This window comes from Coregonus clupeaformis, chromosome 34, assembly GCF_020615455.1.
Source record: "Coregonus clupeaformis isolate EN_2021a chromosome 34, ASM2061545v1, whole genome shotgun sequence".
NCBI lineage: Eukaryota > Metazoa > Chordata > Actinopteri > Salmoniformes > Salmonidae > Coregonus > Coregonus clupeaformis.
The window spans coordinates 20,036,990-20,097,937 of NC_059225.1; the positions used below are offsets into that span (position 1 = coordinate 20,036,990).

Genomic DNA, 60,948 nt, shown 5'->3' on the forward strand with positions numbered 1-60,948 from the left:
TTACAACTGGTTTGATAAGACCTAGAAATGTGCTGTTAGCTCAACCTTAATCAGAATGCAGCAGAATGGTGAGCTATATCACCCCCATTATCATTAGAAATATGAATGTTGGCTCGCCCATACCTTTGATATATTAATGTAGGACCAGCCCACTATTATGAGGGCTCTCCTGGCTTGCCCCGGGTGATCAATTTGTAACAACACTTGACAGTGCATAATATAATGACGAAGGTCATTCACACATCATAAAGAAACAAACACCAACGATGATGTCTAGTGACAACAGTTCTACCCACTGCATTACCCTTATCCGGTTATTTGACTGTAGAATATTGTTGATGGTAAAATACTAATGATACAAAAGAGAGTCGTCTGGCTTTTATAATACCTATTTATTGGTTAGAGAGGAACATTGGGGGCTTTAACCCCAGAACTGTTCACATCAGCAAATTGAGTTCATTTTAGCATGGTGCTCCCCTCACATGGGGAAGAGCAGGAAGCCACTGAAGGTGTTTTGGTCATATGCCTCAACAAAGAGCTGACACCCTTCGGTGAGATGCATGTAGACCACACCCCCTACCTCCAGCTCTAGAATCAATGTATTAGATATATAATTATGACCCCTACTCAGGTTTTCAAGACCTTGCATAATTCGTACACAAATACACACACGGTTGTTGATTTGACGTTACTTAAGGCAGTGAACCTGAAGTAGTAGACTCCTCTCACTGGTGCTGTGAAGATACCTGCATCAGAGGAGAAGAGATCAATCAGCACTGTCTGTTTCTAGTCAACTCTGCAACAATAATATTAATTGTACTATTTGCACAGTTTCTGTGAACACAAAGTGTTTGTCATACATGTACCAGATGTTTTAACTACAATTATTGCAACTTCAACAAATGTAATACCTGTAGCTGGATTGTAGGCTGTGCTGATGTCGGTGTTATAGACCAGGGTAGTTTCAGTATTAAAGGGACCCACATATCCTCCATTCATCAAAGCAGTATAGAAGGCCACATTTGGTCTGTCTGTGAGCACAGGAGATCGAATACACTGCATGATGATTGTAGCATTAGTAATTTTGAAAGATGAACATTCCAGCCTGATATTTATTTCAAAGAAGTAGATAATATATTGACTGTTCATACACTGACTATTCCAGAAGACAACATTAAAGTAATGTATCTCTAGTAATGAATGCTTCTGTACTTTTAAATTAGAGTATGAAGCAGGACTGACAGGGCAGCGATCCATGTTTTCTGGACCGTTACTTTGCTAAACTTGAAAGAGTCATTAAAAGAGTACTGTGCAATGTGTGTAGTGCTCATTAAACAAGGTGTTGAGTTCATGTGTGTTCTACCTACATATTCTCTTTTCAGCTCCTCCACCTCCTTCTTACTGGCTGTCACTCTCGCCCCCATGGATGACAGTTCAGCTGCTTGAGCTAGAATTATGGAGACAAAAATAACTGGTGGTCTTCCTCTGCACCAATAAAAAAGCAACAGTTTTCTAAATCAATTAATTACCTGCATTCTCTTTCTCCAGCTCCTCCACCTTGTTCCTCTGGAGCTGCAGTTCAGTTGTGGTGACGCTCAGCTCCACTCTCTGTTCCATCACGATGGCTCCCATGTTGTGCACCATGTCTCTCAGCTCCTTCAGCTCAGTCCAGATGTCAGGGGTGGTGGTGGTCTGACCAGTCGTCAGTTTGTGAGTCGTCTCTGTAGCTTCAGTCCCTTGGCTCTCAATCTGAACTTCTCTCACCTTGCTCTCTCCCCCTTCACTGTGACCCTGTTGAGTGATGTCATCCTGTCTGACCCCTCCACTCTCTCCCTGACTCCATGCTCCAGACAGACAGAACAGCAACACCAGCTGAGCTACAGCACCCCTCTTCAAAAATGATGTAGTCTATGAATCTCGGTCCCCTTCTTTATATACACTCACAACTATTTTGTGTTCCATGTAGAACCCTCAAATGGAAAGGGTTCTACATTGAACTCAAAAGGAGTCTAACTGGAACCAAAAAGGGTTCCACTTTGGGGACAGCCGAAGAAGCCTTTTGGAACCCTTTTTCTAAGAGTGGACAGACAGACAGCAGGGAGGGAGGGGTTGGGTTACTGGGGGAATACAGGGTACCCAGGTCACACATATTTCAGTTGTAACAGAGGGAGTTAATAAAGTTATATTTTATTCTATTCTATTCCCAGAACGTAAGACTAATAAGTTTAGCTTTGTGATATGGCAGGTAGCCTAGTGGTTAAGAGCGTTTGGCCAGTAACCGAAAGGTCGCTGGTTTGAATCCCTAAGCTGACTAGGTGAAACATTTGTCGAAGTGCCCTTGAGCAAGGCACTTAACCTTAATTGCTCCTGTAAGTCACTCTGGATAAGAGCGTCTGCTAAATGACTCAAACATAAAAGTACCCCCTGCTGGCCAACAGGGGATGTGAGCTTATAGAGACTAATACTATACATGTGTGTGAATGCCAGGCAATGGACTAGAGTATGGGTCACAGAGTACTCTCTGGCCAATGGGGTGGAGTTTGGCTTTCTGAGACTACTCTCTGGCCAATGGGAATGTTTGCTTTACTTGTTGATATTGGTGGGCTTCTTGTCCTCCACCCACTGCTGGACTAGTTATGGGCTCCATGCCTCCTTTCCAACATGGAAGTCAGGGCAGACTGCATTGGGCGGAGATAGACAACCAGCATAGGAAAACTGTTAACACTTTACTGTTAACACTATTTACCTGGTATTTTTCACTATTTACTCATTATTTGCATGGTGTTACAAATTCCCTGCCGGTGACTGTTATCAGCACCTCACAACCATGAGCTGCACACTCCACTCCCCATCCTCCAGACCTGAGCCTGAGAGTTTAGGGGGTACCATAAACCTGCCTCTCAAACTCTCTCTGATCTGTGTGTCCTGTGCCCTGATAGGTTGCTAGGGAGGTTACTAGGGGGGCAGACATCTGCCCATCCTCTTGACTATACAGGTCACACAATACTGTCAGTCTCCCTCAAGCTGTGGCAGAGAGCAACATCTCTGTCTCTGCCCATCAACAACTGGACTCACTCATATCTCTGGACTTGTGGGATGGTGTGGGTGCCCGAAGTGAGTTGTGTGACATGTATATACTGTTCTTAATTGTTAGTTGTTGTTTACTATTATTTATTTATTTTAAATGTTGTTAGTTGTTGTTGTTGTTGTTGTTGCATTTTGTATGCTGCCTCTGTATAGCTTTTAACCTGTAAACATGTTCAGGGATTATATGTCATTTATACAGTCGTTTATTACTGTTATTACTGCTCTTGTCATATTGTATGTGCAGTATATTCATTGCCTTTCATTTCCTTCTACAGAACCACTACCATTCCACTACCTTTTTTCACTGTTCATCTCCATGTGCATCTCCATGTTCATCGTCCTCAGTGTGATAAAAAAAAGTTCCTGTGTGTTAAATCTTGGCCTGCTTTATTCCCCTCTAACCCGGGGGCAGAGTCAGTGGGTCACATACCAGTAAAATACGTAGAGCCGGGTCGCTCTCTTTCACATGGTAACAGCTTAATGACATTATTATTAGTTCATTATGACATTATTATTACGTGCATGTATCCATTTCAGGCCAGCATGTCAGCCACGTATCCGGTGTTGGTAAGCTGCCAGCCATAGATGTCCTGGATGGCGATGACGGCCTTGTCTGAGTCTGAGGGAGGCTTGACCATGTAGGCCTTCCTGTGATCCACCTGGACCTCCTATCCAACACCTCCATACTCCATCCTGTCCCTGATGTCACATGGACACGGCTTCGCCTCATTAGTCATCTGGAAATAGATAAGATTGAGAATTACACACACAAACATACAAACATGTATAAAGACACGCATACCGGTACACGTACACACACTGACACACATGGACTATATTAATCACTATTTACTTTAATCGATAATCAAAACAGGGACACAGTATAAGAGTCTTGTGACAGAAGTGTGGGTAATTACATTGTTACCACACTTTACTGAGTGCAAGTCATGTTGACTGCTGGGGCAACATTATAGCCTACAACCTCCATACAATGCGACAAAATCAGTTATCTGCAGGGAATGTTGAGATTGCTACTTGTATGGGATTTTAGCTCTGCTTTTTATTACATTAGACCACAACACTATTACTTATCAAAATATGTAATATGGATGAGCAATTTAGTAGAGCTTCTTGCATAAATCAGAAAAAAAACATTGTTCTGCTCTAGATGCAATCAACTAGGCTACGCTACTTAAAGGGTAACTTAAATGAAATAAATTAATAATGTCATCGAAAACCAGATGTTTTAGGCTTAGTTATAGTGAAATACGTCAATTCTGGTCTTCATTTTTACAGTTAATTGCAAAAGGGATTTATTTTGGAGAAGGGGGTAGCTGCAGCTCAATATAACAATCAACAGAGGACCACTCTGTAGCTCAGCTGGTAGAGCACGGCGCTTGTAACGCCAGGGTAGTGGGTTCGATCCCCGGGACCACCCATACACAAAAATTTATGCACACATGACTGTAAGTTGCTTTGAATAAAAGCGTCTGCTAAATGGCATATTATTATTATTATAACGACAGGAGTATTGGCGAGTGGGTGTGTCGAAAGGAAAGTAGTGGGCGTGGGGCGTGTGGAAAGGAGTGGGTGTGTCGAAAGCGCTCTGCTATAGGTTAGGCGGTTTTGTTGGAGCAGTGTTTTTTTTCTTCCGTTTCTTACCACACCGCGAGAGTTTGGACTTCTGTTTTGAAGCCAGAGGATGAGTCTGAGTCGTATTTCACTGTTAGTTTTACACAAACAATTGTACATTTTCAGTTATAAAACTGATGATTGTTTATTTTTGATTAAAAGCACTGATGGGTGCGCTGTTGCTTCATGCGTTGTATGCATGTACTTAATGTGACTGTCACCCTGATACTAGGTAGCTACTTCCCACACCGTTTCCGGACAGTAGTGCTTGTCAAGCTGGAGCGAAGGGCACTGTGTCCCGGTGTTGTTGCCGTTCATGCGCTCCCAATTGAGTAGACTGCATGTGCAGTATCAAGGTGAAATCGAGATGGTTATCAATATTAGTTATTTATTGTGTAGGCTGCTATCCTATTTTAAATCAAATCATGGGAGGGAAAAAAATTGCTACCGTCGGCGACACGACTGGGATACCCAGTAGCACTGTCAGGTCGCTGGTTTATAGACTCGTCGTGCAGCCCAATCAGCCACGCAAAACAGCCTTCGGTGGCAACAAATCTGCCCAATTACCTGATTTCGCTTTCCATACACCTACTCTTTTCGACACACCCACTCGCCCATACTCCGGTCGCGAAATTGGGCTGCAGCTACCCATACTTTATATTTTGGTATTTTAATAAAGTATGAGCTAGCTGCAGCCCAATATGGCGACTGGCGTATGGGCGAGCGGGTGTAACTAACGTGACAATTTTTTCCCCCTCCCATGATTTTATTTCAAGTAGGATAGCAGCCTACCCAATAAATAATTAATATTGATAACCATCTAGATGTCACCTTGATACATGCACATGCAGTGTACTCAATTGGGAGCGCATGAACGGCAACAACACCGGGACACAGCGCCCTTCGCTCCAACTTTGGGAAGTAGCTAGGCCTACCTAGTATCAGGGTGACAGTCACAACGCATGAAGCAACAGTGCACCATCTGTACTTTTATATAAAAAATAAACAATCGTCCGTTTTATAACTGAAAATGTACAATTATTTGTGTAAAACAAACAGTGAAATACGACTCAGACTCATCCTCTGGCTTCAAAACCCATGATTTTGGTACCTCAATGTATGGTAGTTGAATTGTAAGAAAAAAAACACTGCTCAATCAAAACCGCCTAACCTATTGCAGAGCGCTTTCAACACACCCACTCCTTTCCACACGCCCACTACTTTCCTTTCGACACACCCACTCGCCCATACTGCTGTCACCATATTGAGCTGCAGCTACCTCCTTCTCGAGATAGTAAATCTAGCTCTTTTTGCCCCTAGCGGTTCAACTCTATGTCATCTCAAGGGAGGGGTTCAGTATGAAATACACTTCCTTCTAGTGCTGGGTGTTACCACCTCAAGGCTTACTATAAAAGCAGGTGTAAGTGCGCCTTACTTGGCAATGATCTTGTTAAGTTGAGTGTGCCAATATATTTTGCATGATGCTTCCTTGACTAGACTACTGACTTTACACAAAATTCAAAAGGCAGTATGGCAGCGGTCGAAATGTACACAATTGTTACCCGGAGGAAAATGGGGGTGGGTCATGTTTTTTCAATTTCAGTTAGGGGGAGGGCTTAGTACTTTTGAATTTAGTCTGGGAGGGGTGGGTTCTGTAATTTGTAATCGATTAAATGTCATATTGCTCATGGTTTGAGAATTAGTTGCTTATTATATATCAATGTGTGCCTGATGCTGCCCATCATCCCCGATTCTCTGCTGGCCGCAAAATATCAAGTGCGCCTAGTGTGGTCTCAATCAAATGATCCATAGCCTATACTATAGGCTATAGGCCTAGGCTATATATGAAGAGCATGCTCGGAGAAGAACAGGGCAAAGTTATATTTCTAAGAAAATGTACTTCCTTCCCAAGTTTTTGCACTGCTGGGATGATGTATATAAAACTAGGCTACACTGCATTACAAACTGCAATGGGTAGGCTATCCCAATCATGAGCCCTGGCCTGCCCTGCTCTTGCTGATGTAAACCATTGTGTGCTGCCTAACCAATGGCTGTGCTGTGTACGGTGGCACTTCAGGAGGTGAGTCAAAGGCTTCTTCACAAAATAAATGTGTATTTGTCCAGAAATGCAATATCTGTGCGTGCGGACTAGGCCTACTGATGTCCTGTTCAGTTTGAGAGGGAGAGCATGAAGATGAGAAGGAGGACGCGAGGTAAGCTTGCTACTGCTATAATTGATTTTAATAAAAACAATATGTTTTGTTGCCCATAACGAAGCTACACTACATGACCAAAAGTATGCTCGTCGAACATCTCATTGCATAATCATGGGCATTAATATGGAGTTGGTCCCCCCTTTGCTGCTATAACAGCCTCCACTCTTTTGAGAAGGCTTTCCACTAGATGTTGGCACATTGCTGTACATTGCTGTAGGGACTTGCTTCCATTCAGCCACAAGAGCATTAGTGAGGTCGGGCACTGATATTGGGCGATTAGGCCTGGCTCGCAGTCGGCGTTCCCATTCATTCCAATGGTGTTCAATGGGCTTGAGGTCAGGGCTCTGTGCAGGTCAGTCAAGTTCTTCCAAACCGATCTGTCGGCGCAAGATGGCGCCAACAGACATGGCAGCTCTGCATCTAGCTCCTAAGCAACTTTGCAGTATTATTATAATTTATGGGTCTTATTTCTTACATTATTAGCCCAGAATGTTTTTTGTGTTATTACATACAGCCGGAAATAACTTTTGGATATCAGAGCGGCGTTAACTCACCAGCATTACAACCAGGAATACGACTTTCCTGAATTAGATCCTTTGTTCATACCCCCTAGGGCAATTGAACTTATCCCAGAGGCTGCTCCAAGATGCCGCCGGCGGAGAAAAGGTATTCGGAGTGGACTTCTAGTCCGACTCAGGAGGCGTGCACACCATCCACCGCTTCCGAGTATATTACTCGCTAATGTTCAGTCTCTTGACAATAAGTAGACAAGCTCAGGGTAAGGATATCCTTCCAGAGAGACATCAGGGACTGTAACATACTCTGTTTCACGGAATCATTGCTCTCTCGGGATATACTGTCCCCGTCCATACAGCCAGCTGGGTTCTCAGTACATTGCGCAGTCAGGAATAAAGAACTCTCCAGGAAGAAGAAGGGCGGTGGTGTCTGTTTCATGATTAACTACTCATGGTGTGATTGTGATAACATACAGAAACTCAAGTCCTTTTGTTCACCCGACCTAGAATACCTCACAATCAAATGCTGACCGTATTACCTCCCAACAGAATTCTCTTCGGTTATAGTCACAGCCGTGTATATTCCCCCTCAAGCCGATACCACGATGGCCCTCAAGGCACTACACTGGACTTTATGCAAACTGGAAACCACATATCCTGAGGCCACATTTAACAAAGCAAATTTGAGGAAAATTCTACCGAAGTTCTACCAACACATTGACTGTAGTACTCGCTCTGGTAAAACACTCGACCACTGCTACTCCCCCTTTCGAGATGCCTACAAGGCCCTCCTCTGCCCTTCCTTCGGCAAACCAAATCACGACTCAATTTTGCTCCTCCCTTAATATAGGCAGAAACCTAAACAGGAAGTACCCGTGCTAAGGTCTATTCAATGCTGGTCTGACCAATTGGAATCCATGCTTCAAGATTGTTCTGATCACGCGGACTGGGATATGTTCCGGGTAGCCTCTGAGAATAACATTGACGTATACACGGACACGGTGACTGAGTTCATCAGGAAGTGTATAGGGAATGTTGTTCCCACTGTGACTATTAAAACCTACCCAAACCAGAAACCGTGGATAGGTGGCAGAATTCATGCAAAACTGAAAGCGTGAACCACCGCATTTAACCATGGCAAGGTGATTGGGAATATGTCAGAATACAAACAGTGTAGTTATTCCCTCCTTAAGGAAATTAAACAGGCAAAACGTCAGTACAGAGACAAAGTGGAGTCGCAATTCAACGGCTCAGACACGAGACGTATGTGGCAGGGTCTACAGACAATCACGGATTACAAAGGGAAAACCAGCCATGTCGCGGACACTGACGTATTGCTCCCGGACAAGCTAAACACCTTCGTCACCCGCTTTGAGGATAACACAGTGCCACTGACGCAGCATGCTCCCAAGGACTGTGGGCTCTCGTTCTCCGTGGCCGACGTGAGGAAGACGTTTTAAGCGTGTTAACCCTCACAAGGATGCCGGCCCAGACGGCATCCCTAACCGTGTCCTCCGAGCATGCGCAGACCAGCTGACTGGAATGTTTACGGACATATTCAATCTCTCCCTATCCCAGTCTGCTGTCCCCACTTGCTTCAAGATGCCCACCATTGTTCCTGTACCCAAGAAAGCAAAGGTAACTGAACTAAATGACTATAGCCCTGTAGCACTCACTTCTGTCATCATGAAGTGCTTTGAGAGGCTAGTTAAGGATCATATCACCTCTACCTTACCTGACCCCCTTCAATTTGCTTACCGCCCCCAATAGATCCACAGACGATGCAATCGCCATCGCACTGCACACTACAAGAGGAATACCTACGTAAGAATGCTGTTCTGTTCATTGACTATAGCTCAGCCTTCAACACCATAGTACCCTCCAAGCTCATTATTAAGCTTGGGCCCTGGGTCTGAACCCTGCCCTGTGCAACTGCGTCCTGGACTTCCTAACGGGCCGCCCCCAGGTGGTGAAGGTTGGAAACAACACCTCCACTTCGCTGATCCTCAACACAGGGGCCCCACAAGGGTGTGTGCTCAGCCCCCTCCTGTACTCCCTGTTCACCCATGACTGCGTGGCCAAGCACGCCTCCAACTCAATCATCAAGTTTGCAGATGACAAAACAGTAGTAGGCCTGATTACCAACAATGACGAGACAGCCTACAGGGAGGAGGTTAGGGCCCTGGCGGAGTGGTGCCAGAAAAATAACCTCTCCCTCAACGTCAACAAAAGAAGGAGCTGATCATGGACTTCAGGAAACAGCAGAGGGTGCACCCCCCTATCCACATTGATGGGACTGCAGTGGAGAAGGTGGAAAGCTTTAAGTTCCTCGGCGTACACATCACTGACAATCTGAAATGATCCACCCACACAGACAGTGTGGTGAAGAAGGCGCAACAGCGTCTCTTCAACCTCAGGAGGCTGAAGAAATTTGGCTTGGCCCCTAAGACCCTCACAAACTTTTACAGATGCACAATTGAGAGCATCCTGTCGGGCTGTATCACCGCCTGGTACGGCAATCGCACCGCCCGCAACCGCAGGGCTCTCCAGAGGGTGGTGCGGTCTGTCCAATGCATCACCGGGGGCACACTGCCTGCCCTCCAGGACACCTACAGCACCTGATGTCACAGGAAGGCCAAAAAGATCATCGAGGACATCAACCACCCGAGCCACGGCCTGTTCACCCCGCTATCATCCAGAAGGCGAGGTCAGTACAGGTGCATCAAAGCATGGACCGAGAGACTGAAAAACAGCTTCTATCTCAAGGCCATCAGACTGTTAATTAGCCATCACTAGCCTGCTACCACCCGGTTACTCAACCCTGCACCTTAGAGGCTGCTGCCCTATATACATAGACATGGAATCACTGGCCACTTTAATAATGTTTACATACTGCTTTACTCATCTCATATGCATATACTGTATTCTATTCTACTGTATTTTAGTCAATGCCACTCTGACATTGCTCGTCCTAATATTTATATATTTCTTAATTCCATTCTTTTACTTTTAGATTTGTGTGAATTGTTAGATACTACTGCAGTGTTGGAGCAAGGAACACAAGCATTTCTCTACACCCGCAATAACATCTGCTAAATATGTGTAAGTGACCAACAAAATTTGATTTGATTTTGACAAACCATTTTTGTATGGACCTCACTTTGTGCACGGGTGCATTGTCATGCTGAAACAGGAAAGGGTCTTCCCCAAACTGTTGCCACAAAGTTGGAAGCACAGAATCGTCTAGAATGTCATAGTATGCTGTAGTGTTAAGATTTCCCTTTGTTGGAACTAAGGGGCCTAGCCCATTGGCACTATGCATTGGGGCAGGTAGTGTTCTCCTGGCATCTGCCAAACCCAGATTCGTCCGTCAGACTGCCAGATGGTGAAGCGTGATTTATCACTCCAGAGAATGCGTTTCCACTGCTTCAGAGTCGCAATCGTGGCGAGCTTTACACCACACCAGCGGACACTTGGCATTGCACATGATGATCTTAGGCTTGTTTGCGGCTGCTCGGCCATGGAAACCCATTTCATGAAGCTCCCGACGAACAGTTATTGTGCTGACGTTGCTTCCAGAGGCAGTTTGGAACTCGGTAGTGAGTGTTGCAACCGAGGACAGACGATTTTTATGCGCTACGTGCTTCAGCACTCGGCGGTCCCATTCTGTGAGCTTGTGTGGCTTGCCACTTCGCGGCTGAGCCGTTGTTGCTCCTAGACGTTTCCACTTCACAATAACAGCACTTACAGTTGACAGGGGCAGCTCTAGCAGGGCAGAAATTTGACGAACTGACTTGTTGAAAAGGTGGCATCCTACGATGGTGCCACATTGAAAGTCACTGAGCTCTTCAGTAAGACCAATCTAATGCCTATGTTTGTCTATGGAGATTGCATGGCTGTTACTCGATTTTATACACCTGTCAGCAATGGTTGTGGCTGAAATAGCCGAATCCACTAATTAGAAGGGGTGTCCACATACTTTTGTGTATATATAGTGTATTTATCAGAGTTATTGACCTCACAATAAGCCATATTCGAATAATTTACATAACTTCTATTACTATGAAGTGGCAGCCGCGGAGATGGACAGTTCATGAGTGCTGAAAGTAGGCTAATTCGAGAAGGCCTAATTTATTTAAACATTCTTCATTTTAATTTGACTTTAGGCTACTAACAACAAGATAACTTTGTGTTGGAGCCTATTTCTTCATATTCAAGAAAGAAGAGGTAGGACTACCTGTTTGACAGATGCAATTATAATCTACTATCCATAGATTTTGTCAGCCAATTCCTTCAGTTACCATGCACTTCTTAAATAGCTCCGTGTCAGTGAAGGGTTTGGTGTGTTAAGGTAAAAACAGGGCTCGAATTGAGGGGGTATGTGAGGGAATTGTGGCTTTTGCTAAAGAAAATGGCTAAAAGCATAGGCCTACCCCTTGTTTGCTTAAAAATATATATATATGCATGGACCTGATTTATATAACGCAATCTATAATTACGCTTTAGTCCGCAATGCTTTATGCAAAAAAAAAGCTGTAATATGTTGGGGAAAGACCTGACCAATTGAAATGTTGACCTTCAACATTTCAACAGGCTATTAAATAACATACTAACTCTAAATCAGTCAGGAGCAAGCCAGGTAGCCTAAGAAGGCACGAAAATGAATTATTTTGGCTATAATATTATTATTATTTCAAGGCTATAGCCTGCCATTTAAGTAATACATTGTGAAGCATTTGTGACATGCTAAAGGCAGGCAGGAGCAACAACACATCAACAACAGGACTTCAACAATATGCCTATACATTTTGCATTTAGGCTTTATAAAATTGTAATTAAAATAATTAAATACTTACAATTAAATAATAATTAAACTAAAAATGCCATATTAGGCTATACAGTCATTATACAGTGCCTTTGAATTCACTTTTAGAAACACTAGTTTTGCCAGTCTTTGGTTTGAGGATCAAGCAGTGAGCTATTCATGCCAATTTTGTTGACTTAGCCTAGCAGATGCTCTTATATTCCCATGCCCTAATCACAGTCAACATAAATATATTGTGTAACAGCAATATCATGGAATAAAATATAATAAATTAGAAAATGATAGTTTCCCAGCTGAAAGAAGTTGCTATGTGGCTGCTGTGTTAAAAAATGAATGGCTTTTCAGATACTTCAGTTGTAACTGGTTCTGTTGCACAACATTTTTACAGTTGATAGACAACTTTAGCACTGTTGGAAACTTAGATTATCCTATTTTTTAACAATAGCCTGTATAGAAATAAAAATGTCTCTGCTGCTGCAGCATGTGCTCATTCGTTGTCATGCTCTGTTGGGGTATTATAAAATATTCTGCATTGGAAAAATACCTACTGCGTCAATACTGCAATGCGGGTTGGATTGAATTGAGCCACTAATCTTCATTTTCAATAAATGAGAATATACATTTCAAGTTTTTTTTTTAGCGCCCCATGGGGGATTCGAACTGACACTGCAAGTGGCAATAGATATCCGGAACTCGGCGCCTTACCAATATCAGCAAACTGTACAGAGATATTTTTTCGCGATGGAAATTATTTTATTATCAGAGCGTGCCAGTGAACTTCTGGTAAATACGCTTTAGTGAGAAAGCGTTGGGATCAGGTACAACTACGTTTACCTACCTCCAAAATGTATATTTATGACTGATAATAAGATGTTCCGACCAGATTCCAACCAGTAAAATACATATTTATCACTTCAAATGCCCACTGCGCAGTCATGATGTTTTCATCTGATTGTCAGACGATCACTTCAGAGGGCTCCTTTACTAAGCAGACCGCGCATGTTCACCCACCTGCAACATATTTCCAGCCTCCAAACAGTTGTGAATGGAAAGACGCATCTGTTACACAAAACACCAAAAAGTGTAATGACATTTGGCGATTGTCATTAGGCCCGAATTAATGAGTCCACTGCTGTCCGCGCGCGTCTCGGAAGTCAGTGTTTTCGTCGAACCACATCGCATTTAGCGTAGGTAGGCTATACCACCCGTTTTCAAATCCATTCGCTAATTTTTCATCCCTCTGACATGCGGTAATGATAAAAAAGTGGTGTAATAGCCTACCGTTTTCTTGACATTTTGTTTTTAATTATTGTGATAGGCTCATGCTTTACTGGTACAGTACCCACACTATTTATTTTGCCGGGATGCCGTACCAGACCGTACCGCTTACTTTCACCCGTTTATGAGCAATTCCCCCCACCCACAACTTCTCACCTGAATGCATTTTTTTATTTGAATGGCTTAGGGAATGGCTAAAATTGGGGTTTGAGAGTTACCATTTATTAAATTGAACACTTATTTGGCCACTTTATTGTTATTTTTGGCTAAAACTCTGAAACGGGGACTTTGCAGAAGAAAATGTATATTTGTTCCCTTCGCGGTTGATTTGATTTGATTTGATTTGAGTTCAGTTTAGTTTCCTTCTGCGGCTAAAGAGAATCATGTGAATGGCCAACCTGGTCACCGGCTGACTGCAAGGAACGCCCTGTTCAAATAGCCTGAGTTACGTTCGTTCCCACCCAGTCCGAAGTTCATTCCAACCAAAATGGATCTGCTTAAAATCCGCTTTTTGAGTGTAGAAAATGCAAACGTGTAATAGTCATGCAAGTCGCCTCTATCCTGTTTCAGCTGGGACACTTCCGAAGTGTACTAACCCACTGTCCCAAAAAGGCACTGCTGAGATTCGAACTCAGGATCTCCTGTTTACTAGACAGGCGCTTTAACCAACTAAGCCACAGCGCCCGTGATGTAATCGGCTCGAAATAAGTTACTCATACTTGACCTTTGGTAATGTGAGAATTTGTTGTAAAGTATACTGTGTGCAGTTACTACATTAGATTCCGATATTAACTGTAAAGACCAGAACGGGGTAAAGTGGTGGAACAGACATTAATCTAAAGGAAAATGGGATTCAGTCACAGACATATTGGTATGATGTAGTAACATCGAAATACCTCAGGATGTCACTATCTACACGTGTCAGAAAACACACATAATATATGTAACATTACGTTACCAAACCGGAAGCTGTGACCGCGTCCAGAAAGCGGCGCACACTGTCAATGTTGTGACGGGTCAAAGAGATCTAACTAGGTACTTAATCGACGCCTTGATCGTGTTGAATTCAAAAGGTAGAGGTAACAAGCTATTGATCTCCGTTTGACAACCGCTACAACAGTGAAAAGGAACATCGATCGTGTTCTTACTGCGCGTGTCACGAAACAAGTAAAGACTGGGATTCTAGTTTTCATCAAAGTGGACACCATTTTATCAAGGATAGCTAGCTAGCCTAATCGGCTAAAAACACTGGCCTTCGCGTTCTGAATGGGTTTGCAATAGCAAACTATTGCTACAGAAGAGGGGAGAGCGTCATCCAGTAAAATGGAAACGGCAGATGAAGGTAAATGTAATTTTACACTTGAAAAATAAAAGGAGAGCCGCACACTCTAGGAGCTCAGATGCAATAATTTAATAACCTAATAACCAACGTTTCGACAGACAAGCTGTCTTCATCAGGGTATAATGACAAACACTGCGGGTCACTAGTTTATATAGTGTCAAGGACACACGCAGGTGTCTGTAATCATGGCCGGGTGTGGCCTGATAGCGTTGGTAAATTCACAGATAAACAGAACATACAAAAAACATGAATAGATAGCATACGATCATAGATACAACTTGGCTACATAGTCCCACAAACATTTACAATGAATAGCAAAATCACAAGAATGGCTTCAAATCAAAGTCTACGTTGAGACCGAAGGGAGCAAGGGTCTTTAAATTAAAGATCCAGGCAGCCTCTCGTTTTAACAATAAGTTGTCGAGGTCTCCTCCCCTCCTAGGGAGGGTGACATGTTCGATGCCGATAAAAACGTAGGGATGAAATCGAGTGTTTCGCTTCCAAAAAGTGGGCAGCGACTGGGTATGTCGAGTTTTTGCACCTAATGGTGTTACGATGCTCCGAGATTCGTACTTTTAATTCGCGCTTTAATTTTACAGTCAGTCTAATGTTACTAACGTTGCGTTAGCTAGCTAGACTACTGTTCGAGACTACCTTTTGGAGACTTTGTGGGTAACGTTAGTTTACCTTGCCAACTTCAGCACAACACATTTTTCGTCGACAGACACCCAAACAGTGACATCAGCCATCGATAATAAAATAAGTTACGAGTAGTTAGCTAACTAGATTGTTATCTAACACATTTCCCCAGTACAGAGATGAATGATGCTGCTAGCACTGACATGCTAGTTAAGCTAACTGGAGCTAGCTAGGGAGTTACTAGTTAAGTAATCAATTAAACGTAGCTAGCTATTAGCCTCCTGATGTGCTCTCATGGCATCAGTGTCAAAGCAGATGTTGCCATTTATCCTGGCAGTGTAAGGCCAGCTGAAATTAACTATCCATATGGTGCAAATTGGTTGCTACCACAGGAGGCAGTTCTTATGTGTAGGAAGCTAAGCCAGGAGCAAATCCTGTATATATATGTAGATGTGTGTGTGAATATACACTACCGTTCAAAAGTTTGGGGTCACTTAGTCCTTGTTTTCCATGAAAACATACATGAAATGAGTTTGAATAGGAAATATAGCAAAATGCATAGGAAATGTAGTCATTGACAAGGTTAGAAATAATGATTTTTAATGGAAATTATAATTGTGTCCTTCAAACTTTGCTTTCGTCAAATAATCCTCCATTTGCAGCCTTGCAGACCTTTGGCATTCTAGTTGTCAATTTGATGAGGTAATCTGAAGAGATTTCACCCCATGCTTCCTGAAGCACCTCCCACAAATTGGATTGGCTTGATGGGCACTACAGACTGTGCTGGCCACTCCATTATAGACAGAATACCAGCTGACCGCTTCTTCCCTAAATAGTTATTGCATAGTTTGGAGCTGTGCTTTGGGTCATTGTCCTGTTGTAGGAGGAAATTGGCTCCAATCAAGCGCCGTCCACAGGGTATGGCATAGCGTTGCAAAATGGAGTGATAGCCTTCCTTCTTCAAGATCCCTTTTACCCTGTACAAATCTCCCACTTTACCACCACCAAAGCACCCCCAGACCATCACATTGCCTCCACCATGCTTGACAGATGGCATCAAGCACTCCTCCAGCATCTTTTCATTTGGTCTGCGTCTCACAAATGTTCTTCTTTGTGATCCAAACACCTCAAACTTCAATTAGTCTGTCCATAACACTTTTTTCCAATCTTCCTCTGTCCAGTGTCTGTGTTCTTCTCCCATCTTTTATTTTTATTGGCCAGGCTGAGATATGTATTTTTCTTTGCAACTCTGCCTAGAAGGTCAGCATCCCGGAGTCGCCTCATAATATAATAATATGCCATTTAGAAGACGCTTTTATCCAAAGCGACTTACAGTCATGCGTGCATAATTTTTTTTGTGTATGGGTGGTCCCGAGGATCGAACCCACTACCCTGGCGTTACAAGCGCCGTGCTGTACCAGCTGAGCTACAGAGGACCACTGTTGACGTTGAGACTGGTGTTTTGCGGGTACTATTTAATGAAGCTGCCAGTTGAGGACCTGTGAGGTGTCTGTTTCTCAAACTAGACACTAATGTATTTGTCCTCTTGCTCAGTTGTGCACCGGGGCCTCCCACTCCTCTTTCTATTCTGGTTAGAGCCAGTTTGCGCTGTTCAGTGAAGGGAGTAGTACACAGCGTTGTACGAGATCTTCAGTTTCTTGGCAATTTCTCGCATGGAATAGCCTTCATTTCTCAGAACAAGAATAGACTGACGAGTTTCAGAAGAAAGTTATTTGTTTCTTGCCATTTTGATTCTGTAATTGAACCCACAATTGCTGATGCTCCAGATACTCAACTAGTCTCAAGAAGGCCAGTTTTATTGCTTCTTTAATCAGCACAACAGTTTTCAGCTGTGCTAACATAATTGCAAAATGTTTTTTTAATGATCAATTAGCCTTTTAAAATGATAAACTTGGATTAGCAAACAACGTGCCATTGGAACACAGGACTGATGGTTGCTGATAATGGGCCTCTGTATGCCTATGTAGATATTCCATACAAAAATCATCTGTTTCCAGCTACAATAGCCGTTTACAACATTAACAATGTCTACACTGTATTTCTGATCAATTTGATGTTATTTTAATGGACAAAAAAACAAGGACATTTCTAAGTGACCCCAAACTTTTTAACGGTAGTATGTATATACAGTGGGGAGAACAAGTATTTGATACACTGCCGATTTTGCAGGTTTTCCTACTTACAAAGCATGTAGAGGTCTGTAATTTGTATCATAGGTACACTTCAACTGTGAGACGGAATCTAAAACAAAAATCCAGAAAATCACATTGTATGATTTTTAAGTAATTAATTTGCATAATTATTGCATGACATAAGTATTTGATACATCAGAAAAGCAGAACATAATATTTGGTACAGAAACCTTTGTTTGCAATTACAGAGATCATACGTTTCCTGTAGGTCTTGACCCAGTTTGCACACACTGCAGCAGGGATTTTGGCCCACTCCTCCATACAGACCTTCTCCAGATCCTTCAGGTTTCGGGGCTGTCGCTGGGCAATACGGACTTTCAGCTCCTTCCAAAGATTTTCTATTGGGTTCAGGTCTGGAGACTGGCTAGGCCACTTCAGGACCTTGAGATGCTTCTTACGGAGCCACTCCTTAGTTGCCCTGGCTGTGTGTTTCGGGTTGTTGTCATGCTGGAAGAACCAGCCACGACCCATCTTCAATGCTCTTACTGAGGGAAGGAGGTTGTTGGCCAAGATCTCGCGATACATGGCCCCATCCATCCTCCCCTCAATACGGTGCAGTCATCCTGTCCCCTTTGCAGAAAAGCATCCCCAAAGAATGATGATTCCACCTCTATGCTTCACGGTTGGGACGTGTTCTAGGTGTTGTACTCATCCTTCTTCTTCCTCCAAACACGGCGAGTGGAGTTTAGACCAAAAAGCTCTATTTTTGTCTCATCAGACCACATGACCTTCTCCCATTCCTCCTCTGGATCATCCAGGTGGTCATTGGCAAACTTCAGACGGGCCTGGACATGCGCTGGCTTGAGCAGGGGGACCTTGCGTGCGCTGCAGGATTTTAATCCATGACGGCGTAGTGTGTTACTAATGGTTTTCTTTGAGACTGTGGTCCCAGCTCTCCAGGTCATTGACCAGGTCCTGCCGTGTAGTTCTGGGGTGATCCCTCACCTTCCTCATGATCATTGATGCCCCACGAGGTGAGATCTTGCATGGAGCCCGAGACCGAGGGTGATTTGACCGTCATCTTGAACTTCTTCCATTTTCTAATAATTGCGCCAACAGTTGTTGCCTTCTCACCAAGCTGCTTGCCTATTGTCCTGTAGCCATTCCCAGCCTTGTGCAGGTCTACAATTGTATCCATGATGTCCTTACACAGCTCTCTGGTCTTGGCCATTGTGGAGAGGTTGGAGTCTGTTTGAGTGTGTGGACAGGTGTCTTTTATACAGGTAACGAGTTCAAATAGGTGCAGTTAATACAGGTAATGAGTGGAGAACAGGAGGGCTTCTTAAAGAAAAACTAACAGGTCTGTGAGAGCCGGAATTCTTACTGGTTGGTAGGTGATCAAATACTTATGTCATGCAATAAAATGCAAATGAATTACTTAAAAATCATACAATGTGATTTTCTGGATTTTTGTTTTAGATTCCGTCTCTCACAGTTGAAGTGTACCTATGATAAAAATTACAGACCTCTACATGCTTTGTAATAAACCTACCATTTAAAATTATAGACTGATCATGTCTTTGTCAGTGGGCAAACATACAAAATCAGCAGGGGATCAAATACTTTTTTCCCTCACTGTATATATATTTGTGTGTGTTTTGTTTCTCTGAACAAATGGACTAATATCTTCCTCTTTTGTCTGTTTTGTAGCAGATATATGTCGTGTGTGTCGTTCGGAGGGGACCCCAGACAAGCCCCTGTACCACCCCTGTGTCTGCACCGGCAGTATCAAGTTCATCCATCAGGAATGGTGAGTGGCTCTCTCTTTGTCTGACTCGATCACACTGTGAACTCATGTTCTGAGGAATGACATGGCTTGGGAGCATGCAGTCATCAGGAGCAATTACAAAGAATGCAATTGAATTGGGACCTCAAGATTGTTTTATTTATCAGGAGTCAACTTTATATAGGCCTAATATTTATAGTCCGACTATACCCCCCAACACCAGCAATAGAGAAACCTACTCACTCCTCCTCTGGCATAATGGCCATAGAAAAATAACATTTGAGTCAGTAGGAGGAAGTAACGTTAATTTGGATATATGGATATAGCATAGGGCCTCGCTTACCTAAGACTGTCCTGAGGTGATGGTTTTGGCCTGCATCCAAGTGATCACCCCACATTTTTCTCTGCTATCACAGCTGGTTTCTCTGCTATCACAGCTGGTTTCTCTGCTATCACAGCTGGTTTCCCTGCCATGTGGGTTTAACAAAGGAAAAACAATTAGCTAGGTGTGCTGAAATAGCGCAAAGGATAGCAGCCAGTAATTTAGACTATTTTAGACTGAAGTCTAAAATAACAATGTATTTTTCCATTGAGTGAGAATGTGTAGGCTTAGCCTCGAGGCCTGCTAGTGTAATTACACACACACGCACACACGCACACACGCACACACACACACACACACACACACACACACACACACACACACACACACAGTGTGGCAACAGCTAGGGTGTAATTATTGACTTACATAACCAAGTAGTTAATTGTACAGAGCTGGGTAGTTAATGCCATGCTGCTGGTACATTTATTGGGTAGTGTGTGTGTGGCATGGCTCTGGCAAGGCTGGTTCGGGACTTAGGAGTAGAGGAATAATAATACTGTCACTATCTCACTTTCCAACCAAGGGTGCCCGAACAGAGGAGCAAACTGAAGATGTGAAAAACATTTAGGCCTAGCAATGCTTTTTGGATGACAATCAAAGTGGCCTTCTAAAATAGCCTGCTTCACTGTTATTAAAATGAGAACCTGAGGGACAGAGGAGTGAAAGTTGCTGATTTGTCATTTAGGCTATTAGCTATGAGACACAGATTAGTGATGATAAGCAGTCGGAACACTCTTGGACTACTGTGATGTGGTTTACTGCTGTGGTTTACTACTACAGGCCCAGGTTTTGAAACGTGATAAGCCTTTAGGTTACTGCAGTCGTGGTCAAACACACACACTTAGCTTCTCTAGGTACAGATGTGCATTGAAGCACTGTGTCATCAACATCATCCCTTTTCTGAGAATATCTGCTCTGTCATTCTATCACTGATCTCTAATAGCCCATGTTGGGTCAGAGTACTGGGTCACACACTATTGATTAAGCTGGATATATAGATACCATGTTACCTAGGCATAGTTAGTTACACTTGGATTTCATGGTGTTATTAACATGTAGGCCTAACTGGGCACACTGTGTGTGTGTGTGTGTGTGTCGTAAAATTTGATTCACATTACAGTTCAAACTAGTACCACAGAATCATGAATGCTAGACAGCTCAGGGTTACAGTAGCAAGTGTTGTACTCAGTCTTATAGAAGGCATTATAGGATGTTAGGCTTATGAATGAATGGACTGAGGTGTATGTATGAAAGAGTCTTGTGGTCGGTTCAGTGTGGGCTGTTCTCTCTGTCTCACTCGCGTTCAGACACGCACTACACCCCACATACCACACACACATCGCCCCATGTGAGTTGGACTGAGTTGCCCTACTTGAGTGAGAAAGCCAGTATTCCATGCCTGCTCTTGCACATGTTAATTCCTCCCCTAAAACACACCTCTCTTACCATTGTTGTTTACAGTTTGGTCCAGTGGCTGAAGCACAGCAGGAAGGAGTATTGTGAATTATGCAAGCACAGATTTGCTTTCACACCAAGTAAGTACCCGTCCGTGGCATTGACCTGTCAGTCTAAACATGTGCTCCGTTGCAAGGGGTTGACTTCAGACTGTGAAGCTCTGCCATTGAATAGTCTTAGAAAACAGGTTTCAAACTGGAACCCAAAAGGGTTATACCTGGAGCCCAAAAGGGTTATTCAAATGGTTCTCCTATGGGGACAGACGAAGAACCCTTTTAGGTTCTACATACTTTTTTTGTTGTTCTTGATAAGTAATGTCTCAACCTTATATTCTCTCTCTAAGTAAGTTTGTAACTTTGAACATGAAGTGTCTCATCCCTCTCTCTGTCCCTGCTGTCTGTGCTCCAGTCTACTCCCCAGACATGCCCCCACGCCTGCCCATCCAGGACATCTGTGCTGGCCTGCTGACCAGTGTGGGCACGGCCATACGATACTGGTTCCACTACACACTGGTGGCCTTTGCATGGCTGGGGGTGGTCCCCCTCACTGCATGTGAGTAGACTGATACACACCAAGGTGTCAACACTTTACTCTTAAGTACAGTATCACTCACATAAAAACCTGTATACACACATTTCCAGGATCAGGAGAATTAGAAGTAGACCAGTGTTGTACTCCAGTCACCCAAGTCATAGACTGTTCTCTCTGCTACCGCACGGCAAGCGGTACCGGAGCGTCAAGTCTAGGTCCAAAAGGCTCCTTAACAGCTTCTACCCCCAAGCCATAAGACTGCTGAACAAATACTAAAATGGCCACCCGGACTTTTTTACACTGCTGCTACTCGCTGTTTATTATCTATGCATAGTCACTTTACTCCTACCTACAGTCCCAGTCAAAAGTTTGGACACACCTACTCATTGAAGGGTTTTTCTTTATTTTTACTATTTTCTACATTGTAGAATAATAGTGAAGACATCAAAACTATGAAATAACACAAATGGAATCATGTATTAACCAAAAAAGTGTTAAACTAATCAAAATATGTTATATTTTAGATTCTTCAAAGTAGCCACCCTTTGCCTTGATGACAGCTTTGCACACTCTTGGCATTCTCTCAACCAGCTTCATGATGAATGCTTTTCCAACAGTCTTGAAGGAGTTCCCACATATACTGAGCACTTGTTGGCTGCTTTTCCTTCACTCTGCGGTCCGACTCATCCCAAACCATCTCAATTCGGTTGAGGGCGGGGGATTGTGGAGGCCAGGTCATCTGATGCAGCACTCCATCACTCTCCTTCTTGGTCAAATAGCCCTTACACAGCCTGGAGGTGTGTTTTGGGTCATTGTCCTGTTGAAAAACAAATGATAGTCCTACTAAGCGCAGACCAGATGGGATGGCGTATCGCTGCAGAATGCTGTGGTAGCCATGCTGGTTAAGTGTGCCTTGAATTCTAAATACATCACTGACAGTGTCACCAGCAAAGCACCATCACACCATAACACATCCTTCTCCATGCTTCACGGTGGGAACCACACATGCGGAGATCATCCGTTCACCTACTCTGCGTCTCACAAAGACACAGCGGTTGGAACCAAAAATCTCACATTTGGACTCATCAGACCAAAGGACAGATTTTCACCGGTCTAATGTCCATTGCGTGTGTTTCTTGGTCCAAGCAAGTCTCTTCTTCTTATTGGTGACCTGTTAGTAGTGGTTTCTTTGCAGCAATTCGACCATGAATGCCTGATTCACACAGTCTCCTCTGAACAGTTGATGTTGATGTGTCTGTTACTTGAACTCTGTAAAGCATTTATTTGGGCTCCAATCTGAGGTGCAGTTGACTCGAATGAACTTATCCTCTGCAGCAGAGGTAACTCTGGGTCATCCTTTCCTGTGGCGGTCCTCATGAGAGCCAGTTTCATCATAGCGCTTGATGGTTTTTGCAACTGCACTTGAAGAAACTTTCAAAGTTCTTGAAAAGTTCTGTGTCTAAAAATAATGGTAGTTTCTCTTTGCTTATTTGAGCTGTTCTTGCCATAATATGGGCTATCTTCTGTATACCCCCCTACCTTGTCACAACACAACTGATTGGATCAAACGCAATAAGAAGGAAAGTAATTCCACAAATTAACTTTTAAGAAGGCACACCTGTTAATTGAAATGCATTCCAGGTGACTACCTCATGAAGCTGGTTGAGAGAATGTCAAGAGTGTGCAATGCTGTCATCTAGGCAAAGGGTGGCTATTTTTTGGTTACTACATCATTCCATATGTGTTATTTCATAGTTTTGATGTCTTCACTATTATTCTACCATGTAGAAAATAAAGAAAACCCCTTGAATGAGTAGGGGTGTCCAAACTTTTTGACTGGTACTGTATATGTACAAATTACCTCGACTAACCTGTACCCCCGCACATTGACTCGGTACCTGTACCCCCTGTATATAGCCTCGTTATTTTATTGTGTTACTTTTTATTTTACTTTTATTTTATTTAGTAAATATTTTCTTAACTCTATTTCTTGAACTGCATTGTTGGTTAAGGGCTCGTAAGTAAGCATTTCACTGTAAGGTCTACACCTGTTGTATTTGGCGCATGTGACAAATAAAATGTCATTTGTATTACAATCTGTTGTCATTTCCCAGTTCGGTAAATTCCACTGGTGTGTTTGATTATTTGTACCAAGCTTGTCATGATACAAAAATGTAACAAACGATATGATGCCAGGCTAAGTATCACAATACCGAGTAGTATCGCGATACCGCGGTGGAAAATAATCTGTGGCCTAGCATTCTGTTCGCCCTGTCCCCTGGATGCTTGTTCACGTTTTCTAAACGTTCTCCAAAAAACCTGTCATTGAAATTCACACTTCTAGTCAATTCAACACATTGAATTGAACTTCACACTGTTCAGTGTATAGTAGAATACTGCATAGAATGGCTGATTTTGCTCCTACCTGTGATTTGGCTGGAGGAATGGGAGGAAGGAATATACATCGGTGGAGGCTGCTGAAGGGAGGACGGCTCATAATAGCGTCTGGAACGGGACAAATGGAATGGCATCAAACACATAGAAACCATGTGTTTGATACCATTCTGCTCCAGCCATTACCACAAGCCCGTCCTCCCCAATTAAGGTGCCACCAACCTCCTGTGATATACATGCATAATGATCTGCATGTCATTGTGACAGTAAGAGGAAAACACTGCATGAAACCTTCTTTACTCCTCAGTTAACAGACACACACACCACTCTCTCTCTCCCACGAACACACATACACTAATTTGTACACTATCCACTCTATTAGGACTGTGAGGAAAACATACAGGGTTACAATATCAGGGTTTCCCATACAATTATTTAGGCTGCCCCCGCCTAAACACATTTGGCTTCAGTTGTCAGTGAAGGACTTTTTTTTACCCCTTTTTCTCCCCAATTTCGTGATATCCAATTGGTAGGTAGTTTTGTCCCATTGCTGCAACTCCCGTACGGACTCGGGAGAGGCGATGGTTGAGAGCCATGCGTCCTCCGAAACACGACCCTGCCAAGCCGCACTGCTTCTTGACACACTGCTTGCTTAACCCGGAAGCCAGCCGCACCAATGTGTCGGAGGAAACACCGTACAGCTGGTGACCGAAGTCAGCGTGTATGTGCCCGGCCGCCACAAGGAGTCGCTAGAGCACGATGGGACAAGGATATCACAGCTGGCCCAACCCTCCCCTAACCTGGACGACGCTGGGCCAATTGTGCACCGCCTCAGGGGTCTCCCGGTTTGCGGGCGGCTGCGACACAGCCCGGGATCGAACCCGGATCTGTAGTGACGCCTCTAGCACTGTGATGCAGTGCCTTAGACCGCTGCACCACTCGGGAGGCCCGTCAGTTAATGTTTCATGTGTTCAAATGATTCTAAGAGGGAACTTTGCTCCTAACCAAGACTGGATTGTGGTAATTTATGTACATCTCTCTTCAGTGTGTCTTCCAATGGTGAGATGATGTCCATAGCTCCTCTCTGTCTCCCTCTTCTCTTCAGGTCGAATCTACAAGTGTCTGTTTACCGGCTCCGTGAGCTCGCTCCTGACGCTGCCATTGGACATGCTTTCCACGTGAGTTCTGATGTCATATCCTCCTCGTTCGCCATTCAGACTCTGTAACTCCTCACCCACTCCTCATATGAGATGTATTCTCCATTTCCAGTATTGTAGGTCATCAAAGAAAAACTTGCACACTGCTCTTGCTGGTATCACTTGTTTAAGCTCTCAGGGCTTTTTGATATTTTCGCATTATTCCTACCCACCTACAACAAGAACTCAGATGTGAGTGCATTTTTTAATCACATCTCTCTCTCTCCTCACCCTCCTTGTAGAGAGAACCTGCTGGCGGACTGTCTACAGGGCTGTTTCGTAGTGACGTGTACACTGTGTGCGTTCATCAGCCTGGTGTGGCTTAGAGAGCAGATCGTCCATGGTGGCCCTCCCCTGTGGCTGGAGCACCATCAGCAGCCCCAGCCCAACGCAGCTGGACAGCAGCCCAATGAGGTAACACACACACACACACACACACACACACACACACACACACACACACAAGGTAACACGTACACACACGCACACTTACAGCCCCTGCATCCACATTCCTCCCCCAGGCTGCAGGTGTAGGTCAGGGAGCAGCTGATGACCCCCCTGCAGCCCCCCCTGCACCCGCCGCCCCCCCAGCTCACAACGAGGCGGAGCCAGAACCCCCAGACGGCCTCCCAGAACAGGGGGAGGAGCCAGAACCAAACAATGAGGAAGAGGGGGCAGCGGGTGAAGATGCGGAAGCCAACAACGGAGCTCAAGGTAGGAGACTAGGGCCAGCCCTCAGCTGATAGGTAACATATGGCAACGGCAATACTAAGTTCTATAATATGATGTCTCTCTCTATCAATCTCTCTCTCTGTCTCTGTCTCTCTGTGTGTGTGTAGATGATATGAACTGGAATGCTCTAGAATGGGACAGAGCAGCAGAGGAGCTCACCTGGGAGAGGGTAAGACTGGTTTAGTTTCAGCAATCTCCAACACATCTGTCGTGACTCAACTTCATGACACAACACTATCCATGACTATATCGATCACCTTGTAATGTCTCACTCTACCTCCCAGATGCTTGGACTGGATGGCTCCTTGGTGTTCTTAGTAAGTATTTATTTACACACCAGGCATAGAGTATTATTAACACACCTGGCATAGAGTGTTGACACCTGCTATAGGGTATTAATTACACACATTGTATAGGGTATTATTAACACACCTGGTATGGGGCATGATTAACACACCCGGTATGGTGTATTATTGACACACCTGGTGTGGGGTATTATTGACACACCTGGTATGGGGTATTAATGACACACCTGGTATGGGGCATGATTAACACACCCGGTATGGGTTATTATTAACACACCTGGTATGGTGTATTATTGACACACCTGGTGTGGGGTATTATTGATACACCTGGTATGGGGTATTAATGACACACCTGGTGTGGGGTATTAATGACACACCTGGTATGGGTTATTATTAACACACCTGGTATGGTGTATTATTGACACACCTGGTGTGGGGTATTATTGACACACCTGGTATGGGGTATTAATGACACACCTGGTATGGTGTATTATTGACACCTGGTGTGGGGTATTAATGACACACCTGGTATGGGGTATTAATGACACACCTGGTATGGGGTATTATTAATACACCTTGTATAGAGTATTATTAACACACCTGGTATATGGTATCATTAACACACCTGGTATAGAGTAGTAATACACTTAAGATGCGGTATTATTGCAGTGAAGGGGTTGTCTGTTTTTTAAGCAGTAGCACTAGAAAGTAGTGAGGTGACATTTTGCGTTGTGTGTCGTCTTCCAGGAGCATGTGTTCTGGGTTGTGTCTCTGAACACTCTCTTCATCCTGGTGTTTGGTAAGTACACTAACTTACACAAACTCCTTCTAACGTAGTACCCTTCTGAAAACGAACTAGCCTGCTACGGTGGTAGGGCTTGGTATAAGCCTGGGAGCTTTGATGAATCTTCTTGTTCTCTCTTCCAGCATTCTGTCCATACCACATTGGTCACTTCTCTGTCGTGGGACTTGGCTTTGAGGAATATGTAAGCAACAGTTTTAATCATACCACGCCTGCCTTTCTGACAAAACGTAGAGTAATCATGATATGGAATTGTTGTGGAAAATTAGATCCCAAGATTAAGGCAGAGACTATTTAATTGTATAATAGAACAATCTTTAATCAAGCAGCTGCAAGGGAGATCTCTGATTTAACAGGGAAAAACTCAAAGGGTAAATGGTTACATGCCCCTTATACAGTGGGGGAAAAAAGTATTTAGTCAGTCACCAATTGCAAGTTCTCCCACTTAAAAAGATGAGAGAGGCCTGTAATTTTCATCATAGGTACATGTCAACTATGACAGACAAATTGAGAAAAAAAATCCAGAAAATCACATAGGATTTTTTATGAATTTATTTGCAAATTATGGTGGAAAATAAGTATTTGGTCACCTACAAACAAGCAAGATTTCTGGCTCTCACAGACCTGTAACTTCTTCTTTAAGAGGCTCCTCTGTCCTCCACTCGTTACCTGTATTAATGGCACCTGTTTGAACTTGTTATCAGTATAAAAGACACCTGTCCACAACCTCAAAAAGTCACACTCCAAACTCCACTATGGCCAAGACCAAAGAGCTGTCAAAGGACACCAGAAACAAAATTGTAGACCTGCACCAGGCTGGGAAGACTGAATCTGCAATAGGTAAGCAGCTTGGTTTGAAGAAATCAACTGTGGGAGCAATTATTAGGAAATGGAAGACATACGAGACCACTGATAATCTCCCTCGATCTGGGGCTTCACGCAAGATCTCACCCCATGGGGTCAAAATGATCACAAGAACGGTGAGCAAAAATCCCAGAACCACACGGGGGGACCTAGTGAATGACCTGCAGAGAGCTGGGACCAAAGTAACAAAGCCTACCATCAGTAACACACTATGCCGCCAGGGACTCAAATCCTGCAGTGCCAGACGTGTCCCCCTGCTTAAGCCAGTACATGTCCAGGCCCGTCTGAAGTTTGCTAGAGTGCATTTGGATGATCCAGAAGAGGATTGGGAGAATGTCATATGGTCAGATGAAACCAAAATAGAACTTTTTTGGTAAAAACTCAACTCGTCGTGTTTGGAGGACAAAGAATGCTGAGTTGCATCCAAAGAACACCATACCTACTGTGAAGCATGGGGGTGGAAACATCATGCTTTGGGGCTGTTTTTCTGCAAAGGGACCAGGACGACTGATCCGTGTAAAGGAAAGAATGAATGGGGCCATGTATCGTGAGATTTTGAGTGAAAACCTCCTTCCATCAGCAAGGGCATTGAAGATGAAACGTGGCTGGGTCTTTCAGCATGACAATGATCCCAAACACACCGCCCGGGCAACGAAGGAGTGGCTTCGTAAGAAGCATTTCAAGGTCCTGGAGTGGCCTAGCCAGTCTCCAGATCTCAACCCCATAGAAAATCTTTGGAGGGAGTTGAAAGACCGTGTTGCCCAGCGACAGCCCCAAAACATCACTGCTCTAGAGGAGATCTGCATGGAGGAATGGGCCAAAATACCAGCAACAGTGTGTGAAAACCTTGTGAAGACTTACAGAAAACGTTTGACCTGTGTCATTGCCAACAAAGGGTATTTAACAAAGTATTGAGAAACTTTTGTTATTGACCAAATACTTATTTTCCACCATAATTTGCTAATAAATTCAAAAAAAATCCTACAATGTGATTTTCTGGATTTATTTTTCTCATTTTGTCTGTCATAGTTGACGTGTACCTGTGATGAAAATTACAGGCCTCATCTTTTTAAGTGGGAGAACTTGCACAATTGGTGGCTGACTAAATACTTTTTCCCCCCACTGTATAGTGAGAGGTGACAATACAATCATATTGTTTACACTACGGTTATTTTATACAAGCAACCGTTCTAGAACACAATGGCCTTGTGTTATTGTGCAGACATACCAGGAGTCTATGAAAGGCAAAAAAATCACAGTCCAACACAGAACATATCCCTTGAAGTTACAACAGCTCACCCCAAATTGTGCCACCACAGAATTATATTGAATATGTGTGTCTTCTCTAGGTTCAAGCTTCCCATTTCGAGGGCCTGATCATGACCATCGTGGGGTACATCCTGCTGGCCGTGACACTCATCCTCTGTCACGTATCCTTCCGTCTACTGATGGGGATCACTTCCTGTGACCATGCAGTGTTTCCATGGAGATCTTTCCATTGTTTTTGTGTATACAAGTATGTGTTTTAGAGGTTGGCACGGGAGTGAAAATATATTCCTGTCTTGTCCTGTAATCTTTTTTCTTGTACTTTCCCGATCCCACCACAGTTGTATAACCCCGACAACTTTCCTGTCCTGTCCCGATTTAAAAAGCACTCCTGTCCCGTGCTAATTTTAACGAGCAGAAATCAGAAATAACTTCCTCCATTAGCTGCTCGTCCTGCGTGTGAGTTTCCATAGCAAAGGCCCCATTTTTGGCTGGGTGTGCAGTGCTCAAGAAATGTAAAAGAGAACTGTTAGATAGCTACTTTTCCTTGCCTGTCCAGATAAAGGCCTATTAGAATGTTTTAAATAGTGATTTGAAGACTGAAGAAGGTGTCTTACTGTTGGGAGGAGGGGTAGGGACTGTTGATCCTGTCCCGAACTTGACTAGAATTTCACTCCTGTTCCCGTGTCAATCTCGGTGTTTGTCCTTAAATGGTGTCTCTCAGGGATTCGCTGCTCTCGTCAGGTTCCAGAGGTCCCGCCGTCTACTAGGGGTCTGCTATATCGTTGTCAAGGTAAAATTTCGGTTTTAAATTTTGGCTTTAAATGTATTACTGTAAATCCCTCTCTGAAATATACACTGAGTGTACAAAACATTAGGAACACCTGCTCTTTCTATGACAGACTGACCAGGTGAAAGCTATGATCCTGTTAAATCCACTTCAGTCAGTGTGGAGGGGAGGAGACAGTTTGAAGAATGATTTTTAAGCCTTGAGACATTGATTGTGTATGTGTGCCATTCAGAGGGTGAATGGGCAAACCAGCTAGTGTCAAGAACTGCAACGCTGCTGGGTTTTTCCACGCTCAACAGGTTCCCATGTTTATCAAGAATGGTCCACCACCCAAAGGACATCCAGACAACTTGACACAACTGTGGGAAGCATTGGAGTGAATATGGGCCAGCATCCCTGTGGAACGCTTTCAATACCTTGTAGAGTCCATGCCCTGATGAATTGAGGCTGTTCTGAGGGCAAACGGGGTGCAATTCAATATTAGGAAGGTGTTCTTAATGTTTTGTACACTCCGTGTAGAACGACTTGACTTGAAGAGGAAAACTAAATGAAGGATGTAGCTCAACTTTTTAATGTAAATCTCCCTTTGACATCAATGCATGATTTATGAATTGCCTGAGTTTTCCTGCATAGTCCCTGTTGTCATGTGTGTGTTTAACTTGGTGTGTTTTCCAGGTCTCTTTGCTGGTCATCGTGGAGATAGGAGTTTTCCCCCTCATCTGTGGCTGGTGGCTCGACATCTGCTCTTTAGTACTTAGACATACCTCTTTCTTTCTAATCCCTCTATCTCTTCCCCCTCTCTCTCCCCCGGTCTCTCTCCCCCCGTCTCTCTCCATCTCTCTCCCCCTGTCTCTCTCCATCTCTCTCCCCCCTCTCTCTCTCCATCTCTCTCCTCCCCGTCTCTCTCATCTCTCTCCTCCCCGTCTCTCTTCATCTCTCTCCCCCGGTCTCTCTCCATCTCTCTCCCCCCTGTCTCTCTCCCCCCTGTCTCTCTCCTCTGTCTCTCTCCCCCCTGTCTCTCTCCATCTCTCTCCCCCCGTCTCTCTCCATCTCTCTCCCCCCGTCTCTCTCCTCTGTCTCTCTCCATCTCTCTCCCCCTCTCTCTCTCCCCCCTCTCTCCATCTCTCTCCCCTCTCTCTCTCTCCCCCCTCTCTCTCTCTCCATCTCTATCCCCCCTCTCCATCTCTCTCTCTCCCTCTCTCTCCCCCCTCTCCATCTCTCTCTCTCCCTCTCTCTCCCCCCTCTCTCTCTCCATCTCTCTCTCGCTCAATCTCTCATCTCTCTCTCCCCTCTCTCCATCTCCTCCCCCCTGCCCTGTCTCTCCATCTCTCTCTCTCCATCTCTCTCCTCCCCGTCTCTCTCCTCCCCGTCTCTCTCCCCCCTGTCTCTCTCCATCTCTCTCCCTTTTTATCACTCAATCGCTCCTACCTGATTTCTTAAATAAAAACATGTATTTCTTCCATCCGTTCTGCAGGAGATGTTTGATGCGTCTCTAAAGGACAGAGAGCTGAGTTTTAAGTCTGCTCCAGGCACCACCATGTTCCTCCACTGGCTGGTGGGAATGGTCTACGTCTTCTACTTTGCATCCTTTATCCTCCTACTGAGAGAGGTAGGGAACAGGGCGACCACCCAAATGACACTCACTTCCCTTTATTGTTCAGTACGTTTGACCAGGGCCCATAGGGTTAGTGCTGCGGATCCTGGCACATGTACAGCCTAGTGCTAACAGAGTCGGCATGGGTTAGAATTCTACCCTTGTTCTTCTAACTCGCAAACTCTCCTACCTTTCCTGTCTCCTCTTCACTATCCTATCTTAATAAAATACATAAACCCCCTAAAACATGTATTATTTAAAAAACAAGTAGTACACTATATAGGGAATAGGGTGACATTTCAGACATTCTCATTGGCTGCTTTGTTATAGTGTGTTGATGTGGTGCTGTATTGGGTCAGGTGCTGAGGCCTGGGGTCCTGTGGTTTCTGAGAAACCTGAACGATCCAGACTTCAACCCAGTCCAGGAGATGATCCACCTACCCATCTACAGACACATCCGCAGGTTCATCCTGTCTGTGGTACGTACATCTACAGACACCTCTGCAGGTTCATCCTGTCTGTGGTACGTACATCTACAGACACCTCCGCAGGTTCATCCTGTCTGTGGTACGTACATCTACAGACACCTCCGCAGGTTCATCCTGTCTGTGGTACGTACATCTACAGACACCTCCGCAGGTTCATCCTGTCTGTGGTACGTACATCTACAGACACCTCTGCAGGTTCATCCTGTCTGTGGTACGTACATCTACAGACACCTCTGCAGGTTCATCCTGTCTGTGGTACGTACATCTACAGACACCTCCGCAGGTTCATCCTGTCTGTGGTACGATACATTGAGCACTTGGTGAACACTAAATTCCCTACATTGTTCCTAAAGAGTAGTTACATTCAGCTAGGGCTCTGCTTTGTGTGCTGATTATTGAAGGTGTATGATCTCTCCTCTCGTCCTCCTAGGTGGTGTTTGGTTCTATCGTCCTCCTGATGCTGTGGCTGCCCATCAGGATGATGAAGCTCTTCCTCCCTGCCTTCCTCCCATACAACGTCCTCCTCTACAGGTACACCCACATGGCTCAACTGTGGCCAGCAGTGGTTGCCAACCCTGGTCCTGGAGAGCTGCAGTGTGTATAAGTGTTGTATTTGGATGCAAGTGTTTCCTAACACCCTCCAGTCTCCTCTCCTCCCCCCTCCTCTATCCTCCTCCTCTCCTCTCATCTCCAGTGATGCCCCAGTCAGTGAGCTGTCTCTGGAGCTGTTGCTGCTGCAGGTGGTTCTGCCAGCTCTCCTAGAGCAGGGTCACACACGCCAGTGGCTCAAAGGTCTGGTCAGGACCTGGACTGTTATCGCTGGATACCTACTGTAAGTCTATACATGCTCCTATACAAACGTATACACACTTAGACACTACTTCAGGGTTCCCCAACTGGCGGTGATTTTACATCATTGTAAAAAAATATATATATACACTGCTCACAAAAATAAAGGGAACACTAAAATAACACATCCTAGATCTGAATGAATGAAATAAACGTATTAAATACTTTTTTCTTTACATAGTTGAATGTGCTGACAACAAAATCACACACAAATTATCAATGGAAATCAAATGTATCAACCCATGGAGGTCTGGATTTGGAGTCACCCTCAAAATTAAAGTGGAAAACCACACTACAGGCTGATCCAACTTTGATGTAATGTCCTTAAAACAAGTCAAAATGAGGCTCAGTAGTGTGTGTGGCATCCACGTGCCTGTATGACCTCCCTACAACGCCTGGGCATGCTCCTGATGAGGTGGCGGATGGTCTCCTGAGGGATCTCCTCCCAGACCTGGACTAAAGCATCCGCCAACTCCTGGACAGTTTGTGGTGCAACGTGGCGTTGGTGGATGGAGCGAGACATGATGTCCCAGATGTGCTCAATTGGATTCAGGTCTGGGGAACGGGCGGGCCAGTCCATATCATCAATGCCTTCCTCTTGCAGGAACTGCTGACACACTCCAGCCACATGAGGTCTAGCATTGTCTTGCATTAGGAGGAACCCAGGGCCAACCGCACCAGCATATGGTCTCACAAGGGGTCTGAGGATCTCATCTCGGTACCTAATGGCAGTCAGCCTACCTCTGGCGAGCACATGGTGGGCTGTGCGGTCCCCCAAAGAAATGCCACCCCACACCATGACTGACCCACCGCCAAACCGTTCATGCTGGAAGATGTTGCAGGCAGCAGAACGTTCTCCACGGCGTCTCCAGACTCTGTCACGTCTGTCACGTGCTCAGTGTGAACCTGCTTTCATCTGTGAAGAGCACAGGGCGCCAGTGGCGAATTTGCCAATCTTGGTGTTCTCTGGCAAATGCCAAACGTCCTGCACGGTGTTGGGCTGTAAGCACAACCCCCACCTGTGGACGTCGGGCCCTCATACCACCCTCATGGAGTCTGTTTCTGACCGTTTGAGCAGACACATGCACATTTGTAACCTGCTGGAGGTCATTTTGCAGGGCTCTGGCAGTGCTCCTCCTGCTCCTCCTTGCACAAAGGCGGAGGTAGCAGTCCTGCTGCTGGGTTGTTGCCCTCCTACGGCCTCCTCCACGTCTCCTGATGTACTGGCCTGTCTCCTGGTAGCGCCTCCATGCTCTGGACACTACGCTGACAGACACAGCAAACCTTCTTGCCACAGCTCGCATTGATGTGCCATCCTGGATGAGCTGCACTACCTGAGCCACTTGTGTGGGTTGTAGACTCCGTCTCATGCTACCACTAGAGTGAAAGCACCACCAGCATTCAAAAGTGACCAAAACATCAGCCAGGAAGCATAGGAACTGAGAAGTGGTCTGTGGTCACCAACTGCAAAACCAGTCCTTTATTGGGGGTGTCTTGCTAATTGCCTATAATTTCCTCCTGTTGTCTATTCCAGTTGCACAACAGCATGTGAAATGTATTGTCAATCAGTGTTGCTTCCTAAGTGGACAGTTTGATTTCACAGAAGTGTGATTGACTTGGAGTTACATTGTGTTGTTTAAGTGTTCCCTTTATTTTTTTGAGCTGTGTGTGTGTGTATGTTGTGATGTCACGAGAGGCTGTGTCCTGGAGGGACGTTACATCCCCCTGAGATGGCTGCAAACCCAGACAGCTATGGCTCCATCTGCTGGTATGGTCGGGAACTCCAACCCTCTATGGCCAATCTTCCCACGCAGCTGAAACCAATCAGGAGCTGATGAGCTGGAGGTTTGGTTGAAGGGAAGAGACACACTGGGGGTGAGGGGGTGGAAGAGAAGAGACACGGTCTCGAGGTTGGGTCTGGGAGAGACAGAATGGTGTTATTATTTCGTTAGTTGCCGAAGACCTTTAATAAAATCCTTGTTTTGGTTGAACCTGGTCTCCTTGCACTACTTGGGCAATCCCGCTGGAAGCGGTAGCCTCTCGTGGCATCACAGATGGTGGAGAATACGGGCACGCTCAAGCGTTAATAGTGCATGTCAGAGGAGGATACCGAAGGTTTGATCACCCAGTTTTCCAAGTTGGCCGTAGGCTCCCCGCCGACTGAAATGGAGGACATATTGAAAGCCCTTGTTGCTGGCCAGCAAGCCCAGATGCAAGCAAACGTGGCTCTCTTGGAGGAGCAAAAGACAGCCAACCTTCTGAAGGCAGAGGAATTGCAGTTGCAGAGACAGATGGTTGTCCAAAATACCCGCCCAATAAAGGCAAGTGACTTTATATCTAAGATGGGAGCTACCGATGACATTGAGGCATACCTGCATGCATTTGAGGCCACGGCCACTAGGGAAGCCTGGCCCAAGCAACAGTGGGTTGGTCTGTTAGCCCCCTTCCTAACCGGGGAAGCGCTGAATGCTGTCCGGGACCTGGGCCCTGACCAGGTTACTGACTATGATGCCCTGAAGTCTGAGATCCTCAGCAGATATGGACTCACAAAGTTTGGTATGGCCCAGCGCTTTCACAGTTGGACCTTCCAACCAGACCAACCTCCTCGGGCGCAGATGCATGAACTTGTCCGAATCGCAAGGAAATGGCTGGATCCGCAGAGGAATACAGCAGCGGCGGTGGTGGAGGCCGTTGTGGTGGATCGTTACCTACGCGCCCGCCTTATGAGGCAAAACGGTTCATCAGTCAACAGGCCTTGACCACGGCTGATCTGACCGTGGAAGCTGTGGAAAAGTACCAGGCCACCGCGGAGATGCTGAATGCTTCCCGAAAAGACCCCAGGAGTGCGGCCCCACCACAAATGAAAAGAACCCGTCCAAAGGACCCCAAGGTCTCGAACCCAGCCACGTCAGGACTTATCCCGGCTCCAGGGGGAGCCAGAAACCAGGCGGGTCCAAGAAGAGTACACCAGGAGGGGGAAACTCGACAGTGTTACCGGTGTGGGGAGATGGGACATATCTCCTGGCAGTGTGGGAAACCAGCCGAGGAACCTATGCCCACTGCGGAGTCCTCCCGCTCAGCACCCACACACCGTTTTGCCTCGCTCTTGGGAGTCGTAGATGGCGGCCCCGATCGACCCCCCACCTGCCCGGTAACTGTGAATCACCATGATGTGGAGGCCTTACTGGATTCTGGTAGCCGGGCCACCCTGGTGCGTAAGGATTTGGTGGGCCCAACGTGTCTGACCCCGGGGAAAGTCCTCCCAGTTTCCTGTGTCCATGGGGACACCAGAGAATACCCCATTACTGAACTTACAATGACCAGCACACGGGGAACCATACACACGACGGCGGGGGGTGGTTGATTCCCTCCCCGTCCCTGTCCTAATTGGACGAGACTGCCCAGCCTTTTACCCACTCTGGAGAGAGTCTCAGGAGAGGATAACCCGAGTACCTCGGAAACGGAGAGGCAAGACTCATCCTGGGAAGGCTCCGGTGCAATCCTCCGAATTACTCACTCCCGCCCGGGCTCTGATAGGGATGGCAGGTGCCCAGACCGACACAGAGACGGAGCTACAGAATCTGGACAAAGAACTGTCTGGTCTGAAGGGGACCGCTGAGAGGTATCGTTTGTTAAAGCAACAGTTAGACATGAAGACAGAAGAGTTAGATATCCTCCAGGCTAAACTCCAACAGAGCTCCTTCCATAAGCAACAGGAGGAGCTGGAGAGGCTGCGCAGGACCATCAAGGAGTGTGAGGAGACCCTGCGCAGTAGTAAGGAGGTCCAGAAGAAGGCCGAGGAGAAGTACAAGGTGTTGGAGAACAAGATGAAGAATGCGGAGGCAGAGAGAGAGAAGGAACTGAAAGCTGCTCAACAGAAGCTAAACTCTGCTAAAACCAAGGCTGATGCGTTCAGTAAGAAACTCAAGGAGAGACAACAGGAGGCTGAGTCCCTGGTCCTAGAGTTGGAGGAGTTGAAGAGAGAGCAGTCTGGCAAGCACCACGGCAATGCGGACGCCCTCTCCCGGCGTGATGCCTTCTTCACTGCCTTTACCCGACGAGGACGTCGGTCCCGAGGAGGGGGATGTGTGATGTCACGAGAGGCTGTGTCCTGGAGGGACGTTACATCCCCCTGAGATGGCTGCAAACCCAGACAGCTATGGCTCCATCTGCTGGTATGGTCGGGAACTCCAACCCTCTATGGCCAATCTTCCCACGCAGCTGAAACCAATCAGGAGCTGATGAGCTGGAGGTTTGGTTGAAGGGAAGAGACACACTGGGGGTGAGGGGGTGGAAGAGAAGAGACACGGTCTCGAGGTTGGGTCTGGGAGAGACAGAATGGTGTTATTATTTCGTTAGTTGCCGAAGACCTTTAATAAAATCCTTGTTTTGGTTGAACCTGGTCTCCTTGCACTACTTGGGCAATCCCGCTGGAAGCTGTAGCCTCTCGTGGCATCACAATGTATATATATATAATTTTTTTTTTGGACATACAGTGGGGAAAAAAAGTATTTAGTCAGCCACCAATTGTGCAAGTTCTCCCACTTAAAAAGATGAGAGAGGCCTGTAATTTTCATCATAGGTACACGTCAACTATGACAGACAAATTGAGATTTTTTTTCCCCAGAAAATCACATTGTAGGATTTTTAATGAATTTATTTGCAAATTATGGTGGAAAATAAGTATTTGGTCACCTACAAACAAGCAAGATTTCTGGCTCTCACAGACCTGTAACTTCTTTTTTAAGAGGCTCCTCTGTCCTCCACTCGTTACCTGTATTAATGGCACCTGTTTGAACTTGTTATCAGTATAAAAGACACCTGTCCACAACCTCAAACAGTCACACTCCAAACTCCACTATGGCCAAGACCAAAGAGCTGTCAATGGACACCAGAAACAAAATTGTAGACCTGCACCAGGCTGGGAAGACTGAATCTGCAATAGGTAAGCAGCTTGGTTTGAAGAAATCAACTGTGGGAGCAAGTATTGGGAAATGGAAGACATACAAGACCACTGATAATCTCCCTCGATCTGGGGCTCCACGCAAGATCTCACCCCATGGGGTCAAAATGATCACAAGAACGGTGAGCAAAAATCCCAGAACCACACGGGGGGACCTAGTGAATGACCTGCAGAGAGCTGGGACCAAAGTAACAAAGCCTACCATCAGTAACACACTACGCCGCCAGGGACTCAAATCCTGCAGTGCCAGACGTGTCCCCCTGCTTAAGCCAGTACATGTCCAGGCCCGTCTGAAGTTTGCTAGAGTGCATTTGGATGATCCAGAAGAGGATTGGGAGAATGTCATATGGTCAGATGAAACCAAAATAGAACTTTTTTGGTAAAAACTCAACTCGTCGTGTTTGGAGGACAAAGAATGCTGAGTTGCATCCAAAGAACACCATACCTACTGTGAAGCATGGGGGTGGAAACATCATGCTTTGGGGCTGTTTTTCTGCAAAGGGACCAGGACGACTGATCCGTGTAAAGGAAAGAATGAATGGGGCCACGTATTGTGAGATTTTGAGTGAAAACCTCCTTCCATCAGCAAGGGCATTGAAGATGAAACGTGGCTGGGTCTTTCAGCATGACGAGTTGATGATCCCAAACACACCGCCCGGGCAACGAAGGAGTGGCTTCGTAAGAAGCATTTCAAGGTCCTGGAGTGGCCCAGCCAGTCTCCAGATCTCAACCCCATAGAAAATCTTTGGAGGGAGTTGAAAGTCCGTGTGAAGACTTACAGAAAATGTTTGACCTGTGTCATTGCCAACAAAGGGTATATAACAAAGTATTGAGAAACATTTGTTATTGACCAAATACTTATTTTCCACCATAATTTGCTAATAAATTCATTAAAAATCCTACAATGTGATTTTCTGGATTTGTTTTTCTCATTTTGTCTGTAATAGTTGATGTTTACCTATGATGAAAATTACAGGCCTCTCTCATCTTTTTAAGTGGGAGAACTTGCACAATTGGTGGCTGACTAAATACTTTTTTCCCCCACTGTAAAAGACTGTAAAAACACCAGCGAATCAGCTCCAAGTGATTTTAATTTAGGATACCTGTTCTAAAGTAATCCCACGCATAATAGAGAGAGATATATGTGATCGTTTTAGTGAAATATTATATCAGTTTGGGCTTCTTGCAGTCAATTTGCAGTCTACAAATTATTTTGAATTATGTTCTGGCCCCCTGACCATCCGCTCAAGAAAGAATCGGACCACGGCTGAATCTAGTTGATGATCCCTGCACTGCTTATTCACACTTATACACACACCCCCAAAGGGCTTTCTCATTATAGCTACAATCCATAACATGAACTACAGTGAGGGGAAAAAAGTATTTGATCCCCTGCTCATTTTGTACGTTTGCCCACTGACAAAGAAATGATCAGTCTATAATTTTAATGGTAGGTTTATTTGAACAGTGAGAGACAGAATAACAACAAAAAAGTCAAAAACAACATGTCAAGAATGTTATAAATTGATTTTATTTTAATTAGGGAAATAAGTATTTGACCCCTCTGCAAAACATGACTTAGTACTTGGTGGAAAAACCCTTGTTGGCAATCACAGAGGTCAGACGTTTCTTGTAGTTGGCCACCAGGTTTGCACACATCTCAGGAGGGATTTTGTCCCACTCCTCTTTGCAGATCTTCTCCAAGTCATTAAGGTTTCGAGGCTGACGTTTGGCAACTCGAACCTTCAGTTCCCTCCACAGGTTTTCTATGGGATTAAGGTCTGGAGACTGGCTAGGCCACTCCAGGACCTTAATGTGCTTCTTCTTGAGCCACTCCTTTGTTGCCTTGGCCGTGTGTTTTGGGTCATTGTCATGCTGGAATACCCATCCACGACCCATTTTCAATGCCCTGGCTGAGGGAAGGAGGTTCTCACCCAAGATTTGACGTTACATGGCCCCGTCCATCGTCCCTTTGATGCAGTGAAGTTGTCCTGTCCCCTTAGCAGAAAAACACCCCCAAAGCATAATGTTTCCACCTCCATGTTTAACGGTGGGGATGGTGTTCTTGGGGTCATAGACAGCATTCCTCCTCCAAACACGGTGAGTTGAGTTGATGCCATAGAGCTCCATTTTGGTCTCATCTGACCACAACACTTTCACCCAGTTCTCCTCTGAATCATTCAGATGTTCATTGGCAAACTTCAGATGGGCATGTATTTGTGCTTTCTTGAGCAGGGGGACCTTGCGGGCGCTGCAGGATTTCAGTCCTTCACGGCGTAGTGTGTTACCAATTGTTTTCTTGGTGACTATGGTCCCAGCTGCCTTGAGATCATTGACAAGATCCTCCTGTGTAGTTCTGGGCTGATTCCTCACCGTTCTCATGATCATTGCAACTCCACGAGGTGAGATCTTGCATGGAGCCCCAGGCTGAGGGAGATCCTGAGGGAGTTATTTTGTGTTTCTTCCATTTGCGAATAATCGCACCAACTGTTGTCACCTTCTCACCAAGCTGCTTGGCGACGGTCTTGTAGCCCATTTCAGCCTTGTGTAGGTCTACAATATTGTCCCTGACATCCTTGGAGAGCTCTTTGGTCTTGGCCATGGTGGGGAGTTTGGAATCTGATTGATTGCTTCTGTGGACAGTTGTCTTTTATACAGGTAACAAGCTGAGATTAGGAGCACTCCCTTTAAAAGTGTGCTCCTAATCTCAGCTCGTTACCTGTATAAAAGACACCTGGGAGCCAGAAATCTTTCTGATTGAGAGGGGGTCAAATACTTATTTCCCTCATTAAAATGCAAATCAATGTAGAATATTTTTTACATGCGTTTTTCTGGATTTTTTTGTTGTTATTCTGTCTCTCTGTTCAAATAAACCAACCATTAAAATTATAGACTGATCATATCTTTGTCAGTGGGCAAACGTACAAAATCAGCAGGGGATCAAATACTTTTTTCCCTCAATGTATATATTTATTAACTCTCTCTACCTCCTTCCCCTCTTCCTCCTCCCACTCTCCTGTCCGCCTCCCCCCACTCCAACACTCTCCTCCTCTCCCACTCCTACCCCTCTCCTACCCCTCTCCCCCTCTCCCTCTACTGTACTCCTACCCCTCTCCTGCCCCCCCCCACTCCTACCCCACTCCTCAAGAGACCTCCACTCTTACCTGCTGGGTGAACAGGAAGAGAATGAGGCCAACCAGCCTGTCAACAACAACAACAACCCTGCCCCTGTTGTGGGTGAGGGGCTTCATGCAGCCCATCAGGCCATATTACAGCAAGGTGGACCTATAGGCTTCCAACCCTACCAACGCCCTCTACGCTTCCCCTTCAGGGTGAGTTACACTACACACTTAACCCCTATACACTCCACCAACAGGGTGAGTTACACTACACATTACAGCAGGTGGACCTATAGGCTTCCAGCCCTACCACTTCAGGATAAGTCACCCCCTATAATATGTCTCTCTCCTCCTGTCTGTAGATTGTCTTGCTGATAGGCTTTATGTGTGTCACTCTGCTGGTGGCCAGCCTGGTGTGTTTGACGTTACCAGGTGAGACATGGTCATGGACATGCTCCATTTCATTGTCTATTTTTTTAAAACATTTTTTGCATACAAATCGACTTAAAGGAGCAATTAGGGTTAAGTGTTTTGCTCAGGGGCACATCGACAGATGTTTCACCTTGTCGGCTTGGGGATTCAAACCAGCGACCTTTCGGTTAATGGCCCAACGCACCTAACCACTAGGCTACATGCCACACTTAACATGTTTCTTAATTTTAAATAAAATTAGTATAATTTGATTAATCTCCATCTTTAGGAAATGTATTGTATACCTTTTTTCTAGAAGAAAGAATTACATGATAGGTATAAATCTGTTTCATAGGTACCTAAAGCCCATCTGTGTGTTGTAGTGTTTGTGGGCCGTTGGCTGATGTCGTTCTGGACGGGTAGCGCTAAGATCCATGAGCTGTATACAGCAGCGTGTGGTCTGTACGTGTGCTGGCTGTCCATCCGCGGTGCCACCGTGCTGTTGGCTTGGATGCCCCAGGGACGCACCATCATCATGATCAAAGTCCAGGAGTGGACCCTCATGGTAAGACCTACTCTCTGCTGGAACTGTATGTGGACAAATGTATAGTAGGCTGTACTAGTTATGAAGGTGGCTGGATGGATACCTTTAGGTGGCTGTATGTCCAAGGCCAAGGTGTCCATGCCAAGATATTTATGTAATATTTCAACATCCGATCATCTCTTGCCTTTTTAATTTTGTGTGTCTATGTGTGTTTGTATAGATCCTGAAGACCCTGGTAGTAGCGTTGCTGGTGGCAGGTGTTATCCCTCTACTGCTGGGCCTGCTGTTTGAGCTGGTCATCGTTGCTCCGCTACGCGTTCCTCTGGACCAGACACCTCTCTTCTACCCCTGGCAGGTACTGACTGTGTGAGAGAGCAAGAATGTAATAGTAAAGATCACTGTATTTTAAACAGTAAGACTCCTTGTACCTTGTGTCCATCTGTGTGTGTGTAGGACTGGGCTCTGGGGGTACTCCATGCCAAAATCATTGCTGCCATCACCCTCATGGGTCCCCAGTGGTGGCTGAAGTCTGTCATAGAACAGGTGTGTTACCTTACACCACGTCATTATCCCTTAACCCAGGGGTTCCCAAACTTTTAAACTCAGACACCCTTCCAGCATTGGAGAACATCCCGCGCCCCCCCCCCTGCGCGCGCCACATCTATTTCTATGGGCACAAGCACTGTTCATGACACAAACTGTTCACACCGCTCTTGTTGGTAGATAAAAAGTTTATTTACTGCAATTCTACACATTCTGTCATGGGGTACAGAGAACATTTAGCTGTTTTAAATAAAATGTTCTTCCAGTTCTATACATTTTGCCATGTCTAATGTGTATTCATGTGATATTTGAGTGACTCAAACATTACATCAAAATCTATAGGCTAAATAACCTAGCTAAAAAACATTAGCTGACATGGGCTAGTTGATCTGGACTTTTCTGACAAGTTATAAATATCTCTCTAACGTATGCAGTGACTGACATGACGAGGAAAACTGATGATGCACTACCCAATTTTGAAATTGCACCTTGTGCATTCTACCATTTTAAAATTTTCAAGAGTAAGTTGAAAGCTGGACTGAGTTCCTAAAAAAGAAAACACTGCCTTAACCTAATATAATTTGAATTCTCAATCTCACACTGTTTGCCCAGTTTACATTGGTTTCCACAGGTTCAATTACAGTCACAATGAGACATGTCCATTCCCCCTACATGATCAATAAAGCTTTTAACCTTTTGCAACTGTGTAAAGTCACCAGTGAGTGATAACATTGCCACCTCTCTTCCTGTCAGGTGTATGCTAACGGCATCAGGAACATCGACCTCCATTTCATCATCCGTAAGCTGGCTGCCCCCGTCATCTCAGTGCTGCTGCTGTCCCTCTGTGTCCCCTACGTCATAGCAGCCGGGGTCGTACCTACCGTAGGTCAGTCACCTGTGTGTGTGTGTGTGTGTGTGTGTGTGTGTGTGTGTGTGTGTGTGTGTGTGTGTGTGTGTGTGTGTGTGTGACTCTGCTAATAACACTGTGCCCCTCCCGGTGTGTCAGGTGTGACTCCAGAGATGCAGATTCTGATGCAGAGGAGGATCTACCCATTCCTCCTGATGGTGGTGTCCATCATCGGCATTCTCTCCTTCCAGATACGACAGTTCAAACGTCTTTACGAACACATCAAGAACGACAAGTAAGCACCCACCCCTATCTCCATACCTGGCATGTTCATTCAGAGCTCCTTGTACAGGGATAGTACAACCCTGGTCCTGGGAGCTTCAGGATATGCAGGCTTTTGTTTCGGCCCAGCACTACCACACCTGATATAACTATTCAAGGTCTTGAACAGCTGCTGACACACAAGCAAACTAGGTAAGTGCTCTAGTATTGTGATTGACATGACTCTTTTCTCCTCTGTTCCCTCTTTGCCTTCCTGCAGGTACCTGGTTGGCCAGCGGCTTGTCAACTATGAACGCAAGGCTAGGGGAGCCAGCTCTGTCCCGCCCCCTAACCCTATCCCAGAGTAGTCATGTTTGTGTGAGGTCAACGCTTTTGGAAACTACCCTTCTCATGTTTTCCCTCCCTCTATCGTTCTCTCAGTGGTGTTCATACCTTGCTTTGGTTAAGTGCAACCTGAGAATTGTACATGTGTAAATACTTTGGACGCAGACTCCGTTGTCTGAAATGTAAAATACTTGGATTAATGCAATGACCATTGTACATCTTAAAGTGTATTTATTAAATCAGACTGACAATTTTCCTCTTGTTTGTGTCCTGTTGATTGTCATGTTATAAAATTGTACATAAAAAAAAGTGATAGCTTCATCTTTTGGGATAAGTGGAGATTCCAGCATGATTCCAAACTTCTCCTTTAGTATGTCAGGTATCATCGAATCCGTCAGCTCTCTGATGGTTTTAGTTAGTTCCCTCCTTCCTCTGAGGGGAACTGGGTGGTGATGAGTCTGTGGCCCATGTAGGTGAGCCTCCTGTTGGGCTTCAGGATGGAGCAAAGCGACTTACAGAAGAAGATGGAGCTAGGGGAACTCTGGTAGTCACATTTCTCTGAAGTCTTCTCTGTGTCGTGTATCCAGAGTGAACTGGTATAGCTCAGTCCAGAGCCCAGTTTCTCTCTTTTCTTCATCTTGCCACTCCAGAAAGCACATCTCTCCCACCCTCCTGTCTGATCCTGTACACTCTGTGGCCCTGCTTCTGGAGTTCGTCCTTCTCTAAGGAAATGGGGAACTCGAACCCTGACCCACCGAATACTACATCACACTGCCACCGGTGCCCCTCAAGCTTCACCATGGAGATTAAGTGGTCAAACGGCGGGCCATATCGCCCAGTGATGGCGTTAATCACCTGTCCCGCTAGGATTGTGACCTCGAATCCCATTTCTGACAAAAGCCAGGAGAACAGCCCGTTATTCTCGAAGCAGAACTCTCCGCGGCGGTGGTTAACGATTTTTATCATAGAGGTGCGGGAGTTCAAGTCCCACGCGCCCGCCGCTGTGGATGGTAAGGTTCTCGAACCGGACAGTGATCAGGTGACAGCGGTGTGCACGTTGGAGCGCGTCCAGGTTCGCCGTTGGAACTGCCGGGCCCGCATACCCAATATGTAGAAAATACTTCTGAGGATCCATTTCTAGACTTGGCCATACATTTAACCAAATATACACATTTGTTTAGCTTTATCAAAAAGAGAACTGCTTTATCTCAATGAAGAAATCTTCGATGCCTATCCCTCGGACTTAGTGGCCTACTTACTTCATGAAATAGAATAGCCTACATCTGCAGTTCCTGTGTTTAGGGGATCCTCCTCACTACCTAGCAGTCCATACTTTTATGTTTTCCTGCCTCCTGGCGGACACAAACATTCCCACACTCAAATCAAAGTGTAGACCTATTTGTCACGCGCACATGATCCAACAAGTGTAAACCAAGGACCAATAAATAACCAATTAGCCTTTGCATGCCTTTGAAAATATCCTCCTCCAGCCCTCTCACTCCATCTGAGGAGCTGGCTGGGAGTGGGGGTGATCTGGTGAGTTTATTAGAGAAATCCCAGGTCTGTTGTGCCTTGGAGCACTAAACCCCTACACTGCTCCAGGAGCACTGCTCTTCGTTTATGGTGTCAGATAGGTTAGCTACTTGGAAGGCAAAACACATTTTCCAGGGATACCAAAGATCTATTCTATTGCATTCTAAATCTAGTCCAGTCTAATCTAGTTTAGTCCAATATCCCCAATCTAGTCTAGCCAGTTAAAATGAACCTATTTATCTAAATATGGCAAAGTCAGATTTAATCACCCTTACTAATTAAAAAAAGCATAACATAATTATAGTTAGATTGTTTAAGAAAATTGCCCACTAAAATACTCAATCAAATTGGCTATTAAATTGGCCATTAAATTACAGATTATTGATCAGGGCAAACTCAGCATTGTCCGTTGTCCTCTCTTGTTTTTCAAGTTTGATGTGGGAAGAAATAGATGAAAATAAAGTTTGAGTATCTAGACTTTTGTATTTATTATGGATCCCCATTAGCTGCTGCCAAGGCAGCAGCTACTCTTCCTTGGTTCCAGCAAAATTAAGGAAGTTATACAATTTTAAAAACATTACACTACATTCACAGATTTCTCAACACACTGTGTGCCCTTAGGCCCCTACTCCACCACTACCACATATATGCAGTGCCTTACAAAAGTATTCACCCCCCTTGGCATTATTCCTATTTTGTTGCATTACAACCTGTAATTTAAATGGATTTTTATTAGGATTTCATGTAATGGACAAACACAAAATAGACCAAATTGGTGAAGTGAAATGAAAAAAATAACTTGTTTCAAAAATTTCTACTAAATAAATAATGGGAAAGTGGTGCGTGCATATGTATTCACCCCCTTTGGTATGAAGCCCCTAAATAAGATCTGGTGCAACCAATTACCTTCAGAAGTCAAATAAAGTTGAAGTCGGAAGTTTACATACACCTTAGCCAAATACATTTAAACTCAGTTTTTCACAATTCCTGGCATTTAATCCTAGTAAAATTTCCCTGTCTTTGTTCAGTTAGGATCACCACTTTATTTTAAGAATGTGAAATGTCAGAATAATAGTAGAGAGAATTATTTATTTCAGCTTTTATTTATTTCATCACATTCCCAGTGGGTCAGAAGTTTACATACACTCAATTAGTATTTGGTAGCATTGCCTTAATTGTTTAACTTGGGTCAAACGTTTCGGGTAGCCTTCCACAAGCCTCCCACAATAAGTTGGGTGAATTTTGGCCCATTCCTCCTGACAGAGCTGGTGTAACTGAGTCAGGTTTGTAGGCCTCCTTGCTCGCACACGCTTTTTCAGTTCTGCTCACACATTTTCTATAGGATTGAGGTCAGGGCTTTGTGATGGCCAATCCAATACCATTACTTTGTTGTCCTTAAGCCATTTTGCCACAACTTTGGAAGTAGGCTTGTCCATTTGGAAGACCCATTTGCGACCAAGCTTTAACTTCCTGACTGATGTCTTGAGATGTTACTTCAATATATCCACATAATTTTCCTTCCTCATGATGCCATCTATTTTGTGAAGTGCACCAGTCCCTCCTGCAGCAAAGCACCCCCACAGCATGATGCTGCCACCCCCGTGCTTCACGGTTGGGATGGTGTTCTTCGGCTTTCAAGCGTCCCCCTTTTTCCTCCAAACATAACGGTGGTCATTATGGCCAAACAGTTCTATTTTTGTTTCATCAGACCAGAGGACATTTCTCCAAAAAGTACGATCTTTGTCCCCATGTGTAGTTGCAAACCGTAGTCTGGCTTTTTTATGGCGGTTTTGGAGCAGTGGCTTCTTCCTTGCTGAGCGGCCTTTCAGGTTATGTCGATATAGGACTTGTTTTACTGTGGATATAGATACTTTTGTACCTGTTTCCTCCAGCATCTTCACAAGGTCATTTGCTGTTGTTCTGGGATTGATTTTCACTTTTCGCACCAAAGTACGTTAATCTCTAGGAGACAGAACGCGTCTCCTTCCTAAGCGGTATGACGGCTGCGTGGTCCCATGGTGTTTATACTTGCGTACTATTGTTTGTACAGATGAACGTGGTACCTTCAGGCGTTTGGAAATTGCTCCCAAGGATGAACCAGACTTGTGGAGGTCTACAATTTTTTACTGAGGTCTTGGCTGATTTCTTTTGATTTTCCCATGATGTCAAGCAAAGAGGCACTGAGTTTGAAGGTAGGCCTTGAAATGCATCCACAGGTACACCTCCAATTGACTCAAATGATGTCAATTAGCCTATCAGAAGCTTCTAAAGCCATGACATAATTTTATGGAATTTTCCAAGCTGTTTAAACGCACAGTCAACTTAGTGTATGTAAACTTCTGACCCAAGTGAAATAATCTGTCTGTAAACAATTGTTGGAAAAATTACTTGTGTCATGCACAAAGTAGATGTCCTAACTGACTTGCCAAAACTATAGTTTGTTAACAAGAAATTTGTGGAGTGGTTGAAAAAACGAGTTTTAATGACTCCAACCTAAGTGTATGTAAACTTCCGACTTCAACTGTAACTACTAGACATTTACACAATTGTATTTAATTCACCTTTCATGCTACACAAAGATAAATAGCATACATTTTTCTAAACTAATCCAATCTGGACTTATTGCACCCGTTACTGAAATGGTTGTTCCAGTTTAGATGGTTTAGGTAGTCGCATTTATTCATCTTTCTAACCCTGGCAGTAAATGTAAATGCAATTTTTTAAAATATCCCCAGTCAGGCTGGATTCCAATAGGAATTAGACATCACTTTGCAAGCCAGCATAATGTGACTTGATGTTGGCTTTGCGGGTGACCAGTGTATGCTGGTGACCAGCGTATGTGTTCAAAACACAACGAAGGCTGGTCTCCAGACCAAATCGAAATGCTTGTGCTTCTAGCTCCGACAGTGCAGTAATATCTAACAATTTCACAACATATACCCAATACACACAAAACTAGTAAGGAATGGGATTTAAGAATATATACATATACGGACAAGCAATGACAGAGTGGCATGGACTAAGACACAGTAGAATATTATAGAATAGAATGCAGTATATACATATGAGATGAGTAGTGCAAGATATGTAAACATTATTAAAGTGACTAGTGTTCAATTTCTTAAAGTGGCCAGTGATTTCAATAGGCAGCAGCAGCAGCCTCTAATGTGCTAGTGATGGCTATTTAACAGTCTGATGGCCTTGAGATAGAAGCTGTTTTTCATTCTCTCGGTCCCAGCTTTGATGCACCTGTACTGACCTCACCTTCTGGATGATAGCGGGGTGAACAGGCAGTGGCTCGGGTGGTTGATGTCCTTGATGATCTTTTTGGCCTTCCTGTGACATCGGGTGTTGTATGTGTCTTGGAGGGCGGGTAGTTTGCCCCCGATAATGCGTTCGGCAGACCGCACCACCCTCTGGAGAGCCCTGCGGTTGTGGGCGGTGCAGTTGCCGTACCAGGCGGTGATACAGCCCGACAGGATGCTCTCAATTGTGCATCTGTAAAAGTTTGTGAGGGTCTTAGGTGCTAAGCCGAATTTCATCAGCCTCTGCTGGTCTATGCTGTTTTTTTCAGCAGGGACGTTAACTAGTCACTACATAATTTTGGTTCAGTAGGTATCAGTTTTGAGCAGTTTGATTAAGTCATAGTTAATTGTATTGTTAACATGACAAGAAAATCATATAAAAAATAAAGTGAATATTTCATTTTCAAAAGCAGATACGGCAGAGTGAATATGTATCCAAATTAAAAGAGTGATTTGTTTGTTGTACTCAGTCAATTGAAAATGTACTTAGAGTTTTGAAATATGAGCCATTTTGATGATCTGTTTTGATTGTTGTGCTAAGCGTTGTGAAAATGTTCCACAGTGATAATTTGGACATTATGTACGTACATACTGTATCAAAGCCTAGTGTGAAGACCCGGTCACTCAGAACTGTGGGTGTGATATTCACATCCTAGTGTGAAGTCCCGCCCCCCTCATAAATCAACAAGGTGTGAAATATTATTATTTAATATATATTATTATTATTATTATATTAATATTAATAAATATATATTATTAAAGATCGTTTGACATAAGCCACCCTACAATAACTATTAATGTGTGTGGGTTTTGTGTGGGAGTGAATGAATGTGTATATGGTGTGTATATATAGTGTGCGTAGGGTCAGTGTAAGATAGTCAACTAATGGTACCCGGACTATTTAGCAGTCTGACTATTTAGCAGTCTGACGGCTTGGGGGTAGAAGCTGTCACGTATCCTGTTGGTCCGAGAGCCGATGCTCCGGTACCGTTTGCCGGACGGTAGCAGAGTGAACGGTCTATGGCTTGGGTGGATGGAGTCTTTGGCAATTTTTCGGGCCTTCCTCTGACACCGCCTGATATAGAGGTCCTGAATGGCAGGGAGCTCGGCCTCAGTGACGTACTGGGCTGTCCGCAACACCCTCTGTAGCGCTTTGCGGTCAAGGGCGGTGCATTTGCCATACCAAGTGGTGATGCAGCCAGTCAAGATGCTCTTGATGATGCAGCTGTATAACTTTTTCAGGATCTGAGGGCCCTTGCCAAATCTTTTTTTGCCTCCTGAGGGGGAAGAGGCGCTGCCGTGCCCTCTTCACGACTGTACGGGTGTGTGTGGACCATGTTAAGTCCTTAGTGATGTGGATGCCAAGGAACTTGAAGATCTCAATCCGTTCCACAACAGCCCCGTCGGTGTGGATGGGGAAGTGCTCTCCCCTCTTTTTCCTATAGTCAACGATCAGCTCCTTGGTCTTACTGACGTTGAGGGAGAGGTTGTTGTCCTGGCACCATACTGCTAAGTCTCTGACCACCTCCATGTAGGCTGACTCATCACCGTCGGTGATCAGGCCTACCACCATCGTGTCATCAGCAAACTTGATGATGGTGTTGGAGTCGTGCATGGCCACGTGGTCATGGGTGAACAGGGAATACAGGAGGGGACTAAGCACACACCCCTGAGGGGCCCCCATATTGAGGGTCAGCGAGCCGGAGGTCTTGTTGCCTACCCTCAGCACCTGGGGCTGGCCCATCAGGAAGTCCAGGATCCAGTTGTAGAGGAAGGGTTCAGTACCATGGTGCCATCCTGGAGCATCAGAAGGTGTGGAGTGGGTTGAAGCCCGGTTTGAGACAGTTGAAAGTAGCTTGGGCTTTGCTTGTATTCACATAGATCTGCTCAGTTCAGCCTTCATTGAGTAGACAACCTCCCCACGAAGGCCTTTATAGGATGATGGCATGTCTCTGAAGACGGAGGTGAAAAGTGCATTTCAGGACATTATGTAGGTAGGCTACATGGGGAAACATTTTTCTTTTTGCAAGAAAAGGGATATTGTCATATAATTTAACTATCATCCAAAGTGTATTACAGTGAGTGAATAGAACTTACTTTTAGGGAATCTGAAAAGAATAGGGGTACTCATGGCAGGTTCAGTAATGTTCCTGCCTGTAAAACACACATACAGGCACACAAACACACACACACACTCTTCTACAGTCACTTAAACATAAATACAACTACCATAAGAAGCCATTTAACCTAATGATATAGCCTACAATAAAATAAACATTTGTTGCTCTGTTCACACTTTAGGGGCGGGAAAACAACTAGTTGGACCCCGAAACCTTGTCCTTTTTATTTGATTTGGCTGTGCAGGACAGATTTGCTTTTAGGACTGCACTTGAAGTGTGGGACACTTGAGCACTCTAACGGGAGACGAATGAAATTGCACAGGGAGTTTGGTCCGTGACGTCACGCAAACACTCCCTTCGGTTTGATGGAAGAGTAAAGATGGCGCCCACCCACGTACTGAGATGCTGTCAACGGGGCTTAGCTTGGATACCTGTGGTTTTTATCGCCCTAGTCGTATGTTGGTCCTATTATGCGTACGTCGTGGAGCTCTGCATTTGTAAGTATCACAAAAAAATGCTTTTCACTGCGAGTGTCGTTGTGTTATGGTTGATATTTGTGCTAGCTAGCTAACGTTAGCTGGTCACAGGAAGTGAATGGAGCGACTGCAGCTAGATAACAAAGGTTTGGCTAGCTAGCTTATATAGCTAGTTGGATCCTGCCCAGGTAGCGCTATAACTAGCCAAATCATATTCTCTGTAGCTACCCGTTAGCTAGCTAGCGAATTAAACTGTTCAATCTTAGCACTTCCTTCATGCACTTGGGCATTCACATCATTAAAAGCTATCATACATTGGTATAATGATAGCCTACCAACTTCAGTTATCTGTCGACATCTTGCCAGATGTAGAGAACTGTTAACATTATTTTCTACCTGCAATAATGTACCTAAGTAAAAGACGAAGAAGTAAAGATAGAGAATGCTTTTCATTTGTTTCAAGTGGGCGTGGCTTCCTCTCGTCCCCTCTCCTTCTGCATTGATGTCCAAGAACTGGACAGGTGAAAGCTTGCCAGGAATGCAAGAAAAAGAATGAGCCATTCTACAATGTTTACGGCAATGTGTCTTGATGTTGCTAGCTACATACAGTATGTCTGACACCCACAACATACACCATATACAAACATAACATTATTTTCTCTCCTTCCCCCCCTCTTCCTCCTGCAGTCACCATCCCCAGCATAGCAGAGAAGAGTAAGTAGTGGCTATTGACTGGGATTGATTTGTACTGGTTGATTGGCTTTTACTGAAATTGACCCATTTGCTGCTCATTGGGAGTGTTGTTCCGGACCATGGCTGAAAAGAGCTTTATTTACTGTCTGGCTGGACTGGGCTCAAGTTGGACACACGTAAACACACATAGAGGCTCAGTGTAGACACTACTAAATTGCGCCCTTACACTTGACCTATGCATGTGCAGATAGTCAAAATATGAATATCTGCTATGTTGGAGCCAGGTGTGAATGTGTCTCTGACTCTGTCTGTGTCTCTTACAGTCATCTACATGGTGTTCTTCCATCTGTCCTTCGTCATGTTTGTGTGGTCCTACTGGAAGACCATCTTCACAAGGCCCGCCAACCCCTCCAAAGAGGTACTATGCCTTTTTAGATACCTGCCCTGAAACATCCACAATGATGTAGCTCACAGCTCCACTGGATAGATGTGTCTATGGGTAACTTTATTCCATTGACATAGGTTATGTCACAGGTGGAGGGACAATGTTGCTAAGGGACAAACCATAATTGAAGTTATTTTCCTGTGTCTGTTTTGTTCTCTCCTCTCTCTTCCCTCTCTCTCTCTTCCTCCTCTCCATCTCTCTCTCCTGTTAGTTCTGCTTGCCTAAGGCAGAGAAGGAGCAGTATGTGAAGGAGGAGAGACCAGAGTCGCAGCAGGAGATCCTGTGGAGGGCTGCCGCTAACCTGCCACTCTACACACGCACCGGGGCTGGAGGTCTGTCTGTCTCTATCTGTCTTGTCTATCTATGTTTGTGTGTGTGTCTGTCTGTCTCCCAGTTGATTGATCCAGCCCTGGCCGTTGAGTGTGTAGCTGATCAGTTGGATTGATGTGTTGTTGATGTGTTTTTTTTATACAGCGATCCGCTACTGTGACCGGTGTCAGGTGATCAAACCAGACCGCTGCCACCACTGTTCTGCCTGCGACATGTGAGTCTGCTATTTCCTGTCTCCTCTCTCTTCCAGTCTTGCTTTTCCTGTTGAATGGCCTAATTCAGAATGTTTTGTTTCATTCTTCTCCCTTGTCTTTCCTTCTGGCCTCTTCCATGTATTAGGTGTGTGCTGAAGATGGACCATCATTGCCCCTGGTATGTTGCCTGTTTCCTCACATTCACAGTAGATCATACTATTCTAATGTTCAGAGGAAGTGAGGTCATAACTGAACTTATTTTTTGCATCTCCTCTCTCAGGGTGAACAACTGTGTGGGATTCTCCAACTACAAGTTCTTTATTCTGTTCCTGTGCTACTCTCTGGTGTACTGTTTGTTCATTGCAGCCACCGTACTGCAGTATTTCATCAAGTTCTGGACAGTGAGTAATGAGCTGTGTTCGAATACCCATACTAACATACTGTATACTACGTACTTAATGAGTACATACTATATACTATTAGTTCATTTTAGTATACTGTAAACGAATGGTATCCTTTCAGTTGAGCGTACTAGCGCTTCACCTGTCTACCGGAAGTTGATGCTGTTGCTATGCAACCTCTTGCTAGCTTGTTAGCATAACAAATGACTAGCTAGACATTTTACGATTTCGGGTGTGTTTGTAAATTCAATCTGGAGTGCCAGTGCGCACAGATTGTCCATTCGTAAATTCAGAGCGTTTCGCTCTCGGCGCGCACACTGGACGCTCTGGCCGAGGAGTAGGGTTGATTCAATCGTTCTTACCTCACAACGGCAGTCAAGCACCCGAGCTAACTGGCTAACGTTGGCTAGCTTGCTAGCTGCTTCCAGACACAAATGAGAGAACACCTCACTCTGACCATTTTACTCGCCCTAGTAGAGCTGGTTAGACTATTCATGTTATCCAAAGCGTTGGTGACTGTAACTGCTGCTGGCAGCAATTTAATTATCCTTGTCTTTGCCAACATTTACTGACACCGGCCATATTCAACGGGTGTTGAGCGTTCGTAAATCCATCAGTTATTCTGTGCTCTGGCACACTCAGACGAGAGTGCTCTGAAATCGGAGTAGATAGCCAGAATTAACTATGTCCATTGAGAACTCACAACGATTATACCACTTAGCTAAGAATGATGTGAATAATAAAATCAATAAACTTTGGGTAGTTAGTTAGATAGCATATACAGTGAGGGGAAAAAGTATTTGATCCCCTGCTGAATTTGTAAGTTTGCCCACTGACTCCTCTTTGCAGATCTTCTCCAAGTCATTAAGGTTTTGAGCCTGACGTTTGGCAACTCGAACCTTCAACTCCCTCCACAGATTTTCTATGGGATTAAGGTCTGGAGACTGGCTAGGCCACTCCAGGACCTTAATGTGCTTCTTCTTGAGCCACTCCTTTGTTGCCTTGGCCGTGTGTTTTGGGTCATTGTCATGTTGGAATGACCCATTTTCAATGCCCTGGCTGAGGGAAGGAGGTTCTCACCCAAGATTTGACGGTACATGGCCCCGTCCATTGTCCCTTTGATGCGGTGAAGTTGTATTGTCCCCTTAGCAGAAAAACACCCCCAAAGCATAATGTTTCCACCTCCATGTTTGACGGTGGGGATGGTGTTCTTGGGGTCATAGGCAGCGTTCCTCCTCCTCCAAACATGGCGAGTTGAGTTGATGCCAAAGAGCTCGATTTTGGTCTCATCTGACCACAACACTTTCACCCAGTTCTCCTCTCAATCATTCAGATGTTCATTGGCAAACTTCAGATGGCCCTGTATATGTGCTTTCTTGAGCAGGGGGACCTTGCGGGCGCTGCAGGATTTCAGTCCTTCACGGCGTAGTGTGTTACCAATTGTTTTCTTGGTGACTATGGTCCCAGCTGCCTTGAGATCATTGACAAGATCCTCCCGTGTAGTTCTGGGCTGATTCCTCACCGTTCTCATGACCATTGCAACTCCACGAGGAGAAATCTTGCATGGAGCCCCAGGCCGAGGGAGATTGACAGTTATTTTGTGTTTCTTCCATTTGCGAATAATCGCACCAACTGTTGTCACCTTCTCACCAAGCTGCTTGGCGATGGTCTTGTAGCCCATCCTTGGAGAGCTCTTTGGTCTTGGCCATGGTGGAGAGTTTGGAATCTGATTGATTGATTGCTTCTGTGGACAGGTGTCTTTTTATACAGGTAACAAGCTGAGATTAGGAGCACTCCCTTTAAAAGTGTGCTCCTAATCTCAGCTCGTTACCTGTATAAAAGACACCTGGGAGCCAGAAATCTTTCTGATTGAGAGGTGGTCAAATACTTATTTCCCTCATTAAAATGCAAATCAATTTATAACATTTTTGACATGCGTTTTTCTGGATTTTTTTGTTATTCTGTCTCTCACTGTTCAAATAAACCTACCATAAAAATTATAGACTGATCATGTCTTTGTCAGTGGGCAAACGTACAAAATCAGCAGGGGATCAAATACCTTTTTCCCTCACTGTAGTTAATATACTGCCTGGCAAGTTCGATGTATTAGTAGCCAACTAATGTTAGGACGGTAACTAGCTAACATACCGGTACATACTGTAATGCTATGCGGTTCGTAAGGATAGCGTAGCTAACAAATTGTCAGCCAACATAACGTGTAATGTAACTTATTTGAAAAGTCATTACTTTATTACATTGCTCAACATTTTCTAAACATTTGTCATAATTGATTAAAGGAATGAATTTGTATCCGCTCTCGTCGGACCTCGGCTGCATATTTTCCGTTATTTTCTTCAAATCTGAAAACGTTGTGAAGCCACGCCCATTTTCGGAAGAATTGCACAATGGTCCCTAAAATCACGGAAATAGTGTCCACTTCTTGTATAATTCCTATTTTGGTGAATTTAGTACGACATCCGGGAACTTTTGGCATACTAACTATTTCCATACTATGACCAATAAGCATGCTCTATTTACTTCACAAATAGTACAGTTCGTGCGGTTAGTATGAGTATTCGAACACAGCTATGGTCTCCCATCTCCTCCATCTCTCACATTCACTGCAGCCTGTGTTTGTTCTGGCATCCACTGCTTTAGTCTTGTTATTCCCCACCCACGCATTCAGTGCTGCAGATGTTGGTTTGTGTGTGTGCGTGTTTTTTCCCACATGTAAGATCGATATGAAACGCTACAGTCTGTGTGTGGATGAGAAGGGTCGAAATGGTGAGTGTGGGAAATGCTACTATCTGTGTGTTGTCACCGCTTGGCTTGTTCCACATCCTGCTGCTTAGTACTCTGGCCTCAGCTGTACTGCTTCACTGTTATGGAGCTTCCTCTTTCTTTCTTCTGTCCTTCCTCTGCCTTCTCTCTCTCTCTTTTTACCTTTTGCTCTCCCTCTGACCCCCCTCTTTCCCTCACACAGACATTATTCATGTTCTCTGTTCTGTCTGCCCTCCGCGCCCCCCCTCTCTCTCTGTTCATTTCTACCATGCCTTCTCACCACCCCTGACTCTGCCACCTCCCTGCTCCTCAGTCCTCTTTTAACACACTCTCTTTCTTCCACCTGGTTTTCTCTTTCCCCCCAAATGACTCCTATTTCACCACCTCCCCCTCTCTCGCTCTACCCTACCCTCTCTCCCTCTGACCTCTCCTGGTGTCTAACAGTCTTGTCTCTGTTTGTACTAAAGCTTTGCCGGAGGAAATCGGCAGAGAACTGCCCCAAGGTAACCCAGCCGCCAAAGCCTTAGTGTTGCTGTTGCAGGGCGTGAAGTGCACCTGTGGATGATGTTGTGTGGTGGCGTTATAATATGTGTGCGTTGTCGTGTTTTGTTGTGTTGACATGGTTACCAAGGCACCCCGCGTCTCTCTCTCTCACCACCACCCCTTCCTCCATGTGGTTTTTGACATTGACACTCTCTCTTTCTTTCTCTTCTCCCCCTCTCCTCCCAGAATGAGCTGCCAGACACTCACGCCAAATTCCATGTCTTGTTTCTCTTTTTTGTGGCGGCCATGTTCTGCATCAGCATTCTCTCCCTCTTCAGCTATCACCTGTGGCTCGTAGGGAAGAACAGGTCCACCATAGGTAACACACACACAGTCCCTCATGCACACGCACACACAGTCCTGCAACGCACACACAGTGATACACACCCTCACTCGCTCCTCAGACACTCCACGCTCACTCACTCCCCCCCTACCCCCCCTCTCTCTCCCTCCCTCAGAGGCGTTCAGGGCTCCAGTGTTCAGGACAGGTTCTGATAAGAACGGTTTCTCTCTGGGCTTCGGGAAGAACATCGCCCAGGTGTTTGGAGACCAGAAGAAGTTCTGGCTGCTACCCATCTTCACCAGGTTAGAGTGAGGGATGGATGGATGGATGAAATCTTAATCAACCAGTCTCTAACCCAGAGTTTCTCTTATCTTCTCTCTCCTCTCTCACGGTGTGGTGTGTTGTGATACTGTGTAATGAGTTGTGATACTGTGTGGTGTGGTGTGTTGTGATACTGTGTAATGAGTTGTGATACTGTGTGGTGTGGTGTGTTGTGATACTGTGTGATGAGTTGTGATACTGTGTGGTGTGGTGTGTTGTGATACTGTGTGATGTGGTGTGTTGTGATACTGTGTGATGAGTTGTGATACTGTGTGGTGTGTTGTGATACTGTGTGGTGTGGTGTGTTGTGATACTGTGTAATGAGTTGTGATACTGTGTGGTGTGGTGTGTTGTGATACTGTGTGATGAGTTGTGATACTGTGTGGTGTGTTGTGATACTGTGTGATGTGGTGTGTTTTATGTGTTGTGGTGTGTTACAGTCAGGGTGATGGACTGACGTTCCCATCACGGCTGGTCAACATTGACCCAGAACAGCCCACAGTCAGCCTACAGCCAGAGGCCAATAAAAGGTAATCAAATATGATCAATATATCAATCAATGTGAACAGTACCAACAAACGGTGATCAGATGTGAGATTAAGATTAAGCTGAAACCTGAGCGCTTCTATTTGACAAATATATAGTGTAACGTAAAATATTATCTAAAAATGTTCAGTAATGCATTATGAATTAGATGTTTTTAAATGAATTATTTTCTTCCCAGTATTGAAGATTTCCCGGCCAGTCCTCTCAGTGAGTCTCAGAACCATCTCCTAGGCAACGAGCAGCATGCCAACAACGTCACAGAACACCTGGAGAATGACAGTAGGTATCTGCTCACAATTGATCTGTAGGTTCTGCTCAGAATGGTATTGATGGTAGCTAAGGGATAGTTTTGGTCATAACCTCTGACCTCTGTGTTCTAGCTGGGAGTGAGACCATCACAATCATCATGGAGAGGGAGTCATAACAAGGTGAGCCAACCAGAGTTCTGCCCCTGACTACATCTGCCTTCTATGAGGCTGGATTTCATAAACTAAATGTATTATCTCTCTCTGTATCTTTCTCTCGCTCTCTTTCTTCTCTCTCCTCAGGAGAAGAAACCAGCCATCTAATATGATGCCTTAAGTATGCTACCATTTTTTTGTCACCATGGAAACAGTCTCCCAATGCATCCCTGTAGCTACGAAAATGTCACACTCAGCATAACCATGGAAACGGACTTTCACGCGTCACCATAGATATACCCTATAGCCTTGTCTTTTAATCATCAGCAAGTTACACACACACACAAGTATTTATGCAGTTGCACAGAAGAACCACACAAAGCCTACTGTAAACATATTTTTATTTTAGTTGACTGTGACCCGATTGTTCACCCAGGACTGATAATGGATCTCAGAATCACTTGATGATGGCAGGAATAGTAATCAATCTTTGCACTTCAGAGTGGAGACTGCCTGTGCCAAAAGCTGACAGACTGGGTGTTAAATGGACCAGGGCTGAGGAAGGACCTGAACTGGGAGAAGACTGTCTGAGCTGGGAGGTACTGGGACATAATGATTTGTACAGATTTTTCACCCAACGTTTATAAAATGGATGCTATGAAGCTGGAAGATATCACCAAGACTGATAAAACTACATGGAAGAAGCCTAATTTTGTTTACACATAATTTATGGGAGTGTTTGGTGTGTACCATCGATGGACATTACAAGGGGTGCCTAAAAGACAAAACCTGGACTATACGAAGAAGAACCATTGGAGGGGATGCTGGACTAAACCATTGCTAAAGTGAAATGGGAGTGTCCAACCGGGTTTTGATCATGTCAATGCACATGTCGCATTTGCACTCTCAAGATTAAGTTTTAATATCCATCACGTGCTGCATTCTTCATGTCCAAAAACAGATTAAGAAAGGTGTGTCCTTGAGTTGGTGTGTGTAATCAGATTTGTGAAGAGAGTGAAAGAGGGAATGCCTGCATGAGTGTGTATGTAGGCATATTTGTTGAGAGAGAGAGTGTGAGGATGTGCAGGCAGGTGCTTGCTGTAACTAACAGCCTAGAAGGATCAGCTTTAGGTGTTAATGAATGGATGGATTGATAGTTTGGTTTACATTCATTCACCAGCTGTGTGTCGACCCTGAAGGGGATTTAATGTGAGAGTATACAGTATGGCCTCAAGCTCCTCCTCAACCAGTTCTAGCTCATGGTCACTTTATTACACGTTGATCAATGATTATTTTAACGTATCAGACACTACAACCTTGAACATCACCTTTTACGAGGGCTGCGTCTGAAATTACACCCTATTTCTCCATATAGTGTACTTTTGACTAGAGCCACGTAGGGTTAGTGGTTAAACTTGTGTGCTATATGGGGAATAGGCTGTGATTTGGGATCAGCCTGAGGTCACCATTCATTGCCAAATAAAGGGCTGACCAATCAGCTGCTCTGACCTCTGAACTGGGAGTGTTTACAACACCTGATGCCATAGAATTAGAATTCTAGTTTTAGTATTCTAGTTCTTCTAGTTCTATGCTTGATACATCTCTGCTCTCACGTCATTGGCCTGTTTCATGGAAACCAAATTAAATTGCTTAGTTGTGACTTGATGTTTTTAAGGTTTTCCCATGTGTGCCCAAACCCTAGCTGTCGAGGCTGGGCCACCCTGCAGTACTGGTGCCGGCCAGCAGGTGGCAACACCTCTCAGCTGTCTAGCTCCCTTCTGTTGTACAGTACTTGTTGTTCCTCCAAAACGAGGTGCCTCACAGTTTATGTCTATAGTGGACCAGTATGTATCATATGCAGTAAGATTCCCTGTGATGTGAAAGTGTTCGGGGCTCAGTTTGTGTGAACTGTGAGGTGGTGTGTTGTAGTGTGTCCATGTGTCAAAACAGCTGTGATTGGAAGGTGTCAGTGACAGGGGCGGACAGAATCTGCGGTTTCCTCAACTGGTTTTAGATAAACGGAAAAGCGTTTCAAAACTTTACATTTTTAACCTCAGTTGAAGTCAAAAGTGAAGACAACCGTTGTAAAGGTATTGATATGGGCTCCCGAGTGGCGCAGTGGTCTAAGGCACTGCATTTCAGTGCGTGAGGCGTCACTACAGACTCCCTGGTTCGATTCCAGGCTCTATCACAACCGGCCGTGATTGGGAGTCCCATAGGGCGGCGCACAATTGGCCCAGCGTTGTCCGGGTTTGGCCGGTGTAGGCCTTCATTGTAAATAAGAATTTGTTCTTAACTGACTTGCCTAGTTAAATAAAGGTAAAATAAAAACAATTAAAAGATATAGGACACTCCCCGTATATTCCTCATGGCCATAGCAATGTACAAGTTTACAGACCAGAGTTTTAAAGGTGTGTGGTGG

At 44.8% G+C, this 60,948-nt stretch overlaps 2 protein-coding genes, 1 non-coding gene and 1 pseudogene across 5 annotated transcripts; 2 read left to right on the forward strand and 2 right to left on the reverse strand.

The window, feature by feature from the left end:
• Positions 1-14,163: 14,163 nt before the first annotated feature.
• trnat-agu lies at positions 14,164-14,237 on the reverse strand. Its single transcript has one exon. It is a non-coding gene; the product is annotated as a tRNA-Thr (tRNA).
• Positions 14,238-14,521: 284 nt separating this feature from the next.
• LOC121549891 (E3 ubiquitin-protein ligase MARCHF6-like) lies at positions 14,522-44,409 on the forward strand. Its single transcript, XM_045210501.1, has 26 exons — positions 14,522-14,895; positions 19,398-19,497; positions 21,317-21,390; positions 21,719-21,862; positions 25,341-25,413; positions 25,674-25,845; positions 25,953-26,145; positions 26,271-26,332; positions 26,448-26,480; positions 27,216-27,267; positions 27,396-27,454; positions 29,484-29,564; positions 30,125-30,193; positions 30,866-30,940; positions 31,665-31,799; positions 32,144-32,263; positions 32,703-32,803; positions 32,967-33,104; positions 41,233-41,416; positions 41,566-41,635; positions 41,998-42,179; positions 42,379-42,513; positions 42,612-42,701; positions 43,455-43,587; positions 43,708-43,843; positions 44,090-44,409. Exons 1-26 carry the CDS (start codon positions 14,877-14,879, stop codon positions 44,175-44,177), a joined length of 2,718 nt encoding a protein of 905 aa, XP_045066436.1. The 5' UTR covers positions 14,522-14,876; the 3' UTR covers positions 44,178-44,409.
• LOC121549480 lies at positions 44,394-45,519 on the reverse strand (annotated as a pseudogene).
• A 5,846-nt stretch (positions 45,520-51,365) lies between these two features.
• Positions 51,366-60,186, forward strand: LOC121549892 (palmitoyltransferase ZDHHC20-B). 3 transcript variants are annotated; one of them, XM_045210503.1, is made up of 15 exons: positions 51,366-51,609; positions 52,276-52,302; positions 52,605-52,699; positions 52,938-53,058; positions 53,201-53,270; positions 53,396-53,428; positions 53,531-53,651; positions 56,900-56,935; positions 57,162-57,294; positions 57,434-57,560; positions 58,020-58,109; positions 58,304-58,404; positions 58,506-58,553; positions 58,674-58,707; positions 59,028-60,186. In XM_045210503.1, the coding sequence occupies exons 1-13, from the start codon at positions 51,492-51,494 to the stop codon at positions 58,547-58,549; spliced, it is 1,116 nt and encodes a 371-aa protein (XP_045066438.1). In that variant the 5' UTR covers positions 51,366-51,491; the 3' UTR covers positions 58,550-58,553; positions 58,674-58,707; positions 59,028-60,186. The 3 variants fall into 3 exon arrangements, with proteins under 3 accessions (XP_045066438.1, XP_045066437.1, XP_045066439.1); XM_045210502.1 differs by having other exon boundaries at positions 51,367-51,609; positions 58,674-60,186; XM_045210504.1 differs by lacking the exon at positions 56,900-56,935 and having other exon boundaries at positions 51,372-51,609; positions 58,674-60,186.
• The last annotated feature ends 762 nt before the right edge of the window (positions 60,187-60,948 follow it).

Excerpts from the sequence above, each read along its gene's own strand:
- LOC121549891 (XM_045210501.1), top strand. Across the intron at positions 41,417-41,565 it reads CTCTACGCTTCCCCTTCAGG|ATTGTCTTGCTGATAGGCTT; the intron begins GTGAGTTACACT and ends TCCTGTCTGTAG. Across the intron at positions 42,180-42,378 it reads TCCAGGAGTGGACCCTCATG|ATCCTGAAGACCCTGGTAGT; the intron begins GTAAGACCTACT and ends GTGTTTGTATAG.
- LOC121549892 (XM_045210503.1), top strand. The coding sequence starts at position 51,492 with ATGGCGCCCACCCACGTACTGAGATGCTGTCAACGGGGCTTAGCTTGG. Across the intron at positions 51,610-52,275 it reads CGTCGTGGAGCTCTGCATTT|TCACCATCCCCAGCATAGCA; the intron begins GTAAGTATCACA and ends TTCCTCCTGCAG. Across the intron at positions 53,271-53,395 it reads CACTGTTCTGCCTGCGACAT|GTGTGTGCTGAAGATGGACC; the intron begins GTGAGTCTGCTA and ends TCCATGTATTAG.